The sequence below is a fragment of the Phyllostomus discolor genome, chromosome 6, assembly GCF_004126475.2.
Source record: "Phyllostomus discolor isolate MPI-MPIP mPhyDis1 chromosome 6, mPhyDis1.pri.v3, whole genome shotgun sequence".
Lineage (NCBI taxonomy): Eukaryota > Metazoa > Chordata > Mammalia > Chiroptera > Phyllostomidae > Phyllostomus > Phyllostomus discolor.
The window spans coordinates 123,538,324-123,610,412 of NC_040908.2; the positions used below are offsets into that span (position 1 = coordinate 123,538,324).

Genomic DNA, 72,089 nt, shown 5'->3' on the forward strand with positions numbered 1-72,089 from the left:
CATCTTAGCTTTTTACACACCATTGTTTTTCCCCTTTCTGACTCACAGGTTTGGTAGAAATGTCCCTTGCTACATTCACATTCTGCTGGCCCATCTATATGTAGTTGTTCCTTGTTGTTTAAATCCAGTCATTTATGGGGTCAGGACTAAGCAAATTCAGGACCAAATTGAAAGAATATTTGTAAAGAATATGTGATCCAAATGTATTTGGAAACTGATAAATTCTTTCAGACTAATCTTAACTTGTACATCTCTTTAGGGTGTGCAAAATTGAGACTATGTAAAGAACACTCAGGCACTACTTTAGCCTTTATTAGTATCTTCTAAATGCAGTCTCAGTGGCTCTTTTAGATAATTTGTCTTTCAATCAATTAAACTCTTTTTTCTCATTGAATGTGACCAAATATTGTAGGTCTAAGCAAAAGATGTAATGAGAGTATTGAATGTGTATGGGACAATAATGTTTTCCATGCCAGTAGTAAAATTTATGTAAGGTTTGATAGGCAGTAAGAATTCTTTTTTTTAAAGGTTTTGTTTATTTTTAGAGAGAGGCGAAGGGAGGGAGAAAGAGAGGGAGAGAAACATCAATGTGTGGTGGGCTCTCATATGCCCCCTACTGGGGACCTGGCTGGCAACTCAGGCATATGCCCTGACTGGGAATTGAGTTGGTGACCCTTTGGTTTGCAGGCCTGCACCCAATCCACTGAGTCATACCAGCCAAGGCAGAAGTAAGATTTTAAAGATATGCAATTCTTTAAGATTTTTGCTTGCTGATATCCAATTGCTCCAGAATTATTTGTTAAAAAGTATTTGCTTCATTATTTTGCTTTTGTTTTTTTTTGTCAAAGATTATTGACTATGTTTCATGGGTCTATTTCAGGGCTTTTGTTTCATTTACCTATTTGTTGATTCTTTTGCCAATACCATACTCTCTCAATCACTATATGTTTATAGCAAGCCTTGAAGCCCAATGTCAGTTGTCCAACTTTTTATTCTTTTTCTTTAATACCATGTTTGCTATTTTTTTCTCTACATAAGCTGAACATCTGTTTGTAATATTCACAAATAATTTGTTGGTGTTTTTATTGGAATTGTATTAAATTTATAGATCAGTTTGGAAAAAATACAATATTATCAATACAATGTTGTCTTCTTACCTATGAATGTATCATATTTCTCCACTTGCTTATTATTTTAATATATTTTCTCAGAGTTTTACCATTTTTGTCATATTGCTATTGTACATATTTTTAAAAAATTCTACCCAAACATTTATTTTTTAGTTGCTAATGTTAACTATATTATGTCTTTAATTTCAAATTCCACTTCTGCATTGTTGCTGTATAAGAAAAAGATCTGCTTTCATATATTAACTTTGTATCCTGTAACATTGCTAAAATTGCTCATTACTTCTAGGTTTTCCTTATGATAAATGTAGGCCTATGTTCTTACCAAGTCTTGTACACAAAAATTCATAGGCGCTTTATTCATAATATCTGAAAACAGAAACCAACTCAAATATACACCTGCAATGACAAAACACAAATTTAGGCATAATATAATGCAATTCAGCATTTTGAAGGAATAAATTGATACATGGGTGGATCTTAAGTAATTATGCTTAATAAAAGAAGCATATGCCAGAAGAAAAGAAGCATATGTTCTGATTACATCTATGTAAACTTGTAAAAAATTTAACCTAACAAACATAAACAGTCATTGCTAGGGAGGGGTGGGATGGATTTCAAGGAAGGACAATAGGTACGTATCTCATAGGTATATAAGGAGATTTGAGAAGATAAAAGATATGTTTATTACCTTTATTATGAGTATGTTTAACAATTGAGTACATATAGCAAAACATATTAAACTGTGCAATTTAAATGTGTTCATTTTGTTGTATGTGAGACATTAATAAAGTTGTCAAAATGCATTTTAAAAAGTCCCTAATGACTGCCATTCTTACTCATATTATAAGCCAAAGGTATTAGTGTTTCCTGGGTATTCTATATGTTGGGCACATGAAATATCCTTAAACTTCCTGTTCTACTTTTTTTTCCCTTTGCATATCATTCTCAAACCATACTGGCTTCTTCATTTCTGGAGAGCATTATGTTAAGTGAAATAAGTAATTTCATTCATATTTTAAGAACAGTAAAAACCTCAGTGCTCTTGCCTTTTTATTTCCTCACCATACAATGCTCTTTTATCAGGGATTGCCTTGTTAAACACTTTGTTGTCTTCAAATGGTGACTCACATATCATCTGCAACCCTAAATATTCTGGTGAATATACCTTCTACTACATATACAGCAGCTGCCTCATTCTCCCTCCTTTTTCCCCCTTTAGCACTTATCTCTAACCTATATTTATGCTTAAAACTTTGGATTTCTAAGGTAGTCCATTGTGCCTAAAATGCTTTGAGTCTACTATAACTGATCTCTCTCACACATTAAAAGCAAAATTTGGACAAAATGCAAAGACAATTACTTATCAAGTTAGAAAATCAGGCAACTTGAAATCAGGGAGTCAAAATTTAAAGATGTGACCTATATCATGTCAATTCTCTAAAAATACTTCCCCTATGTTCTTTCCTTCCATTGATTAGAGGGCAAGCACATGGCAGGGGTATAGCAGGTTATACAGGCAATAAAAGAAAGGAAGAGAGGGAGGGAGGGAAGGTTGGAGGAAGGAAAAAGGGAAGGAGCAAGAAAGGACTGGATCTCAAGATTATATTTGAAATCTCTATTTTCCCCTCCCTTCCTTCTATATTACTAATTACATTGAATGAAAGTGGTCTAAACACATTGATTCATAATAGAGATACTGAGATCAGATAAGAGAGCCATATCCAACTATAGGTTGTGTACAAAAACCCACTTTAAATATAAATTCAGCCCTTGCTGGTGTGGCTCAGTGGAGTGAGTGCCAGACTGTGAACCAAAGGGTCACTGGTTTGATTTCCAGACAGGGAACATACATGGGTTGCGGGCCAGATCTCCAGGAGGGGGTGCTCAAGAAGCAACCACACATTGATGTTTCTCTCCTTCTCTTTCTCCCTCCTGCCTTTTCTCTAAAAATAAATAAATAAAATCTTTAAAAATATATAAATTCATAGATAAGTTAAAATATTAGTCATGCAAATAGTATTTAAAAAACTGAAGTTATATTAACATAGTCATAGTAGAATTCAGAATAAGGAACATTGTCAAAAATAAAGATGGATGTTACATAATGATGAAAGAATCAATTCTTTAAGAAGACAACTATACTAAATGTTCCATGCATATAACTGTACAGCTCCAAATTACATGAAGGGAAACTGATGGAATTGAAAAGAAATACAGCCAAATCCACAGATATATTTTAAGAATTCAAGATTCCTTTTTGAGTATCCAATAGAATAAGTAGAGAGGAAATAAACAATCAAAAAGTTTAGGATGCAACTGAAAAATGAATTAGACTAATGTTTATAACATTAAATACTACTGTAAAAGTCTATATAAGTGTATGTTACTTACTTTATTGATCATCCTTTATTTTTATCATTTACAATGTCTACTAACAGAAGTAGTCTGTCTTATTTAGTTTATGATCACACCTTTTATGACCAGGTAGGTCCCTGGTATCTAATGGATGCTTATTAATATTTATTAAGTGAATAAATAAATGCAAAAATAATGCCATCACCTTATTTTACATATCCCAGGAACAACAGTTCTGATTTGTTGAAATTTCCACAAGTTTGAAAGATACCTAATGTTTACAACAACAATGTGAATAACTCACATTACAATCGATATTCATTCATGAGGGAGTTCCTAAAGTGCCCCCATCTCATCAGCTATGAGGTGAGAATGATATGGCTTACCACAAATTTTTCTTTCTTGCCCACCTCTCATCAGCTTTTTCTTATGGTAAGAGAATACAAATTAACCAAACCTTGATTATTATCTGGATTATCTTCTATTAAATTCCTTCAGTTAAAAAATAAACAACCACAGTAAGAAGAATGTTCTTATTTGGTTAATCTTGTAAGATAAGCTAGTAAGCATGCTTTGAAGACACTGAACAAATATATATTCAGGGAAAGAATGATATTGAAATGATCTTATCTTTATTAAGTACATAAATACACTAAAAATTTATGATTATTAATTTATAATCTAATTTACAGATGTTCAGATAGGTTAAATTGTATATAACTTTAACTTTCAAAAGTAGTAAGTGAAGAACCGAGATTCTAGTCCCTAGACTTGATTCTAGAATCCAAGAAATTTATATCAAAAGGTATTGGAGGAGGGGGATAAGTAGAAAAGTAGAGCCCAGAATTCTCACTTGATTTTAGTCATGAATAATTGTAGAACATATTCTCGAATCTGTTTGGTCCTTACTCCATAGATAATAGGGTTCAGCATAGGGGGCACCAACAAATACATGTTGGCCAGAAGGATGTGGGTGTGGTATGGTATATGCTTACTAAAACGGTGGGTGAGGAAGGAGAAAAGAGCAGGGATATAGAAAGTGAGGATGACACAAACATGAGACCCACAAGTGCTGAGAGTCTTCAACCTGGCATCTTTAGAACGGAGATTGAACACAGCACGGAGGATGTGTACATAGGACAAAGAAATGCATGCCACATCAGTCCCAACAATTAAGATAATGACTGCCAAACTGTAAAAACTATTGATGGAAATGTCAGCACAAGCCAATTTCACCACAGCCATATGCTCACAATAGGTATGGGGGACAATATTGGTCCGGCAATATGGCCACCTTCTTACCAGAAAAGGATGTGGTATCATTAGCACTAACCCACGCACAAGTGCCAGTATGCCAACCTGAGCCACCACAGAATTTGTTAGAATGGATGAGTGTCTCAAAGGATTGCAGATTGCCACATATCGATCAAGTGCCATAGCCACAAGAAGCCCTGACTCCACTCCAGAAAAAGCATGGATGAAAAACATCTGAGTGAGGCAAGCATGGAAGTTGATTTCATGATAATTGAACCAGAATACACCCAACATCTTGGGAAGAGTGGAGGTTGACAAAATGAGGTCTGTGGTGGCCAACATGGAAAGAAAGTAAAACATGGGTTCATGAAGAGCCGTCTCAGTTTTGATGATAAAAATGGTGAGTATGTTTCCCATGAGTGCAACAACATACATTAAACAGAAAGGGATAGATATCCAAATATGCATGTCTTCTAGGCCAGGTATGCCCACCAGGACGAAGGTACTGGGATTGGTGAAGGCAGTGGCATTAAAGTCAAGCATGGTGATTCTGGCTACATGAAGACATACACTTACTTTCTTTCCCTCCTCTGTCCCTGGAGTGGCCAAAGGTTCATATACCCTGACAAATATACAATATAGAATTAGAGTAAAAATACAACTGAGCAAGTCTATTCAAATTTTAATTGCCCTTTGAGATCTTCTCTGAAATTAGAAGTATTTCATCCTTCATTGCTAGATATTAATCTCATTAAGAACAAGCTGGAGAAGAGAATATCTTCTCTAACTACTAACTGCTTTGCCTTAGGCTCAGAACCTTCCAAGTATTCAGCCTGATACTGAGTGTTCTATGTCTGTGAAAGCCAGGCTAAGTGAAAGTCCTGAAAAATCACACAGGTTCCTCACAACCTAATAAGGGAATGGGGAAAAAAATCCTTCTACTATCACCCTCCAAAATAATTATGAGCTTGGGACCTTTTTCATGAGATATATTCTAAATAAATGATTTTCAAACAATGTGCCAAAGGAATTTTTTAAAACATGCAATACCTATTTACTTAGGGGAACTGACCTCTTTTCCCTAAGATTGTTGAATTAAAAAAATGATAACAGCCAACACACCAATATACTTTTTGGTGAAAGCAACATATGGAGGAATAATAAGATTTCCACATTTACACTACTTTTAATCACAAAAGTTTTTGAAATGTGCCTTCCTGGTGAGTTTTTTTTTGTCATAAAAGAAACAGTATCTAATCACCTAAATAGCTCTAAGACAGCTGCAAAGCCACTGACATATCCAAAAGTTATGCTCCTTGGATTTTCTAGTATCCCTGGAGAAATATGACTTGGAAAGATGTCCATGTTTTCATAGTAATTCACATATATATGCTTAGTGGTTACTCCTTTTAGGGTATACACACACGTATACACACATACACACAAGCATACATACATACATTCTGGATCAGTGTCTCAGAGAATTGCAGATTATATACAGAATATAGCTATATCTGTATAGCTATATATACAGATATATAGATAGAGATAGATTCTGAATATATATATCCTCAAAAGAGTAACCACTAAATATTTCTTTCTACCAAATATATATTGAGATTACAACTAGGGCACAAGAGCTTCTTACCATACCTAGGAATTTAGATGCACTATGTACTTTGGAAAGTATAAAGACTAGTGAGCTCTGACTCAATCAAGTAATCATCAATATTTGAAATTAGTGACAGTTGCTACTTTTTGTGTCATGGTATGTACCACAAAAGTGTTGAGTCATTAGAGAGTGCCCAGATGCTAATTTGTATAAAATATTGTGAGGTCACCATTATTATTCTTAATTTGTAAAAAAAGAAGCTTACACTTTACATGAGCTAAATACTTCTCCAATGTCGCACAAGCAGCATGTACCAGAAGAAAGTAACATACCCTGGTTCACTCCAAAACTTCACTTTTGTTCCTATACAATATGTAATCAAAATAAGGAGAAAACTATTGTCAATGTTTTCCACATTTCTTACCGTGAATGATTTTCATAGGGCAATTAAAAGCAGCGGGACATATGTTCTTATATATTGTTTTATAAATGTGGTTTATGGATTAACATGGTTTATAGCACATCCATAAAATCATTCTAAACTCTTTATATTCTAACATCTCAGTTGATATCAGGTGCTAAGTATTTTATTTCTAAATGAATTACTCTCTTAGCCCCAGAGAACATGCCTGCATACACTTCCTTTTCCAAAGTGGTACCAGTTGACTTGATTGGTGTACTAAAAATTCTAAAAGATAGTTAACAAAAACCTCAAGAACATCCTGGTCTAACCTTACAAGTGGCTTGTTCCACGTGGCAGGGAGGGATACACTGATTTACCTGTCAACATGAGGCAGTCCTAGAAGTCTCTAATTTATATTCAGAGGGACCACATTGCCAGCCTCTGCGGCATATTCTCAGTCTGTTTGCAGCACAGCTGAGTCTCAAGAATCCACAGTAACTTTATTACTAGAGATATTCCTTATCTCTAGTAAGCTTACTAGAGATATTCCTTATCTCTAGTAAGCTCTACCTCACACCAGTGTGCCACAGTCCGCTTATGACTGCCTCTTGGTTTTTTGGCTTGAGTAAACGTAGAGGAGTTGTTGGGGCCTCCAGGTTAATTATGTTGTGTTGAATCTAAGCCAGGAACTCAGAGATTTGAATCATTCCCTGCACAGACAGTTCAGGCAGCTTTTATAACCCCTCTTGGGAGAAGTCCCAGGGGCTCAAACTTTGCAACAAATGTTTCTTCTCTTGAGAAGAGTAAGTGACACATGAGAAGGAAAACATTTTTTTTCCTATCACATGACATCAGTTAATAATGAAGTTTGATGTAAGTAGGACTACAGGAGATTTTTAAAGAAAGTTTATTTACACAAGTGGCTCTGACCCCACTAGTTGAGTTAAAATTAGTTCAGTTAAAAGCAGATCTGTTAAAATGAATGATGTAGTCCTGTAGGCAATTTAGCTCAGAAAGCAACACAGAAATAAAGTAGAAAACTAGATTCCTGTGATACTGCATGGTGCTCTCCCTCTTTCTGTATATAAAATATTCACATGTATTTTTATATATACATTCAAATACATGTAGTTCTATACATATACACCATTAATATATATGTATATATACATATGTACATACTCATAAAATTATTATAGCTATAAGAAGCATGATATTACATATTACAAACAAAATAGACACACACATATATATTTATGCACATGTGTGATTAAAACAATTTGGTGTTCAGTAAATACTTATTAAATGCCTACTATGTACCTGAGTCTGCTTATTAAATCCTTACTATATACCTGAGTCTATGTTAAGTGCTTTGAAAAATAGCCCTGGAAAAAATAAATGACAAATACCGTCTCTTTTCTTAAAAATATTATCCAGTAATGAGGTGATTCATATCATTACCATTTTAAATAATAATGCCACATAGAAATTAAATAGAATGACATTTTAATGAATAATTGGAGTGAGTGCCTTAAATTGATCAAAGACAGACCTTTTGAAGAGGTGACTTTTTACAGAGACCTAAATAATGAGAAGTGTATAAAAATGGCTTGAAGATAAAGATTCTAGTACCAATACCAACATGTGGAGAGCACTTTTCCCACACCAACAAGGCAATTACAGCATACCAGCTAGCTGCAGTCTCTGTCATTCTTGTCTTCAGACAGAACAGTTGGCATTTTGTGCCTTTCCAGGTGCAAGAGGAATATGTCTAGATTCAGCCCATCTCTGTGTTGTTGAAACTCAACCTGAATGCAGCCTCTCACTACAACACTGGCTAGTACACTGATTACAGAACACTCACCTAGCGGGAAAAGCCTATAGCATACGAGGCCCGCCTCTTATACTCCAGAAGATATACTCTTATATAAGTATATATATTTTATATATGTAAGTATATATAAGATATACTCTTATATCTCCAGAAGATAATTACAGTTTTTTTTCTTTTGCAGGGAGTTCCCCCCTCGTATAGCATATTTTTACACTTGAGACCTGTGTCATGTCTAAATCCCTTCTGACCAAATAATGACAGTAAACTGATGGGTTCAGATAACCCTGTGGAAGCACAATAAAAGTAAATTGTGACCCTTTCCATGTGAAGACAAACTGCACTGGCCACTTTTCTGAGGTTAAAATAGAGGAGAGCATTGGCAAGATAAATTGGCCTCCTTTACCCTGTTGTATGTTTTGTGTGATCGAAACCATGTCTGGAACTGCAGTCTATGGGTCATGAAACTTTATTCAAGCCTTGGTAGTCTAACTGATTAGTATCCATGAGCCATCTGCCTTTTTCATGAGCTACACAAGACTACTGAACAAAGAATTCATTGGTACCAGCACTCCAGTTTCCAGCATGCCATTCAAGTGGCAAATTTTTTTTGTCCCCCAGGTATCCTATATTGTTTAAAGTTAACCACCTATGTGGGCTCAGGCAGTTCTAATGGTTCCTGTTTAGCTTGTACAATTAAAACTGGCCAAAGGGCAGACTTGCATGCCTTCTGTTTTACAGTCTTTCGTAGGGGAAGCAACCCCCAGTTAGACAACATCCATCCCAATAACAAATTCTGGTGGGGTTGCATCACATCAAGTCTGTTTAAAAATTCTGTTTTTTATCCAAACTTTCACATTAATGCCACCAGCCATAGCATCTTCAGATCCTCCCAATCTAAACTTGAACCCATTAAGATTTCACCAACAGGTTATGGAATCTCAGAGTACTTTGCTCCTGGGCCAAGGAATCCCAGAAATGTTTCTCCTCTACCCCCAGCCATTTTACCCATACATGTGCATATGGCCTTGAGTCCCCAGGTGGGGGCTGGGTCAGAAGACCCTGAACTCTAAATCGGTCTTCGATTAAACTACTTAACTGTCACCCCACAGGCCTCCTGGTGAAATTTATCATTATAATCTTGATCTTCTGGCTTTTTAAATTCTAGGGTAAGTACAGCAGACTTGTTTTGGGCCTTTAATGTTGGAGGACTAACAGGGCTCCCTTTGGCCCACCCAGTCTGTGATAGTGCTGCATTAATACCTTTGTTTCAACTCCACCAATGTCTGCTTTATTCATCCCATTTTTCAACAACAACCTAAAGACTCTGCTGGTCACTCTGCTAATTTTAATTTTTTGAGTGTTCCTGTGTTTCTCACCATCTTAAAAAATAATGTTCCAGGGATCAGTAAGACACACACAGGGAAGCTGAAAGCAAATCTTATAAGGCTTCTAGAATTGTTCAATTTTGTAGCAGTTAAGTTATATGGGATACCCATGCAACTAGGGTCCCTTTAATCACAGCATTTACCATAACCTGGGTAACATACATTCAGTGGGTAAATATCCCAATCATAAAGTCAGTCCCACATGGCTTCTGTATAAAGCATATCAACTGTTTTATCTGGAATGTTCCATTTGCCATTTATGGGAAGAGTTAAGTAGTCCCTTCTCTCAAGGATAAACACACTATATAGTGAGATTTATCCAGGACACCAAGTTGGCTGCTTTCCTAGAAGTAAGTACCAGTGTATTGGGATCACATACCGATGACACCTGGGATTATTTGATAGTGAGATGTGGGTCCTATACCAACCCAAACATGGTCTTCCATTCTGCAGCATTCAAAATCAGAGACACAACCTCCAATTTGGTTACTTTTATAATCCATTTTTGTTAAGGTTATTTGGGAAACTAATGATACTGATCCATGAAATGAAACAATTCTTTCATACCATAAACCTTGATTTTAGTAGTTTTTTTGGTTTCGCTCTCCCTCACATCAACTACCTTCTTGGTGACCAGATGTCTTAGAGACACTTTATGTTGCCCATGCACAATCTTGTTCTTTGTTGGCTTTAAAGCCAGTGACCTAAGCTCAGACTGACCCAAATCAATTTTGTCTTAGCATTAAGGCCCAACCCAGAATTTTCTTTACTTCAATAAAATTAGGTCAAAATAGATCATAGATTTAAATGTAAAATTCAAAACTAAAAAACAAAAAGATAACAGGAGGAAATGTAGATGACCTTGGGATTGGCCGTGATTTGCTGATGCAACATCAAATGTATGACATATAAAGAAATAAGTTGGACTTCATTAACTTCTTTGTGAAGGAAACTATGGAGAGGATAAGATGACTAGTCGCACACTGAGAGAAAATATTTACAAAGATATGTATGAAAAACAACTTATAAAAAACAAAGATTTTAAAAAACACAAGAAAATGAAGGACACAATTTAACAAGCAAAAGATCTAAATAGACAATTCACTAAAGAAGATATACAGAGGGCAAATAGCATGTGAAAAGATGTTCAACATCATATTTTACTAGAGAATTGTAAATTAAAACAATGGTGAAATACCACAACATCTCTATCAGGAATATCCAAGATAATGACTATACCAAATGCTGATGAGGAGGTGGACCAACAGAAAATCTCATTCATTGTTAGTGGGGATGCAAAATTATTCAGCCTTTTTGGAAGACAGTATGGTGTTTTCCTACAAAACCAAACAAACTCTTACTATACAACCCAGCAATTGCACTCTCTGGTATTTACTCAAAGGAGCTGAAAACTAATGCCCACCCAAAATATGCACATGAATGTTTATAGCAGCTTTATTCAAAGCTGCCAAAACTTGGAAGCAATCAAATAAGCTGATAAACTGCAGTATATCCAGGTCAACATATAAATTGCAGTATACCCAGATAATCAAATATTATTCAGCCCTAAAAATAAATGTGCTACCAAATCATAAAAAGATATAAAGGAATATTAATTAATGTATGTTATTAATACAAGAAGCTAATTTGAAAAGGCTGCATACTGTTTGTTTCCAACTCAGTGACATTCTGGAAAACCCAATACTATGGAGAAAATTTTAAAAAGTCAGTGGTTTTAGGGGCTGCAGGAAGAAAAGAATAAATAGATGGACCCTGAAAGATTTTTCTGCAATGAAACTATTCAGTATGATACTATAATGATGAATACATGTTATGATACATTCATCAAAACCCACAGTATGTACAATACCAAGAGTTAACCCTAATGTAAACTATGGACTTTGAGTGATAATTATGTGCCAACATAGGTTAATTGATTATAACAGATGTATCACCTTCTGCCTTCAGGTGGGATTTAGATAGTAGGATAGGCTGTGTATGTGAGGTCAGAGATCTTACAGAAGGTCTTTGTATCTTCTTCTCAAGTTAGCTATGGGCCTCAAACTGTTCAAAAATAAAGTTTATGTAAGTAAATAAGTACATATATACATACACGCATAGATGATAAATAAAAATTGTACAGAATGAATCAAATGCCTAGCAAATGACTATTTTAAATAAATTCTAATATATCTAAATCATGCAATATTTTTTGGAAAATGAAAAAAGATTGGGTATTGACATTGGAGTTATTCTTAAAATGTTTTACATTATAAAGTAAAATTTGAGTAAGTGTATAATATATAAATTCATTTAAAGTGTATATTACATTTTCTGAAAATTAAAAGCCACCTACATTTTCTTGGTCCTAAGATTTTCTTTCAAATACAGGTTAAGAGAAGGATGAAAGGTATAAAAAGACAAGTAACTTGGTCACACTGGTGAACTTGAGAGAGGCCTTTGATAGTATATAAGGAACAGGGGAAGAAAATGAAAAGTTGGGTAAGTGTCTGGTGTAAAAAACAGATATTGTCCACGTTGTGGCAAAATTATATAATTCATGTATACTCAAACCATAGTTTCATGAAAAGAACAATAAAAAAATTCCCATTGACTTTTGTCAATGTACTGGATTTACAGTTTTAGGAAAATTTTCTTTATCTTTATAGCGTTCAAATATTGCAAAAAAAATCAATAGCACAATCAGAGAAAATATTTAGTCACTCATTATGAATAAATCGAGATGATCTATACTAACCAAGTTAATAATAGATGCTCCAGGGGGTGTGGAAGGAATTGGAGGAGGATGATTTAAAGGTACAAACACCCAGCTATATGGTAAATAAGTATGAGGGAAATAAGGTGCAATATGATGACTATAGTTCATACTGCTGCATGGTATATTTGAAAGTCATTACAGGAGTAGATCATAAGAAGAAATTATTTCTCATTACAAGGGTAGATTATTTTAATTTTATTGTATTTATGTAAATAGATGTTTAAACCTTTTGTGGTAATCATTTCACAATTATGTAAATGAAACCATCGTGCTGTACATCTTATAAAGTGATATACATTAATTACTTCTTAATAAAAGTGGAGAAATAATAGATGCTGCATTTCTTCTAAAATTAACCCTAGTTGTTCTTCAAAAGTGACTTTGATGAAGAATATTTTGATGAAGAATATTTTGTTAGATGAGAAAGTTATATGTGGATTTTCATCTGACCACCAAAACTTTCCATTTCCTTTTGTTTTATATATTTTATCCAAACTAAGATTTTTTTAAAGTATACATCATTATTGAGGCAAGACACCTCCTAAATTGTAGCTGTGACACATACTAACATATAACACCTCTATATTAGTTACCAATATGAAAGACTTTATTATAAACTAAAATATTTTTAAATACCAAAGAATCTGATAAGCTTCAACCATAGTCCCAATTTCCTTAAAATAAAATTTAAAATTTTTGAAGACATACTTTTCCCCTGACTATTCTTCTATTATGAGTTCTTAGATTATTAACTATTACAAGCACAAAAAAATTCTCTCTATATAAATTTGTATTGACACCTATGTATCAGTCACTTCATGTTAACATGTATGTGTATCTGTGCCAACAAATAATGGAATGAGCAAATGCTTGTCATTAGTGTGTGTGTGTGTGTGTGTGTGTATATATATATATATATGCTGAGTGACTTATATATCTTGAACTTGAGATATGAATTAAGAAATGATCCTATACTGAAGATAAACATGTCTCACAAAATGACTTTATTTCATATATTAACCACACTTTTTGAGTAAATATGACCCAATGTTCACCTGGAAAGTTTCTGTCTTCTTAGGTAATATAGATTTACTTGAGTATAAACTAGACCATAGTTCCATGGTATCACCTGTATTGCTGGTTAATTTAAAAATCTTACAAATTCAAGCATATGTCCTTGTGAAGATTTTAAGAAAACTCTCCCGGATATTTTTGGTTTTGACACCATATATAATAGGGTTCATCATGGGAGGAATCAGAAGATAAATGTTGGCTGTAAAGATGTGAATGTGTGGAGCTATATTATGACCAAACCTGTGGGTGATAAAGGAGAAAAAGGCAGGTATATAAAACACTAAGATGACCCAAACATGAGAGCCACAGGTGCTCAATGTCTTGAGTCTGGCCTCCTTAGATGGGAGATGAAACACAGCATGAAGAATGAAAATATAAGAGCAGATTATCAATATGAAGTCCATCCCACCAGTAAGAAAGGCAAGAATTAAGCCATAGAATCTATGGATCCTGGTATTGGCACAGGCCAGTTTGATAAGGGCCATAAATTCACAGTAGGTGTGGGCAATGATGTTGGTTTTGCAGTAGGAAAGTCTCATCAGTAAGAAAGGATGAGGAGTCAGCAGGATAATTCCACGTAGGACAATGGCTAAACTCAAAGCCATGATTGTGCCATGTGTTAAGATGGTGGAGTGCCTCAAAGGGTTGCAGATAGCCACATATCGGTCAAAAGCCATGGCCAAGAGGAATCCTGACTCCATGGTGGATAGAGAGTGAATGAAAAATATTTGGGTGAGGCAAGCATTAAAGTTGATTTCTCTGTCATTGAACCAGAAGAGGCTGAGGATTTTGGGAATGGCAGTGGTGCAAAGCATCAGGTCATTCACAGAAAGCATGCAGAGGAAGAGATACATGGGTTCATGAAGACTGGGATGTGTCTTGATAATTAATACAAGAGTACAATTTCCCATCACAGCCAGTAGATAGACCAGGCAGAAAGGGATGGAGATCCAGACATGAGCAGCCTCCAGGCCTGGGATTCCAAGGAGGTAGAAAGTATTTGGATGGATATTGGTTCTGTTTTGAACTAACATCTTCAGAGTCACTAAACCTGCCCTAGCTTAAGTGTTGTCAAATTACTTTCAGTAGATTGAGCATAAAATATACTCTTATTTACCCCTAGAATATGTAACACCATATTGTATGACAATTAGTGGTAGGAAATATTGTTCCTGATTCAGGTATGGGGGAAGGAAGACATGTGGAATTAGACAGTAATATTTGTTTTAATCTCAAAATTCAAAAGGTAAAAGAAAGAGTGGACTGTATCTACCCTGTAGGGAAATGAAGGAACAGGTCCTAAAGCTGTTTTGCCCCATATCTTGTTTATGCTCTATATAAATACCACCTAATAAGTGCTAGAAATGCAGCATGTGCTTATTTTGCTTATATTTTCATTAAACATGTAAATGAATAAGAACAAAAAAGGATGATTTTCAAGTGAGAATTACAAAGTTATTCCTCTGAGTATGTCTCTAAAATATGCTTTCACCTCTGAGACCTATTTATTTCTCTTCATTGGAAAATTGTTGATATATAAACCCATTATAAAAACAAAATTGCCATTTTAGATTAAAAACACTTATAACTGATATAAGTCAATGTTCATGAATGTGATCAGATTGCTAAGCAAACACAAATCTGAATATTTAAACCATTTAAACAGAACTTGATTTTTTGTTTTACTTGATCTCTGTGTTACTATCACTTTATAACATGCAAACTAAGCATCCAGCCATATCTCCCAGATACATCTCCATAGTGGTGGCCAAATTCACTCTATCTCAAAGTATAACTAATTTCATTTATTATTATTCTATGTCTTAAATACCTTTAAATCCCCAAAATATTTTTTCCAGCTGCTTATACTAGTAGGTCCCTAAAAAATTCCCATGTTTAAAAAATTTTATTCTGGTTGGTAAAGAGCCTCCACTTTGAATTCCCAAAGGTTTGCCTTTCTTTTACCCATCATAGCCCATGTTGGAGACCCTGTAAATGCCCCTAAAATTAACCACTGAAATAATTAAAGCTGGCACAGCAGAAGACCTTCCTTATCCTGCTTGAGCCCATAGGTGGGGTCCATTTGTTGCTCAGTATCCATGATGCATAGATTGTTAAATATTCTCCATTCCTCTCCCATTTTCCTCTTGAGTAGAAATGCAGCCATCACACATAGTCCTTTTATCTCTTCATCTGGCTGGTGTTTTTGTCTGGATTGCACTAATCTCTCAGAAATCTGTAAGACAAATCAGCTGCATCCCACTTCTTCCTCTGGTGCCCACAGGTCTTTCAAGAGAATTATACAAAATGAATGCCTCATAAGAATGACTGTTGATGGTCATAAATGAGAGTACCTTTATATGTTCCTCTAGGGGTGTCTCACTGATTGGGCAGATGACATCCTTTCAGAGTTTTATGGTCACTAGAGGACTAGCCTCAGGAACCAATCAGTGAGTTGGCAAGCATTAGGGCCATAATGATGATTGCTTAATTGTACTTCACTGAGATTAAACATATACTGATTACACAGGAAAACATTTGTCTTCACAGCATGAAACTGATGAAACTTTCCATTCCATATTTTTTAAAGCAGAATTATGAGTCAATATGATTTAGAACAGTGATTTTTCAACCTTTTTCACCTCATGGCACACACAAATTAATTCTAAAGTTCTTGGCACACCAAAAATATGTCATATTTTGCCAATTTGACAAAAAATAGGTGTAATTTGGATTGATTTACAAAAAATGCTAATTACCTATATTTTTTGCTCTAAAGTGACTTTAAATTTATATCTTATTTTATTCATTTTTACTGTTTATTCTATTATAGTTGTTCCCACTTTTTCTGCCTTTCCCCACCACCACCTTACCCCACCCTGTCCCCTCCCTAAGACAATCCCCATATTATTGTCCATGTGTTGTGCATAATGTTCTTCGGTTGATCCCTTCACCATCTTTCATTCTTTCCTGGCCCTCTCCTTTCTGGCAGCTGTCAGTCTGCTTCATGTATCTAAGCTTCTGTTACTATTTTGTTTGTTAGTTGATTGTGTTCATTAGATTCCATATATAAATGGGATTGTGTGGTATTTATTTTTCACAGACTGGCTTATTTCACTTAGCATAATTTTCTCCAAGTCCATCTATGCTGTTGGAAAATGTAAGAGTTTCTTTTGTCTTACTGCAGTGTAGTATCCCATTGTGTATATGTATCACCCATTTTTTATCTACTCATCTACTGATGGGCACTTCCACAGTTCCCAAATCTTGGCTATTGTAAATAATGCATTGAATGTAGGGGTGCTTATATTCTTTTGAATTAGTGTTTTAGGTTTCTTTAGATAAATTGCCAGAATTAGAATCACTGGGTCATAAAGCAGTTCTATTTTTTAATTTTTAGTGGTAACTCCATATTGTTTTCCGCAGTGGCTGCAGTAATCTGCATTCCCACCAACAGTGCAAAAGGGTTATCTTCACTCCATATCCTCAAGACAGGGCATTCATGCCAGGCAGCTATTGCTGTGTTGGCTGTTTATATACATATATATATAAATTTCACAATCTAAGGGAAAAGAAGTCAGTGTCCCTGACTAGTTAGGTGTTGCATGTTTTAAAAATTCTTGAGGTATAGCAGTTGAAAATTGCTGGTTTAGAACAATGTTAACAAAATTTTTCTTATGTAATACCTTCCTAAAATAATCACTTAATTGATCATATTTTCCTAGATACTTTCTAAAATTTCATATTTCTAGATATTGCCTGTTTTATAAGCTTATCTGATGCTATTTTCTCATCTTCAAAAGGAGGATAATAATATTTACTTTTCAGAAGTTTTATGATAGTAAAGTCAATAATACATGGAATAAATTTTCCATATACTTTTTGGCAAATAAAATGCCATTTTATGTATTTTATTTTTGTTGATGTTACTTTAATATTGCCTTTCAAGTGTAAGCTTAAGATTTCCATTTCAAAATGGATGTGAAGAATGAAAAACAATGTGAAACAATGTAATTAAATCTTTTATAACTCTTTAATTGGACAGCCTTGAAAATAACTTATGAAATTACTACTGACAATCACTGATGAGACCAAGGAGGGAAATGTGTAGATGTGAGTCAAACAGAAAGTATAATAAATTATTTATTCCATTTTACCACATATTTTATCATTAGTCTTTTCTGACCAATCTTCAGTTATATACTTGCCTGGATCTTTAACAGTTTCGCTTATTTTCCGTATAATGTTTACATTAACCTATCCAGATAGCTTCCCTAATGCTCACAGGGTAAGTGATTTGGCCAAATCAAACAAAGAGAAATTGAGGATGTCTCAAAAGAAAGCATTTAGAGTTGAGGGATTTCATGTCAACTTGAATAGCAGAAAAAATCTAAAATGTACATACTGTATTTTATCATAATCAATCTATCCCAAAGACTGACTGTGGGAGTGAGGGAGGATGGGGCAGGGGAGAGCAATGGCAGTAAAGGTGAGACAGCTATAACTGAACAACAATAAAAAATATCTTAGAGCCTTTCTCAAAGTTTATTATTATATCAGAATTTCCTGTGGTATACCTATAGGTAACTATTTCCAACTGTCTTATCTTAGAACATAGTTGCTGAATTATGTCATCTTAATTATGACAGTTAGGTATAAAATTGTTAAATATTAAGCAGCTTTATGAGGGCAATTCCATGAGGCCATGATGCTTTCAATAGGAAATTAGATTTATAATCATATACAAAAACATTTTCATTTACACCCCAGACTTAATTTTTAATTGCATCTTGAATTTCATGGCTCATAATGGGAGAAAATAAAGTAAAAACAAAAATTTGTCAAAACACTGCAACTAAAAATAGTCATTGTTGTGTGCCTAGAAGATTCGTGGTGCAATTACTTATAAAGCATATCAGAATTAGACTAAAAAAGATCTTACATATCACACATACACATAACTGTACAGTTAAATGTCTTAGCATCATTCCTGAATCTAATCAGAAATTATACACAAAGGTCAGAACTATTTCTATATCATCTTTCTTAACCCCAGAAGCTACCCACTATAGCTTTAAAACAAGTATACAGACATAGAAAAGTCAAATGTCTACCAACCCAGAGAACATGGAATTTCTGCAACTTCAGTTAATTCCGTGGGTTTATTTTTTGGTTTGGTAATGAATTATTCAGTCACATTTGGAATTCATTCAGTTGAATTTTCCATTGTATCATAAATATTGCTACATGAACATAACATTTAAAAAGAAAATGTTTTATTTCAAAACATATTTGGCATTCTTTTATTACACTTCACCCTTTCCCCTCTCAATAATAATGAAAACAATGACAGTAGCCAACATTTATGATGTATTTACAATGAATCAGATACTATGATTAGTGCTATAATTGTATCAGTGGTTCTGAACAGAGTTGGTGAACTTTAGGGGGTATTTTAGAAATTTCTTGGTGTGTTTTTGTTATTGTCACAATTTTGGGACACACTGTTAGATTTAGTAAATCAGAGAGAGTCAATATATCTACTGCAATATATAGAACAATTCCTCCAAAATTCTCACCCTCTGCAAAATGTGATGTGTGTGAGAGTAATTTCAGATATGCAATTGAACATTTTGTGGTTAAAAAATACTATGATGTTCTGAATGTATAACTTTACCTGGATTTTTATTTATTGTTCTAAATGTAGATTTTTTTAATTTGCTTTACTTGTTATCAGAAATTATCTTTGCATGTTTTTAACACATAAACATGTACTGTATATCCTAGAAAAGTAACTACCATGGTCCTGGCTGGCGTGGCTCAGTGGATTGAGCACGGGCTGTGAACCAGGCATCACAGGTTCTATTCCCAGTCAGGGCACATGCCTAGGTTGCAGGCCATGACCCCCAGCAACCGCACATTGATGTTTCTCTCTCTCTCTCTGAAAATAAATAAATAAAATCTTTTTAAAAAGTTAAAAAAGTAACTACAATGTATGTCAAGGGAATATTGTATGATGTTGGGCTAAGACTATGAAAAACAAAAGTTATTCAACATTGTTTTCAACAGGAAATATATTTTTTTCTTTTGGTTCTTAAACTGCATCACTGGATCAAAAGGCAGTTCCATTTTTAGTTTTCTGAGGAAATTCCATACTGTTTACATTGTGGTTGCACCAGCCTGCATTCCCACCAATAGTGTACTAGGGTTCCTTTTTCTCCTCATTCTCTCCAACACTTGTTTGCTGATTTGTTTATGACGGCCATTCTGACCAGTGTGAAGTGGTATTTCATTTGTTTTTCAATTTGCGTATCTCTGATGGCTAGCTATGCTGAGCATTTTTTCATATGTCTTTGGGCCCTCTGGTTGTTCTCCTTGGAGAAGTGTCTGTTCAAGTCTTATGTTCATTTTTTTAATTGGGTTTTTTGTCTTTTTGGAGTGGAGTCATGTGAGTTCTTTATATATTTTGGAGATCAAACCCTTGTCTCAGGTGTCATTGGCAAATGTGTTTTCCCATATAGTTGGTTCTCTTTTCATTTTAATTCTGTTTTCTTTAGCCATGCAATTCCACTGCTGGAATTATACCCTAAGAGCCCTAAAACACCAATCCAAAAGAACCTTTGCACCTCAATGATCATAGCAGCATAATTTACAATAACCAAGTACTGGAAACAACCTAAGTTCTCATCAGTAAATGAGTGGATCAAAAAACTATGGTACATTTACACAATGGAACTCTACACAGCAGAGAGAAAGAAGGAGCTCCTACCCTTTGCAACAGCATGGATGGAAGTGGAGAGCATTATGCTAAGTGAAATAACTCAGGCAATGAGGGACAAATACCATAAGATCTCACCTTTAGCTGGAACATAATCAACAAAAGAAAAAAGTAAACAAAATAGAACCAGAGACATTGAAATTAAGAACAATCTAACAATAGCCAGAGGGGAAAGGGGAGGGAACACTGGGGGAAAGGGTTTTCAGAAACTACTATAAAGGACACATTGACAAAACCAAGGGAGAGGGTGGAAGCAAGGGAGGGAGGTGGAATTGGCTGGGGTGGGCAGGAAATGCATACAACTGTAACTGAACAACAATAAAGTAATTTAAAAAATAAAAATAAATAAACTGCACCACAAAATTCAATAATGTGTCTCATGGCATTTGAGTAATTGATAAAATACACCAGGATTAACTGTCATTTATAACTGTCACATTCACATTTATTCTATGCAGAGGCACAAGGACCTGGCTGCTATAATATGTCATTAAGTGTTGTCATACACAAGTATATGATGTCTGTCCAGAAAGTATACAGCCATATAATATGAAAAATACAGACATTTACTGAAGATTAAAAATACAAGGGACATTGTACATAAGACAATGATGCTTTAGTCACCTTCAAAGTAGGCACTTTGGGATCTCACACAGTTCTCCTAGCGACTCTTCCACTGTTCAAAGCACTCTGCAAAAAACTTTGTTGGAATCAAGTCATTAACTGCAGCATGATGTTCTTTCTGCTCTGGTACCAGAAGCCATGGAATGAATTTTGCCAGAACACATCTCATGCCAAGATCCTGGTCAAAATCTCGGACACAGTAGTTTTCAGAATCCCCAGGTTAGCTTCTAGTTCTCACACTGTCAGTCACTGATCTTTGTTGATTGCAGCTCATATGCATTCAAAATTCTCAAATGTTCTGCTTGTTGCAGGCCTTCCAGAGCATGGATCACTTTCAACAGATTTTCAACCATTTTTGAAGCTTTTGTTCCACACTTTTGTTTCCTGCACTCATTGCATTGTCCCCAAAAACCTTCCAAATCACGCAGATGGTTTCTGTGGAGGAATGTTCAAGCTTAAAGCAAACTTTATTGCTCTACTTGTTCAGTCATTTTGAATGTGATGGCCACACAGTACACATAGTCACTCAACTATATCTACTGCCCCCACTGACTAGTACAGTGAAATTGTCATTGTTCACACATGCACATTCTAGTCCACTCTCCTTGGCTGCCAGGTTACACCTATGTTGCACAAACTGTTCTTGTGATATTAACAATGGCTGGACTTTTTCTGGACAGACCTTGTATATATTCATATTTTTACTTTTATATTACTATTTGGGTACTATGTTTGTTTTTTTAAATACTTACTATATTTGATTCAGGAGGATAAAATAAACATTAGAAAACTTTGTTACATAAAGGAGAAACTTTATTATGTTCAGAATTATTAATGTACAATATTTTATTTAAGATTCAAATTCACAACCATGGTTTATGGATTATTATCCTTGCATCATATATGAACTTTAATTTAAATATCACATTTCATTCAAAAAATTTATAGGAAAAAATGTTCATAACCCAAAGTTAGGCAATACATTTTTTAGATGACATAAAAATGATCTGTAAAAGAAAAATAAGATAGACTTTATTAAAATTAAAATTATTTCACTCTAGAGTTACTATGGCTTAATAAGTTCCAAAATCTATACTAAATACTAAGTTTGAGAAGATAGATAATAACAATAAAATTTTTGCTCTAATTTTTCTACTTTCTCTATATCCTCTATATTTACTGCTGCTCACTGAAGTCAATACACTTACCCAACATTACTCTCCAAAATTTAGATGAAAACATTTCCACTTCAAGATAATGTTGATTCATTTTTAACATTTCCTGTTTATGAAACTCTCATCCATGTTGACAATCTGGGGAGCTACAAACCTTGCAAAGCTGAGCACATTGGGTTGTTAACAATTTAAAGAACCCCTCCCTGATTCTTTTGGTTTTAACACCATAAATAATAGGATTCATCATAGGAGGAATAAGAAGGTATATGTTGGCTATAAAAATGTGAATATGTGGAACAATGTGGTGACCAAACCTATGAGTGAGAAAAGAGAAAAAGGCTGGTGTATAAAACACCAAGATGACCCATACATGGGAGACACAGGTACTTAAGGTCTTGAGGCGGGCAGCTTTGGATGGAAGATGGAAGACGGTGAAAAGAATAAGCACATAGGAACAGATGATCAATATGAAATCCAATCCCCCTGTCAGGAATGCCACAATTAGGCTGTATGTTCTACGAATCTTTGTCTCAGTGCAAACCAGTTTAATCAGGGCCATAAACTCACAATAAGTGTGTGAAATGACATTAGTTTTGCAGTAGGAAAGCCACCTCAATAGGAAGGGGTGTGGACTTAGGAGTATAGCTCCTCTGAAGACAATGAGCACACCCAAGTCTATGATCACTTCAGGTGTTAAGATGATGGAATGTCTTAGTGGGTGGCAAATGGCTACATAGCGGTCAAAAGCCATAGCCAAGATAAATCCAGATTCCATAGTTGAGAGAGAATGTATAAGATACATTTGAGTGAGGCAGGCTTCAAAGTAGATCTCTCTGTCATTGAACCAGAAAAGACTGAGTATCTTGGGAAGTGTAGAAGAAGTGAGCATCAGATCAGCCACTGAAAGCATGCATAGAAAGAAGTACATAGGTTCATGCAGTTTGTGGTCTGTTTTGACAATTAATAAAAGGGCAACATTTCCCACCAGTGACAGTAGGTAGACCAGGAAGAAAGGGATAGAGATCCATATGTGAGCAGCCTCCAATCCTGGAATGCCAAGCAGTAAGAAGGTGACAGGTTGAAGACTGGTCCTGTTATAATCTACCATTATCCAAACAATGGATATTTCATGATCCTGTCCAAATTAAACATCACAAAGATTTTAAATATTTAAAGACAATTTTTTATTGTTATGACCTGGAAGAGATGTTAACATCTAACAACATGCAAGTAGCTATTGAATAATTTCTTTGGTAACAAATTATTTTAATGCATCAAATACATGGTGCTATACTTTGTGTGTGTGTGGTAAGAAATATAGTAGAAAGGAATCCCTCTTCCTCTCACTCTCTCTTGCTTTGCCTCCTTTTTTTTTTCCAGAAAATATTATCTAATTCACTAAATATATTTTAGCAATATTATGTAGTATTATAGAGGTAGTAGTTGATACACCCAGTTATATATTTTACCATCTGAGCAGTCAAAAAAGTAAAAGCCCAATCATCATAAATGAGATCATATATTTGTATATTTAATCCCTTTTACCCTTCCTTTCAAAAATAGAACTTATATAGAGAAAGGAGACTTGGGAAATACTAAAAAAATGGGGTCAACAAAAAAGTGAGAACATAACTGGTCTTATTGAAAGATGAGTCTTTGAGTTAATTGAGGAAAACACCTTATTTTCATAAAGTCAGCCAAAGAGAATGGTTAGAAATCATCATTTTGCAAGGAAAATCCAATACAGAAAATGACTAAGCCTGGAAAGCATGGGTGTTCAGGTTACTAGATATTTGTTTGATTTTAAAATGATCAATTAAATTCCTCCAGAAGGTACATAATATAATCTTCAGTCACACAATACACTTAGGCTGATTTTTGCTCCCCAAGTAAACTTTTAAATGCAAAATATCTCAAAATATCAAGCTGCCAAAAGTAGTCTTGGAATGTGTGAACAATTGTTTTGGCAAGTTATCCTAACAGTCCTAAATTTTAGATTGGTAAATCATTACTTGGTTCAAATATTAGTATATCATAGCAATGTAAGGCATCTTATTAGTCTATATTAGTCTGAATAAAACAAAGTTTAATTAAAATGAGGTTTGAGCAAATATAGTTCAGGACTAAATTCTAAAGGCTAGGTTAACAAAAATTATGAACATGCACATCTCAGCTTAAATGTTAAACTGATCTTCTACCTTATTTTTGTCAGGTCAAGAAATTGAACCATCTTTCAGACAACCACAAAGACTAAGGCTTCACTGCTGTTATTGGAGCTAGGAACTTCAGTCTAGATGCCACCTTTCTCCTCATGGAAGCACGAAAATCTCCTTTCCCACCTTAACCACAACTCTTCTGTCTGTAACCTGTTTATCTTACCTCTACAACTAGATCGTCTTACTGCTCATCCTGAAGCTCAACATGATATTGTCTCTAATTACAACAGGTGTCATTACACTTCTTATCTTGGGGACCAGACACCCACAAGGAATACCCTATATATAGCCTCTTGTGAGAATGCTGTCTGACTGTAAACAGTTTCACGAATCTTTCCAAGTCTCCACAGGCACAATTCGGTTTCTTGGAAGGACTCAGCCTTATGGTGTCCATTCAATCTGAGTTCTGAGCTTAGAAATCAATAAGAGATGGTGTCTGGAATTCAGATCTTGGAAGATATTCATTGTATCTTTGAACTTAAGTACTAAATGCTTTCTTACAACATATGTGATGAGAGTTAGGAGTGGAGGATATTGTGGAGCAACAAGTTTATAAATAATCAGGATGATTATATTAATATTGTCACATGTCTCTAGATATTCTTAAGTAATTCAACCTGAACCAGTTTTAGTTCTGAAAATCAACTAGAGTTCCAGAATATTTTCTAGTCACGCTTCTTTCTTGCATTCCCCTGAAATGTATTTGTTTGATCAAGTATAGGGTATGCATTAGAGCATTATTATTTGTGTTTTGGTTGGGGTCCTATGCAATGATTAGATATGTTCCTTCTTATTCTTCTCTTCTGCTCTATAATTCAGGAAAAGTGAACATTACAGGATTTGTTTCCCAGGGTCACAGATCATCTTTATTTAGGCAGGGCTTGTTCATTGGGGACACTAGGACAATTCTTTCTATTTCTAAATTTTCTCAACTGCTCCCATTCCATGGCTTCAGATTTTGCAGAGGGTGCTTCCATAGTTTCAGCTTCCAGTGGGAGATTCATGTTCCTGAGACAGGATTAAACTACTGGTAGCCTCTATGTTTGCTGGTTAGAGTTGGTGATTTTTATGGCTTCTAATTTCTTGGAGTCCTCACTGTCAAATGTGTGCCTTCTTAAAAGTTCTATAATTTGTGAAAATAATTACCTGTATTAAAGGTGCTTTGTAATAAAGACTTAAGTGCTATTTCCTGATTTAATTCTGACTAATACAGAGGCTATCCACAATCATAGAAGGCTAGTGATTTCAGTAATTTGTTGAGTTGAAGAAATGAGAGTATTGACCTCCTAGTTATTTCTTTCCAACTGTTAGAAAGGGAATAAATCAAAAGACACAGCAATCTCAACATAATAAATGCTATATATGAAAAACCCACAACTACTTTGTGCTAAATGGTGAAATACTGAAGGCTTTTCCTCTATAGTCAGGAGCAAGACAAAAATTCCTACTTTCACTATTTGCATTCAGCAAAATACTGAAAGTTTTTGCCAGAGAAATTAGACAAGAAGAAAAAAAAAGGCATTCAAATTGGAAAAGAAAAAATAAATGATATCTGCAAGTAAAATAATCATATAGATAGAAAACTATAGATATTTCTCTCCCCCCACTCTCTTACACACACACACACACACACACACACACATTCTAGACCTAGTAAACAAAGTGAGAGAAATTGCAGGATTCAAAATTAACATGCAAGAATTAGTTGCTTTTTTATACACTAACAATGGGCAACCTGAAAAAGAAATTATATAAGCAATTCCACCGACAATACCATTAAAAAGCATAAAATAGGCATAAACTTAAGCACTGAAAACTGCAAAAAATCACCTAAAGAAATAATAAAAACACAAATAAATGGAAATGCATCCTGTATTCTTGGGTTAGAAGATTTAATGTTACTAATGTGTCAATGCTACCCAAACTGATATACAGATTTAATGCAATATCTATCAAAGTTGCAATGACATTTTTTGCAGAAATATAAAAGTCTATATGAAATCTTAAGAGATCCCTGAATATACAAAAATATATGGAGAAAAAAACTAAATTGAATGTTCTGCACTTCATTATTTCAAAACTTATTACAAAGCTATGATAATAAAACCAGCATTGTACTGGGAAAAGGGCAGACACAGAGACAAATAGAATAGAATAAAAAGTCCAAAAATAAACTCTCACAAATATGCTCAAGTAATTTACTGCCATGACTGTTCAATGGGGAAACTGTAGTCTTTTCAACAAATAGTGTTGAAAAACCTAGATATCCACATGTAAAAGAATAAGATGAAGTCTTATCTTTACATCATAAAAATATTAAAAATAGGACAAAGACCTAAATGGAGGTCACAAAAGAAAATTTTATGACATTAAATTTGATAATGATTTCTTGGATATGATAAAGGCAACAAAAATGAAATAAACTGTACTTTACCAAAATTAAAAATTTTATGCATTAAATAACTCTATTAACACAGTGAAAAGTCAACCCACGGTGAAAAAGCAACCCAGATATAAGGCAAGCCATATAAACAATCAATATTCAGAAGACATTTAAAAAAAAAACTCTTAAAACTTAACAGTAATAATAAAAATTATTGGAGGAAAAAAAGGGCAAAGGGCTTAGACATTTGTTAAAAAAATGTTCAAATGGCCAATAGACACATTAAAAAATGCTCAGTATCACTGATTATTAGGGAAAAGCAAATTAAAACAATGAGATACCACTTCACATCCATAAAGATGACTATTATTTAAAAAAATAAAAGAAAAGAAAAGACAATTATTGGTGTGGATGCAAAAAAATGGAAGGAATATTTGTACATTTGTAGTAGGAATATAAAGCCCTACAGCTGCGACAGAAAAAGGCATGGCATTTACTCAAAAATTTATACATAGAATTATCATTTGATCCATCAATTCCACTTCTGGATACATACCCCAGAAAAATTTCTTTTTTAAAAGGGATTCAAACAGATTATTATTTTTTAGTAAAATGGTAACTATTTCTTTTTTTAAGATTTTATTTATTTATTTTTAGAGAGGGAAGAGAGGGAAAAAGAGAGAGAGAGAGAGAAAGAGAGAGAGAAACATCAATGTGTGGTTGCTGGGGGTTATAGCCTGCAACCCAGGCATGTACCCTGATTGGGAATAGAACCTGTGACACTTTGGTTTGCAGCCTGCACTCAATCCACTGAGCTATGCCAGCCAGGGCCAAACAGATTATTTTTACACTTATGTTCATAGCAGCATTATTCACAATAACTTAAAGGTGAAAACATCCTGTGTCATTTGCAGATGGTTGAATGGAAGAACAAAAATGAATTCACATAACATTATAAAGAGGGGAATTTCTAATACATGCTAAAACATGGGTGAACTTTGAGGATATTATGGTAACTGAGTTAGCAAGTCACAAAAGGATAAATATTGTATGATTCCACTTAAGTGAGGTACCTAGAGTAGCTAAATTCATAGAGACGGCAGTAGAGTTGTACTTGTCAGAAGATGTGAAGTGGGAATGGGAAATTAGTGTTTTATGAATATGGATTTTCTATTGGAGAAAGTTAAGAAAATCTCTGGAGATGGATGGTGATGCTGGTTGCACTACTATATGACTGTACTTATTCTACTGAACTATACAGTTAAAAATAAAGTGATAAATTATATGTTATGTATATTTTGACACAATTAAAAGAACCATTAGTGGGATGCTCTTTATTTATATTCCATTCCAATATTAAAACATGAGTGGTGATAATAGATAGATAAAGCAGTTATTTTCCTTACATTATCTGTTTACTTCCTTTTATTCTTGAACCAACTTTTTTATTGATCCAACTAAAATCAAGCAACTTTGTCTATTAGTATCCTAAGAACATGTTCCCGTATTTTCTTGGTCCTTACTCCATACACAATAGGATTGAGAAAAGGGGGCAACAAAAGGTACATATTTGCAATAAAAATATGGATATGCGCAGGCACATTTTTCCCAAAGCGGTGAGTAAAAATGGAAAAACCAGCTGTGGAGTAGAAGACAAGAATAACACAGACGTGGGATCCACAGGTGCCCAAAGCCTTAAAGCTAGCCTCTCGGGTTGGCAGGTGGAATACAGAGCGCAGAATGAAGGCATAGGATACAGCAATAAGAAGGGCATCACAGGAGCCAATGATTGTAGCCATACTGAGGCTGTAATGCTTGGTGCCTCCTGTATCCATACAGGCCAGTTTCACCACAGCCATGAACTCACAGTAGGTATGGGCAATTATGCGAGTTCTGCAGTAGGGCAGCTGTTTGAGCAGGATGGGATGTGGAGAAAAGAAGGCTATACCCCGAATAACCACAATGATTCCAATAATAGTGATGTGAGCATGGGTGAGAATGGTGGTATGGCGCAGTGGGTAACAAATGGCCACATAACGGTCAATGGCCATGGCCAAAAAGAAACCTGATTCCATGGCAGTGAAGCTGTGGATGAAGAACATTTGGGCCAAGCAGGCATCAAAAGCGATGTCATGGGCTCCAAGCCAAAAGAGACAAAGCATGCGGGGCAGCGTAGATGTGGAGAGGACCAGGTCGGTGACTGACAGCATGCACAGAAAGAGGAACATAGGTTCATGGAGGCTTCGCTCTGCCCTTACCACTGCCAGGATGGTCACATTCCCCACCACGGCCACTATGTACAAAGAGCAGAAGGGAATCCCAATCCAAACATGCAGGTGCTCTAGTCCCGGGATGCCCAATAGCAAGAAGGTGACAGGAGAGGGATGAGAAGTATTGAGAGGAGGCATGGTGATTATTCCTTTGATTTTTATCAGTCCCTCTGAAAATAGAGTTGTTATATCAAGATAATCACAACCAGATACCAAAAAATATGGAGATTTTGTTCAGAAGGGTCATTAATGATGTGTTGTTAAAAACAATTCAAATTCACAATCTCCAGTATTTAAAGTCACTAGAACCAGATTAATAAAATTAGTAATAACATGCCAAATTACTGTTTTTAAAAATATAGAAAGGTAATGCTTATATCACTTCATGTTACTTCAGTACCTAAAAGTTACTTTGTCCCTTCATTTCCAGTAAAAGATTCCATCTGTAGTCATACTTGTACTTAATTCAACACATATTTTGAGCAGTTATGCTTCTCTTTTGAGTTCTCATAGAGTACTTCTCTCATATGAGTAAATTTTCCATAACTGGAAATGATTGAAGCAGAGGTCTTGTAAAATTTAGGGGAGTTATTTAAAAGAATCTTAAGTGGGAAATAGAAAGAAATAATTTTGTTGCTCTTTTTCTAGACATGATATTAAAGGGTTTGACATAGCTTTTGAAATAGGATTAACTACATATATACCTTCAGCCTTTTATTTGCCCAGCCTTTTATTAGCCTTTTATTCTTGTTTCTTTTTTCTGTTATTTCCTTCTATCATGTTCTCTTCAAGGAAGCATATATTATTTTCTTTTCACTCAATCACTTTATATTGTTAAGGACAATGTATTTCTTAATGTAATCCTGTCACTACCTTCTCATTCTTATTTTTTTAGACTGTGATAATTTCACTTTGCCTATGAATCCTAATTGTGCTCCTTCACTTCTTGAGGCAGAAACCCACATTCTAAACCATTCACAACAATTTATTTATTGGATTGGTAAGTTTACCTAATGATGTCTGGAAAATGATGTCTGGAAGTTACTGACTATAACAAATTTCTTCCAGTAGTTCAAATCAACAGTCAAATCTATGACAGAGATTCCCTGGGATAAAGTATTATATGAACATTAAGCAAGGAGTTGAAGGGTTAAAAAGGGGAGGACTCTTAAGTTATTGCAAATGCTTCAGTTTTAGAGAAAACCTTGGTTACTAATTTCCAGTTTTTCCCATTTCCCATCATGGCAGTACTTGGTACTTGGGTGGTGCTGTCATTAGCTCATAAGGAGAATCTATTTTCCCTGTCTCAAACTGATCATTATAAATAAGCAGTAATAAGAACTTACACAGAGTTACCTCTACATATGCTTTCCAGAACCATGCTAACACACTTACTTTCTCCAAATATCATTAACTGAATAAATATTTTCTAGGTTTTTAAGTTACCTTTCTGAGCTTTATCACAGTGAAAAACTCTTGAACAGTACAAAGGTGACTCTTCTATTATTTAGCTTTAAATAATTCATTATACTTTAAGCAAGTAATTTATGACGTAAAAACTTACCCCAGATGGGAGGGAAGGATGAATTATGTAGAAATGATTGTAAGCAATCAAATTAAGTTTAGTCAAGGAAAGCCTTCTTGAGTCAATAGCAGTTAGGTTGGAATGTGAAGATTATGTGACTTCAGCCCATGGAATTTGAATATAAATGAATAGGTATTGATATAGATAAACCTTCTATCATTTGTCTATCATTTATCTATGTATCTATCTATCATCTGTTATCTAGCTATATATCATCTATCTTCTAAACATACATGCGCACACATAAACATGAGAAAAGATAATTATAATATAATAAATTAAAATCTAATGTAATTGGAATTCAAAGATGACAAAGAGATCCAAGTGAGACAAAATTCTATATGTAAAGAAAGGTCCCCACGTATTCATGTGAAATCACATAACCAATAGAAAATTATATAACCTAATCTCTAGATTAGAGGCTGTCACTCATTAGGTGCTCAGCAAATACATGTTGGAGGTATAAATACAATGCAGAGCACTGCAAGAACAGAACTGCAAATGAATACACATACATATACTACTTTCCAAAACATGCATGATATAATCTCTGTGATACCATCTCCCTAGAAATGACAACTTGTAGTTGAGTCCAAGCATCATGAGATATCCATATTTTTGTTCCTTAATAGATTCTTACAAGATAAAATATGGTCAAAATGAGAGATAATCTTTACTTGTATAATATCCTTAAAAAGACTTTTGCTTCCTAGAATTTAAATTTCTATTCATTTAATCCATAGAGAATGAGAAATGTGGATATTCTCTGTTTCAAAAGATTTTATCTCCTTCCTTGAATCTAAGTCATTTGTAAAAAAAAAATGTTGTTTGTAGGAGTTTCATATCCCTTAAAATTTTCCTTAGTACATTCAGATTCTTTCTCTACATTCCTCTCCAGTCTCATAAAAACCTTAATTAGCTCACAGAGAAACTGATTCAGAGCAAAGAAGCAACCTAAAAATGGAGCTTCTATATGTAGCAACTTCAACATAGTAATCTCAGAGGATAGACAGGAACAACGCCTGCCACAGAAAGGTCCTTATGGAATCATTAGGAGAAGGAGCAGAATTTGTATTGTTGGCAATTGATTATGTTCCTAATTCCAGGGATAGTAATTTACCAGTGCATTCCCTTAGGTACATAGCTAAATATATAAGCATCCCTAACTATTTTGATATAATTATCAATCAATTAAGAGTACCAGTCCTAAAGGGAACTGAAAAGAAACAGAATACATTTTTTTCACCTTCAATACACTAACTGCATTCCAATGTCAACTCAGGACATACACCTTGCAGGTCAGAAAATAATTAAATGATTAAGTGTTGGAGGGATAATAAAAATTCTGTATCTGGAAAATCTACCCTTCAAAAATAAGGAAAAAATGAGATATTCTCAGATAAACAAAAGTTAAAGGATTATTTTACCACTAGATCTGTTCTATAAGAAATGCTATAAGGTATTTTTATGTTGATATTAACAGAAGCTAGAGAGTAACTCAAACCTATACAAAATTATAAAGTTCTTCTGTAAAGATAAATACATACACATGTGTAAAAAACATCATCATTTTCATTCATAATGTTACTTCTTATGTTCGTAGAGTTCAAAAGACAAAAGCACAAGCATAATTATAACTATGTGAATGGGTACACAATATGTAAAGATGTAATTTGTCATATTAATAATGAAATATGGGATGGAGCTCTAAAGGAGTAGAGCTTCTGAATATGATTGAAGTTGCTATCAGTTTTTTTTTAATTTATTGATTTTTAGAGAGAGAGGAAGAGAGAGAGAGACAGAAAGTGAGAGAAATATTAATTTATTGTTCCACTTTATTTATACATTCATTGGTTGCTACTTGTATGTTCTCTGACTAGGGATCAAATCTGCAAAGTTGGCATTTTGGGAGGACGCTTTAACAAACTGAATTACACATTCAGGGGCCACCAGTTTTACATATATTGTTATAAAACTAAGATATTATATGTAACTCCTGTGCCAACCACAAAAGAAATATAAAATATGCACAAAAGGAAATGACAGGTAATCAGAAAGTGGCATTACAAAAATCAGCTAAATAAAAAAGAATGCAACATGGGAAGAAATGAAGGGCAAAAAAGTTGTAAGACATATGGAAAATAAATCACAATAATGGCAAAAGTAAATCCTTCCCTATGAGTAACTACTTTAAGTGTAAATGTTTTAAATTCTCTGGTCAAAACATATAGAGTGGTAGAATGAATTAAAACACCAGGATGTAGACAAGTGAGAACTTGGAAGTTGACACTGTGCCCTAACAACAATAAAATGTTGAACCAACTGAAAAATTAACAACTCATCTTACATCCATAAGACACATGAGATCACAGGGCAGTCAGCTGCTCCCCAAATTAAAGAATCTAATAAGTGAAAACTGAAAATCACAACTTACCAGAGCAAAAATTTAAATGGGAAAGAGTGTCAGGATAGGAAAATGAACTGTACTTAATTAATTGCTGGAGTGTTAGTTAAGCAAGCATGAGAGATAAACTCTAAGGGGAACCAGTCAATGTTGTGTCACAGTTTTGAGAGTTTTGCCTCCAGGAGCTCACCATGTCCTCTGAGTGATATCACATAAAAATCCCCTAAATCACCATGCTTTACCCATGGTGAAGGAAAAATACCATTTTGGAAAATACCAGATTATTCTATTCCTCTTAACAGAGTCTGCCCTCAGGAAAAATATTTAACCAGACATTTACCTGCTAGATTTTATTATGGTCTTACTGACCTTGGGAAAAAAATAATTCTAGCTGTAAGTAAGCAGAAGAAAGGAATAATACCAACTAAAGCAGAACTCACTAAATTGAAAACACCCCTGTTTTCAATAGAGAATAATAAAAGAAAAATTACAAAGACTATATCTTGAGGATGTACACTATATAAATTAATCTATAACTTGTAAGAAATTAAATCAGTGATCAAAATCCTCCCAACAAAGAAAAGCCCAAGACCAAATGGCTTGGTGAATTCTATTAAATATTAAAGAAAAATTAACACCACTACTACTCATAGTCTTTCAAAAAATTGAGGAGGAGGGAATACTACCAAAATCATTCTCTGAGCTCTATTCTGCTATGAAAATCAGAAAACATTCTGACATTATAATCAGAAAAAGCACTATGAGAAAAGAATTACAGACCAATATGTCTTATAAATTCTGATGCAAAAGTACTCAACAGAATACTAGAAAGTCAAATTCATTGAATGTAAAAGGATTGTACAACATTACCTAGTGAAATTTACTCCTGGATGCAATGATGATTCTTTCCTTTTTTAAAAACAAATGTTTATTGTATTTTTTCAATTATCACTTAGCCCCCTTATACACACCTTCTCCCAGCAATCACCACACTGTTGTCCAATGTCCATGAGTCCTTTTCATTTTTTTGCTTAATCCTTCCATACTCTCACCTCCTCCACCCCACTACCTGTCATCCTGTTCTCTATGAATGAGTCTGTCCCCATTTTCCTTGTTAGTTAAGATCATTCATTAGATTCCACATATGAATGAAATCAAATGGTATTTTTCTCTGACTGGCATATTTCCATTAGCATAATGTTCTCTAGGTTCATCCATATTGTTTTGAAGGGTAAATTTTTCTTTTTTATGGGTGAGTAGTATTCCATTGTGTAAATCAGGGATTCCCAACCCTTGGGACACATACCAGTACTAGTCCATGGCCCATTAGGAACTGGACCACACAGCAGGAGATGAGCAGCAGGCAAGCGAGTGAAGCTTCATCTGTATTTATAGCTGCTCCCCATCACTTGCATTACCACCTGAACTCTACCTCTTGTCAGATCAGCAGAGGCATTAGATTCTCATTGGAGCTTGACCCAGCTTTAAACTGTGCATGTCAGGGATCTAGGTTGTGTGCACTTTATGAGAATCTATGGAAGAAGCTCAAGATAAGAACCAAATTCTTATAAGAATCTGATGATCTGATGTGAAGCAGAGCCTATGTAACACTGGGGAGTGGCTACAAATACAGGTGATCATTAGCACAGAGGTTTGACTGCACAGAGATCATTCTCTCCCCATCCATGGAAAAATTGTCTTCCACAGATCTGGTCCCTAGTGCCAAAAAGGTTGGGGACTGCTGGTGTAAATGGCCCATAGTTGTTTTATCCACTCTTCTTCTGACGGACACTTGAGCTGCTTCCATATCTTGGCATTTGTAAATAACACTGCAATGAACATAGGGGTGCTTATAGTCTGTCAAATTAGTGTTTTGTGTTCCTTCCTACATATTTTGAGAAGTGGAATTGCTAGGTCCTCTCTTATTCAACACAGAACTGGAAATCCTAGCCACAGCAATCAGACAAGAAGAAGAAATAAAAGGCATCTAAATTGGAAAGGAAGGATAATACTGACTTTATTTGCAGATGACATGATACTATACATAGAGAACCCCAAAGATTCCATCAAGAAACTATTAGAGCTGATAAATGAAGTCAGCAGGATATAAAGTAGCAGGATACAACATTAACATCCAGAAATCAGTTGCATTTTTATATGTCAATAACAAACTAACAGAAAGGGAAATTAAGAAAACAATCCCATTCACAATTACTACAAAGAAGTGTAAAATGCCTAGAAGTAAGCCTAATTAAGGATTCAAAAGACCTGTACTTGGAAAATTATAAGACACTGAAGAGAAAAATTAAAGAAGATACAAATAATTGGAAGCACTTACTGTGTTCATGGATAGAAAGTATTAACATCATTAACATGTCCATATTACCCAAAGGAATCTCTAGATTCAACAAAATTTTTATCAAAATTCCAATAATATATTTCATAAAACTAAAGCAAATGCTTCAAAAATTTACATGAAACTATAAAAGACCTCCCATAGAAAAAGCAATCCTGATAAAGAAGAACAAAGCTGGAGGACTCATGCTACTTAATATCAAACTATACTAAAAAGCTATAGTAATCAAAACATCACACTACTGGCATAAAAACAGATACATAGATCAATGGAATAGATCAGAGATCCCATAAATAAACCCACACTTTTGTAGTCAATTAATAATTGACAGAGAAAGCACACGCATACAATGGACTAAAGATAGTTCATTCAATTAATGGTGTTGGGAAAATTAACAGATACATGTAGAAAAAATGAGACTAGACAGCCTTCTTACACCATACACAAGAATAAATTCAAAATGAATCAAAGACTTAAATGTTAGACCCAAAAGCACAAAAATTATAGAAGAAAACATAGGCAAGAAAATCTTAGACAGTATTTTCTTGGGTATATCTCTTTAGGCAAGGAAAACAAAACAAAACAAAACAAAAAACAAAATAATGAAGCTAAAAAGATTTTGCACAGCAAAAGGAAATCATCAACGAATGGCAGAGCATATTTGCTGATACATCTGATAAAGTGTTAATATCCAAAATTTATAAAGAACTTACAAAACTTGACACCAAAAATACAAATAACCCAGTTAAAAATGTAATAAAACAGTCTGGTACTGGTATAAAAACAGGCACATATATCAATGAAATAGAATAGAGAGCTCAGTAATAAACCCAAGTCTCTATGGTCAATTAATATTTGACAAAAAGGGCAGGAGCATAAAATGGAGTAAAAACAGCCTCTACAACAAATGGTGTTAGGAGACCTGGACAGCTACATGCAAAAAATGAAACTTGACCACCAACTTATACCATACACAAAAATAAACTCAAGATGGGTAAAAGACTTAAATATAAGTTGTGATACCATAGAAGTCCTTGCAGGAAATATAGACAGTACAATTTCATATATCCCATGGCAATATTTTCACTGATATGTCCCCTAGAGCAAGGGATATAAAGAAAAGAATAAATAAACAGGACTACATCAGATTAAAAAGCTTCTACACAGCTAAGGAAAAAAATATCGGCAAAATGAAAAGGGAAACAACTGTGTGGGAAAATATATTTGCCAATGATACAGACAAGAGTTTGATCTCCAAAAGATGTAAAGAACTCACATGACTCCATTCCAGGAAGACAAACAATCCTATTAAAAAATGGGCAAAAGATCTGAACAGACACTTCTCCAAGGAGGACATACAGAGGGCCCAGAAACATATGAAAGGATGCTCAGCATCACCAGCCATTAGAGAAATACAAGTTAAAACCACAATGAAATACCACTTCACACCACTCAGAATGACCATCATTAACAAATCAATAAGTGTTGGCAAGGTGGTGGAGAAAAGGGAACCCTAGTACACTGTTGGTGGGAATGCAGATTATTGCAGTCACTGTGTAAAACAGTATGGAATTTCCTCAAAAAACTAAAAATGGAACTGCCTTTTAACCCACCAATTCCACTGCTGAGATTATAGCCTAAGAATCCTGAAACACCAAATTCAAAAGAACCTATGCACCCCAATGTTCAAAGCAGCACAATTTACAATGGTCAAGTGCTGGGAGCAATCTAAATGCCCATCAGTAAATGAACGGATCAAAAACCAGTGGTACACTTACACTGTGGAATTCTAAGCAGTAGAAAGAAGAAGCTCCTACCCTTGAGGACAGCATGGATGGAACTGAAGAACATTATGCTAAGTGAAATAAGCCAGTCAGTGAAAGACAAACACCATATGATCTCACCTATAAGTGGAACCTAATTAACAAAACAAACAAATGTACAAAATAGTACCCGAGATTTTGAAATAAAGAACAGTCCGACAGTAACCAGAGGGGAGGGGGCAAAGGGATAATGGGAGAAAATAAGGGAAGGGCCATTGAGGAACATGTATAAAGGACACATGATGGGGCAGGGGAGAATGGTGGGAGGAAAATCGAGACAACTGTACTTGAACAACAATAAAAATATTTGTTAAAAGAGAAAGAAAATTAAAGCAACACACCACAATAACAGACTAAAAGGATAAAATAAAAATGCACATCATCATTCAAAAAAATTTTTATAATTCAAAATATTTTCATGATAAAAGCACTGAAAAAACTAGAAATAGAAGAAAACTACCTCAGTATAAAAAACCTGTAGCTGGGGAAAACTCACAGAAAACCTCATGTACACAGGTGAAATAAAATCAGTTTTTCCTCGTGGCTCATGACTAACTAACACAACGATGTTCATTTTCACAACTTCTATTTAACATATTACTGGAACTCCTAACTTGATCAGTTAGACATGGAAAAGAGGTAAAAGGTTTCCAAATTGGAAAGGAAGAAGTAAAAGTGTCTCTGTTCTCAGATGACATGATCTTATATGTAGAAAATCCTGAAGATTCCCCCCAAAATAGTTAGGGATAATAAAATTCAATATAGATGCGGGATACAAAATCAATGCACAAAAATTTTGTATTTTTATACACTAACAATTAAAGTCCCCAAAAAGAAATTAATAAAACAATTCAATTTATAGAAAAAAAATTGTCCAAGTAGTGTGATGGAGTAGATGATGATGACAATTTGTATATAGTTTCAAAAAAATTGAAATATTTAGAAATAAACTTAAATAAGGAAGTGAAAGATTTACACACTAAAACTTATAAAACTTTGCTAAAATAAAAAGGATACCAGTAAATGGGAAGTCATTTCATGTATTTGGGTTGGAAGAGTTGATATTGATCAGGTGTCTATATCACCCTTCTCTAAGGAAGATATGCAAATAGCATATCTTTTTATGTTCAACATCTCCAATTATTAGGTAAAAAGAAATTAAAAAATGCAATGAGGCACCATGTCACACCCGTTGCAAGTACCTAATATGATGGTTGTTATATAATAGATGGTCAGTATGTAGTTGATAAATGAGTTAATTAATCCTGCATTTAAAGAATGTCAATAGACTGTATTGTAAAGAAGTACATGTTGGATTTGCCAAGGTTGTTATAAATTTTTCTAATCAATTTGAATTTGAGTGTCTCCCTATAGAGTGCTTCACTATATGAAAAATTCAGAAATATTATAAGATGGAGTAAGGCTGTTTTAGTACTTGGACATCACAGTCTGGATTTTCAATTCAAATTAGTGTATTTCTCATACCTAGAAAAGATCTTGCAGACAAGACCAGCCAGGAAAGCTCTAGAAGGGAATAATTATTTTATTTTAATTGAAATATAACTTCATCTATACTATAAAATGCACATTTTGTAGGTTTATACTTAAGTACTTTTCTTTTCTGATCTATTAAAGATATTCTTTAAAATTTCAATTTTCAATTTTTCATTGATATTGTAAGAAAACATAATTGATTTTTCACACTAATATGTTACCATGGTATCCTGATGACAATCATTAGTTCCAGGGGGATTTTGTAGAACACTTGATATTTTCCATGCAGACACTTATATCACTAGTTTTTTTTTGAAGAAATAATTGACAAATCAAGTTGTTTAAAGTGAACAATATTTAATATATGAATACATTGTGAAAAAATTTCTCCCATTGAGTTAAATAACACCTTCATCATTTCACATATTTACCACTGTGAGAATATTTAAGTTTTATTCTCTCAGCTATTTCAATTACACAGCATGGTGTTATCAACTTAAATGTAATAAAGAACACATTATTATATATTACATTATTACTTGACACACTAGGCTCTACTTCTGGGAGTAAAGAATAAGAGTGAGCTTTCCAACATAATTTTGCAAGCAGCTCATGATGTCCTATGACAAAGAAATGTATTACATAAACTTTGTAGTAAGAATTCAGCCTCAGATTTAATACATCTGAAATATTCCCCAAGGTTCTGTAGAGCTCATCCCTTGGAAATCTTGAGTATTTACTCTCATATTAGAGTTTCATAAGCAGTCACTGAAAATTTTCATAAACATTACCAATGCAGGGGGTGAAAAGTAGTGTCAAATTGGAACAAAAAAGAAAATGATATATTCTCAAATTGATCTAGGCAACAAGGAGAGCCTGCAGTGTATTTCTTGAAACTAAGGATATACAAAATTTATCTTTCTGCTTTTTGAAACTGAAAAGTACTATTATGGTTTCAAACAATTTGATTAGTGGTAATAACTGTAGTAATATTCACAGTAAAAGTTCTTGTAGCCATAAGTTTCTATGTATTAATATATATTTATATAAAATAGTAATATTATATTTATAAAGATAAATATCTTTCCTGTTTCCTTAAGTTATAATTCTGGCCAAAGGCCAGAATATAGACTAAATTATTGTCTTCCTTCATTTCAGTTTACAAATTTTTCATTTCTCAGATTTTCTTTCCCCATACTCCAAATGATTTCAGATTCACTTTGCTCTGAAAGCGACCCACGGTTTGAAATTTCCTGGTTCTTATTTCTTGAAAGTAACTCATGATGTAACAGAGTGCTTTCTGGCTATCTGCCTTCAGGCAAGGGATACCTTTCTCTTCCAAAAGAGGGCTGAGTTTCAGCAGTGTAATGACCTCTCTGGGGCAAGGTCTGAAAATTGCACTGGGATCAGGTAAGATTCTAAGGTCAAGGAAAACAACAGCTCAAGACTGGTGATGAAAGACAGTAACTAATGTGTTTTCAAATTCAAAGCCTGGCAGAAAAGGCTCTTTCATCCACTGATTTTAAATTCCAGCCAGCTGTTTTTCTGGGTAAGTTTCTTTTCCATAAATTAGGATCTGTGTATTGCTCAGAGTTTCTAATTGCAGCAAATTTTAACAGAAGTGAAAAGGGTAGTGAATCAAATAATCTTGATCCTGTATCTCTCAGTAACAAACTTTCTTTTGGCATGCCAACTTTTTTCTCTTATTCAAATTTATCAATAACAAGACAGATAGATTAGACTCATGTCATTTAATGATGGAAGAGACTGCAAAAATAATCTACTACTATCTTCTTAGTTACAGGTTAAGAAAATTCAGAACTGACACGTCCCAGTTAATTAGTGGCAGGACAAGATGAAAATAAGGTTTTCAGCTTCTTCTCTCAATGTTGACCTACAAAGTAGTTCTAACATTGCTTTGTTCATTAAAAATAAGAGGAGACAGTCTTTTGGTTTGGAAAGTGTATGTGCGTGTGTTTGCAATTTGAGCAGGAGAGCTTGAAATATATAGAAAGGAAGTCAAAGATAGAAGCAGCTTTGATATCTCTGGTCTTGTTACCACTGTAATTACAACTCTTATGCTTCCCCTGAAATACAGTCTATTCTTTGTTGTGGTATTAAACCCTCATATTTTCATCTCTTGTTTCTAACACTTTACCCTACTTCCTTTTAAGATATCTTCTTATTCCTTTATCTTCCATTTAGAGACCAAGAATGAACATTTTCTAATCTGATTATCATAGAAAGATAAATTGAATAAAATGTGTGCTCGTGCTGTCTTAGAAGCTACTTTTAATCTAAAAACTTTTAGAAAACTTTTCTTATCCATATGTTTTTCATATACCTAATAAGACTTTAAAGGGAGGACCTGATTATTTCTCAGTAGAAGTGGCTAAATCAATTTAAATAAGTGAAATATTGACTCCATCAAGGTCTTCACATCATTGGAAAGTCATTTCATCCACCTGCATCAATGTCCAATATCATGGGTCAAATTGAGGAAGGTTATTCTGCTTCAGAGAATCCATTATCTCCAAGATTTTTAACCTCTTCTTCAGAAACTTCCCTCATTTCTGTATTTTTGTTTTAGACATCTTTGAGTGGGTAGTAATATACCTTTGTTTTCATGGAAATTCTCTCTGTATGAGTTCAAACATTTGCTACCAAACACTGAGTGTTTACTTTCTCCCATACTTTGTACTGAGTTTTTCATTTGTAAACTTATTTAGCCCTCCCAATACTCAATGAGTTAAACGATATTATTACTTCCATTTATACTTAAGTAAATCTACAAAACTTGGACAAGATTCCATGTGAGGTAAATGCATAGGTGATATTATATTTCAAAATTTCTATCCCATGATTTTAAATACTGAGTTTTTTGTTTGTTTGTTTGTTTGTTTTATGAAATGATCAGTCACCTGAAGCCATAAGGGAAGACAGAGGAAAAGCTCAGGAAACAAATGCCAGTAGGTCCTAAAGACCTGAAGTACAGCAGGCTTTATAAGGTCAAATAAAACAAACACCTAGGTGATAAGATGATGGGGCTGGGGTGGGGGCATGTGAGACCAAAGGAGGAGATGGAGGTAGGGAGCTTAAGCCAAGGCCTTTACTAGGATTTCCACAGGAAAGCAAGATGGGGAGTGTGAACAGTTTAGAACTGGATAGTTTGAATAATTTTGGTGGACTTTGGGTATAGGTGTGATGTCTTGCTTGGTACCTAACAGCAATATGATTAAGGCAGAGGAATATTGCTTCCTGGAGGGCATGGGACAGACACAGGCATGAGAATTATTTAGTTTGTATATTAAAGCAATACTCCTGGCTGTGCCCTTTGCTATCTCTAATAATTGGCTAGCTCAGACAGGGAAGGGCAGTCTCTCCCCAGCAAGAAAGGTTTTTTAAGATGTTAAAAATTATAATACATAATTATATACATATATAAATATATGTGTACATATATAGATATGCATACACATATATAAGATAATATATATTTCTTTTTTAACAATAAAAAACCCAACTAATTTTTATTTCTTGATACTTTATTTATTTTTTTAATTTTATTTTAATCATTGTTTAAATAGTTTTCTCCCTTTTACTCCCAATCCAGCCCCCTCCCAATCCTCCCCACTTCCCTCCCATTACCACCCTCCCCCTAGTTTTTGTCCATGTATCCTTTAAGTTTGTTCCCATGAACCCTACCCAATGTCCCCTAAAATTCCCTCTTCTCTCCCCTTTGGTCACTGTCAGCCTGTCCTCTATTTCAGTGTCTTTGGTTATATTTTGCTTGTTTCTTTGTTTTGTTATTTAGGCTCCTGTTAAAGGTGAGATCATATGGTATTTGTCTTTTACTGCCTGGCTTGTTTCGCTTAGCATAAGCTTTCCAGCGCCATCCATGCTGTTGCAAAGGGTAGGAGCTCCTTCTTTCTTTCTGCTGCATAGAATTCCATTGTGTAAATGTACCATAGTTTTTTGATCCATTCATTTACTGATGGGCATCTTGGTTGCTTCTAGCATCTAGCTATTGTAAATTGTGCTGTTATGAACATTGGGATGCATAGGTTCTTTTGGATTGGTGTTTTAGTATTCTTAGGATATAGTCCCAGCAGTGGAATTGCCGGGTCAAAAGGCAGATCCATTTTTAGTTTTCTGAGGAAGTTCCATACTGTTTTCCATAGTGGTTGTACCAGTCTGCAGTCCCACCAACAGTGCACTAGGGACTCCTTTTCTCCACAACCTCTCCAACAATTGCTGTTTGTTGCTTTGTTTATGATTGCCATTCTGACTGGTGTGAAGTGGTATCTCATTGTGGTTTTAATTTGCATCTCTCTGATAGCTAGCGATATTGAACATAGTTTCATGTGTCTTTGGATTTTCTGTATGTCCTCCTTGGAGAAGTGCCTGTTCAAGTCTTTGCCCATTTTTTAATTGGATTCCTTGTCTTCTTAGAGTGGAGTCGTGTAAGTTCTTTATATATTTTGGAGATTAAACCCTTGTCTGAGGTATCATTGGCAAATATGTTTTCCCATACAGTTGGTTCTCTTTTTATTTTGATACTGTTTTCTTTAGCTGTGCAGAAGCTTTTAATTTTGATCAGGTCTGATTTGTTTATTCTTTCCTTTATGTCCCTTGCTCCAGGAGACAAGTCAGTAAAAAAGTTTCTGCATAAAATATCTGAGATTTCCCTACCTATGTTCTTCTCTAGAACTTTAATGGTGTCACATTTTATATTTAAGCCTTTTATCCACCTTGAATTTATTTTTGTATATGGTGTAAGTTGGTGCTCAAGTTTCATTTTTTTGTACATGGCTGTCCAGTTCTCCCAACACCATTTGTTGAAGAGGCTATTTTTACTTCATTTTATGTTGCTGCCTCCTTTGTCAAATATTAATTGACCATAGAGACTTGGGTTTATTTCTGGGCTCTCTGTTCTGTTCCATTGGTCTATGTGCCTGTTTTTATGCCAGTACCAGGCTGTTTTCATTACAGTGGCCTTGTAGTATAGTTTAGTGTTGGGTATTGTGATCCCTCCTACTTTACTCTTCTTTCTCAAAATTGCAGCAGCTATTTGGGGTCATTTATGATTCCATATAAATTTTTGAAGTGTTTGTTCTATGTCTGTGAAATATGCCATTGGTACTTTAATAGGAATTGCATTGAATGTGTAAATTGTTTTTGGTAGTATGGACATTTTGATGATATTAATTCTTCCAATCCATGAACACGGTATATGTTTCCATTTGTTTGTGTCTTCTTTGATTTCTTTCCTGAGTGTTATGTAGTTTTCTGAATACAGGTCTTTTACCTCTTTGGTTAGGTTTATTCCTAGATATTTTATTTTTCTTTTTGCTATTTCAAATCGGATTTTTTCCTTGATCTCTGCTTCTGCTGTTTCATTGTTAATGTACAGAAATGCCTTTGATTTCTGGATATTGACTTTGTATCCTGCTGTTTTTCCAAATTCATTTATTAGGTCAAGCAATTTTCTGGTGGAGTCTATAGGATTTTCTATATACACTATCATGTCATCTGCAAACAGTGACAGTTTTGTTTCCTCCTTTCCGATTTGGATGCCTTTTATTTCTTGTCTGATGGCCAGTTTTGGCCACAGTTTTACTGTGGCCAAAACTTCCAGTACTATATTGAATAGAAGTGGTGAAAGTGGACAGCCTTGTCTTGTTCCTGATCTTAGTGGAAAGGATTTTAATTTTTGCCCATTGAGTATGATGTTGGCTGTAGGTGTCTCATATATGGTCTTTATTATGTTGAGGAATGCTTTCTCTATTCCCACTTTGCTGAGTGTTTTTATCATGAATGGGTGTTGTACCTTATCAAATGCCTTTTCTGCATCTATTGATATGATCATGTGGTTTTTATCTTTGCTTTTGTTTATGTGATGTATTAATTTACTGATTTGCGAATATTGTACCTTCCTTGCATCCCTGGAATGAATCCCACTTGGTCATGGTGTATGATCTTTTTAATGTATTGTTGGATGTGGTTTGCCAGTATTTTGTTGAGGATTTTAGAGTCAATGTTCATCAGTGATATTGGCCTGAAGTTTTCTTTCTTTGTTGTGTCTTTATCTGGTTTTGGAATTAGGATGATGTTGGCCTCATAAAAAGAGTTTGGGAGTCTCCCATCTTTTTGGACTTTTTGGAATAGTATGTGAAGGATAAGGTTTAGCTCTTCCTTAAATGCTTTGTAGAATTCTCCTGTGAAACCATCTGGCCCAGGGCTTTTGTGTGTTGGGAGTTTTTTGATTACTGCTTCAATTTCTTTTGTTGTTATTGGTCTGCTCAGGCTTTCTGCTACTTTTTCATTGAGTTTTGGAAAATTTTATTTTTCTAGAAATTTGTCCATTTCACCTGGGTTTTCAAATTTCTTGGCATACAGTTCTTGGTAGTAATTTGTTACAATCCTTTGTATTTCTGTGGTATCTGTTGTAATCTCTCCTCTTTCTTTTCTGATTGTGTTTATTTGGGTCTTTTCTCTTTTCTTCTTGATGAGTCTGCTTAAAGGCTTGTCGATTTTGTTTATCTTTTCAAAGAACCAGCTCTTGGATTCATTGATCCTTGGAATTGTGCTTTTAGTCTCTATGTCGTTTAATTCTGCTCTGATCTTGGTTATTTCCTTCCTTCTGCTTGCTCTGGGCTGTCTTTGTTGCTGTTCCTTGAGTTCCTGTAGACGTAGGGTTAGGTTGTTTGTTTGGAATGTTTCTCACCTTTTTAGGTGGGCCTGTATCGGTATGAACTTCCCTCTCAGGACTGCCTTGGCTGTGTCCCATAAATTTTGGGTTGTTGTGAGTTCATTTTCATTTGTTCCAGAAACGTTTTTATTTCTTCCCTAATATCATTCTTGACCCATTCATTGTTTAATAGCATGCTATTTAATCTCCATGATTTTGAGTGTTTTGGTTTTTTTCCCTTGGGGTTGGTTTCTAGCTTCAGTCCCTTGTGGTCTGAGAAAATGCTTGGTATGATTTCAATTTTCTTGAATTTGTTGAGACTTGTTTTGTGTCCTATCATGTGGTCCATCTTTGAAAATGTTCCATGTGCATTTGAAAAGAATGTATATTTAGCTTCTTTTGGGTGGGGGGCTCTGTATATATCAGTAAAGTCCATTTCATCAAGGGTATTGTTCAATGCCACATTATCTTTGTTGATATTTTGTTTGGAAGATATGTCCATTTTTGACAGTGGGGTGTTAAAATCCCCCACTATAATTGTGTTGCTGTCCATATCTTTCTTGAAGTCCTCTAAGATTTTCTTTATGCATTTGGGTGCTCCTATGTTAGGTGAATATATAATTACAATATTTATGTCTTCTTGGTGGATTCTTCCCTTGAGTATTATGAAGTGACCTTCTGGGTCTCTCTTTATGGACCTTTTTTGGAAGTCTATTTTGTCTAATATGAGTATTGCTACCCCGGCTATTTTTTCCTGTCCATTTGCTTGGAAGATTTGTTTCCAGCCCTTCACTTTCAGCCTGTGCAGGTCTTTTGTCCTGAGATGGGTCTCCTGTTGGCAGCATATATGTGGATCATTTTTTCTTATCCATTCAGCTATTCTATGTCGTTTGATTGGAGCATTTAATCCATTTATGTTTAAGGTTATTATTGATAGGTACTTATTCATTGTCTTTTATGTATGTGTGTTCCTCTCTCTCTCTCTCTCTTTTCCTTCCCTTCCTTAAAGCAGTCCCTTTAGAATCTCTTGCAGAGCTGGTTTGGTGGAGGTGTATTCTTTTAGACTTCTTTTGTCTGGGAAGCTCCTTATTTGGCCTTCTATCTTGATTGAGAGCCTTTCTGGATAAAGTAGCCTTGGGTGCAAATCTCTGGTTCTCATTACTTGGAGTATTTCTTGCCATTCTCTTCTGGCTTGAAGTTTTTCCATTGAGAAGTCAACTGTTAGCCTTATTGGGGCTCCCTTGTATGTTACTTCCTATTTCTCCCTTGCTGCCTTTAAGATTCTCTCTTTGTCTTGAAATTTTGCCATTTTAATTATGATGTGCCTTGAGGAGATAATATATATTTCTATAAAATAATGTTACTATATTTTATATTATGTATATAAATATATGTCAACATATATTATGTAATATACATTCATTCATATTTAGGGTCTGGCACTAATACCCCTTTTTTATTACAAAATCTTTTATTACAAAGTCATAAGCATGTAATTATGTAACATAATATCATACTCTCAAGCACACCATATGTCATTTTAGGTGAAATATTCAAATTAAAGCTATAAATTATTACACCCATATTAGTACCCCGTCAACCACACTTAAGCAGGTATTACTTCTGCCAAACGCTGTATTATATATAATACACAAACAATATTACATAGAAGAAAAGGAATTTGATAAACTCATTATCACCTATAATTGTGCACTTGGAGCTAAATTTTACTTTTATCTTTACATGGTCAGACAATTTATAAATAATTATCTAGGATATATTGTCTTTTACACATCAAAGCTATTTCTTTATCTGCTTATGTCACATTAACAAGATGTATCCATAATTGTCCCAATCACTTCTAGGGAATCTCCTTCTTAACCTCATTTTATATGGACAACAAAGAGAATTTATTATCACATAATTTTTAATCATTTCAGTCTATATCTCTTTATTGCCTTAGACATAGTCTACTGATTAATGTAACTACTGAGTCTCATATAATGAGACCTCCTTCTTTTCATCAACTATTAAAGTATTTTATTACATTGGGGACTTTCAAGTTATGTCCTCTTTTATATTCCTACTGACTGTGAACCTGTATTTTTTCTATAACTTTACAGCAGTAATCTCTCTAGTTTTCTTTTAAATAGAAATATATAAAGTCCCACTTATAGTGGTATTCCTTATTCAATGTATTTGGCTATGAAAAAATCATAGGTAAGATAAAAGAAAACCTTCAAATGATGTTAAGTGTGTAAATTGATTAATGAAAAATAAAAAAGAGAGTATATAAAGTTATCTTAAGCTTTAAAAAGTTGACTTCTAAAGAAAAAGAATTGGGCAATTATTAGAATATCAGGAGTTCAGAGCAGAAATGAAGTGAAATGATATAATAAGAGATATCAGAATTTACTTTTACTTCCAACTTGTAAGAGTAAAACAAAAGAAAGCCTAACTTAGGTTAGGTTGAATTCCATTATAAATGGTAGACAGGCCCACAGTCAATCTGCTTTTTTGTATCTGAAACACATTAATATCATAAAAATATTTAAGTTACAAGGTTTAGCCAAAAGGCCAGTTTGTGTATGTTACAATTCTATCCTAACTGATTCTGCCTTCTAACTAAGGTAACTTTCCATCTATCTTCTTAACTTTCTGTCTCCTTTAAGATCTGCGAGGATTTACATCACCTACCCCATTCTCTTACACATCCACATATTATTCTAATAGTCCAGAATTATCTTAGTAAGCAAAATATGCTTCTCCACTGCTGATAAAAAAAGACAACTCTTCCACCTCACTTCCAATAACCAGGATAATGAGCCTGCACAGAGGCAACTTAACCATTATTTTCTGAAAAAACAAAACTACTCACTCCCCTGAGAGTCAATTTGTTAGATTTGTGGGGAGGTATTTTTCTTCCTATACTGGAGAAAATGGAAAGAATGGGAAAATCAGCCACTATCTGGATATTCTGACCTTTGAACAAAATGAACAAGGCTATGAGATTAAGGATTCAATCTATAATTTCAAATGTCACAGATAAATTTTGCCTAATCTGAAATGTGTCTGGAGTTTGAAAATGGATATAAACAAAAACAAAAAATCTCGTGACACTGTCTGAGAACACTTCAAAAAATAGCAAGATCAATGCTGTTATAATTTCAATTTCTACAATTTCTAGGTAACAAACACTGGATTTATCTTTCTTATTCACAAATACCCACATTGACTTTGGAAAATATATTCATGAACTCTCTTTTGATACTGACTTAAATTGATTTCCCCAAATTCAAGGTCATGTGGCCACATTTTCATCATGTTTTTCATGCCTTTCTTTCTTCCTGTCCATATTTTTTTTTCTCTGAATAGGTAATAGAATCAGTGGTGAGGAAAGGATTTACCAACTTGATGGAATTTACCAACATGTCATATCTGAACCCAAAGACAGTGATTCTGATTGGGATCCCTGGACTACAGCATGTGCAGTTTTGGATTGGATTTCCCTTTCTTGGTGTATGCCTGGTGGCTCTGCTGGGAAACATTTTCTTGTTAATCATCATCCCTACAGAACGCAGTCTTCACCAACCTATGTACATCTTCCTGGCAGTGCTGGCAGCCACTGACCTAGGTCTCTGTGCAGCCATTGCTCCAAAGATGTTGGCCATCTTCTGGTTTGGCTCTTGTTCCATGGCTTTTGATGCCTGCCTCACCCAGCTCTTCTTCATTCATGCCTTGCAGGGTATGGAATCTGGCATTCTGTTGGCCATGGCCTTTGATCGCTATGTTGCCATCTGTGATCCTTTGAGGTACACATCCATCCTCACACCTTTCTTTTTAGTTCTGACAATTCTGATGCTGGCAATCCGGACAACAGTGCTTGTTGGGATTTTGCCCATTCTACTTAAACGACTACAACTTTTCCAGTCTGTGGCTATTGGTCATTCCTACTGTGAGCATATGGCTGTGGTCAAGCTGGCTGCAGAAGATGTCCATATCAACAAGTCATATGGGCTCTTTGTAGCTTTTGCAATTCTAGGTTTTGACATGATCTTTGTCTTGATCTCCTACATTCTAATTTTTCAGGCTGTTTTTCATCTTTCCCAGAAGGAGGCACGACATAAAGCATTCAGCACCTGTGCTGCCCATATTGTTGTCTTCCTGGAGTTTTATATCCTTGCCTTTTTTTCCTTCTTCAGCCACCGCTTTGGACATGTGTCACCCCATGCCCATATCCTATCATCTACCATCTATCTTCTTGTGCCTCCTGCACTTAACCCCATTGTCTATGGTGTGAAGACCAAAGAGATCCGCAGGAGAGTCAAACAGATTTGTATCCTAAAGCCTGACACACAGAAGTGATCCGAAAATACTGTAGTATGACATAGGAAATGTATGTATTTATCTGTTTAAGATGGAAACTCCATCTTGTACCATGTCTATCCTGGTGAAGTTTTTATATTATAATGATCTTCCCTAAATAATCCATATTCCTGAAACAAGAACACTCAGAATATGAGATAAATTTTAGTGAAAATATTTATGTATATCATAAATTCCTATTATCTTCCATCTCTCCCTTTCTTCTTTTATCTTTTCTTATAATCTTGGTATGATAATAAATAATATAGTTTTGTATCTACCATAATTGGTGCTAAAAAAAAGTACCCTTCTTTCTTCATGTGGTGGAAAACTTTGTGAATCATCTACAAACTAAACATATTTGTACTTTTTTCTTGAATTGAAAGTGACCAAGTTTACTTAAAAAATCTTATAATTTTTACCATTATGAAAACAGAATGTGAAGGCTTTGGTGACTGGCTCCTCAATTATGAGAAGAATGTGCTGGACAAACTACATTTTTGTGGCCACCAAATTTTATATATTTCAAGAGTTGATTATAAAATGGTGAAATTCACTATTGCTAAGAAGTATAGGGAAACGCACTGCTCCTGAAGTAAAAATGTGTTTGTGTGAATAAAAATCTCTCTATCAATGAAGATCTTGAAATAGTGAGTGAATGATCCTGTATAAGGTGGCATTCTTCATATGGCAGGTGGGGTTTCAAGAATATTATAGCAGTTGTAAGTCCCACTGGCTGGGTTGGGTCAGATATATCAGAAACCATTGTCAGCAATAAATATATTTGCAATATATTTGCATATAGTGTCTAAATAAAGACACTCTTCATTCACAGCGTAGAGAGTAGAAGATGTCACATTTTGAAGGATATTATTATTATTGGCAGGTACCAATTGTAGCTATAATTATTTTTAGTAGGTGGAAATGTAAATTGATAAATAGATGGTTGTTGGAGTGTTTACTTAGGAAAAATAAGTACTTCTTTCCTCTATGTGGCTTATCACTCCAAACTTTGCCCAATCTAGCATTTTTTTTTTCTGTAATAGTACCTGCAGGGGATTGGGAGTCTTCACTGTGAAGCAGGGGCCAGAAGATAAGCTAAATGCCTGAGTTACAGGAGGAAACTGGTGTCATGCTGAAAAAAGGGATGTTGTCTTGGAAAGAAAGAGATGTGTCCTGGGTCCATGGATCTCTATAAATCTCTGATACATAAGCCAGGTGCTTTTGCTATGTTGGAATCTCCGGAGGAAAAAATCTAATTCACAAAACTGAGAAAAGACCATATCCATACATGAGAATTGATGTGGATTGTGAAAGGCAATCCATTGGTGAATAATGATTGAGATGTTTGGTAACATAATTTAGAACCTAGAGAGAAAGTAAAAACTAAAAAATTGTATTATGTTTTGCAAACTATATTTTTTAAGCATGGCTATAAGTATATCATTCATATGTGATCTTGTCACACCCTCATGAAGAATGAACTGTTTTATCCCTGGCTGGGTAGCTCATCTGGTTAAAGCATAATCCCTATATGCCAAAATGCCAAGGTTGTGGGTTTGATCCCTGGTCAGGGCGCATATAAGAATCAACCAATGAATGCTTAAATAAGCAGAATAACAAATTGATATCTCTCTCTTTCAAATCAATAAAAATACAACAAATTAAAAGTGAACGCTTCTATACCTTTCAATAAATGTGAGACCTGGCAACTGCTATGAATGCAGCAGAAGTCCATATGTGCCAGTTCTTGGAGAGTCCTTAACTGATATTGTACCTCTTCTTATTTTTATGACACCATGTAAAAACCCCCTGGGTTATATTGTGATGGAAAGGAATCAGTGTGGAGGTGAACTGAGGTGCCTGACATCTGAGTGAAAAAGAGGCCTTGTCCCTGGACCTGGATTCCTATTCCAAACACTATCTGCAACTGTTTGAGGGACTCCAAGTGAGAACTGCACAGCTGAGTCCAAGCAATCAACGGAAACTTGAGGAAAAAAAGTCATAAACTATTGTTCAAAGCCACTAAGTGTTGGGGCATTGTATTACACAAAAAATAAACACATAAGGGAAAATGATGTCAAGTGTTAAATTCTGCAGTAACAAAAGCCTAAAACATGCAGCATTGGCTTTGAGAGGATATACAGAAGCTTAAAGGGTGCTAATGCCTATGAAGGCTTTAAATAGAGTGACAAAATTGTTATTGTGTACCAGAGAATAAAGGTATATGTGCTTGGTAATAATGGAACAATCAACAAAACTGTCACCCTTTTTCACATAGGAAAAAAATATATATATCCCCAATGAACCTATGGGTTTGATAAGTGAAATTTCCAGAGAATGTTGAAAGTACCACATCTAATAAAATATGTATAGAAAAAGATGAGTTAAAGAAGTTTTTAACTTTCAAGTAGGCCTCAGAGAAACCATAAAGGCTTCTGGTCATTCTGAGTTCGAACACAAAACTCTTTCTCATTCACTTTTTCTTTAGACATTATATACTTAAAGGCTGAGCTGGCCTCTGGGAAAAAATGATGTGTTTTTAAGACACTTTGTTATTCAGAAGAACTGCCAGGTTAGACTGAAAAGGATAGTGACATCTAAAAATGAAAAGGATCATTGCAATCCCCAACCTATTGACTTAGAAAGATGAAGTGAAAATGTGAGTCGTTTTTAAAAAAGTGATAACTCAAAGTATAAAGCCTAGATCCTAGAGGATAAAACCAAGAACCACAGAGGGAAAAAGAATTATCCTTATGGAGCAAAATAGGAGTCCAAATCAAGAAACTGGCAATTTGTGCCTTAAATTTCAGTATGCTATTCTCCAGCAACTGCATGTTCCATTTTTCTCCCTCTCTGCAATAGATTGTTTCTGCAGTTATCCTTTTGCTGTATTAACATTGTATGTTGGCAATGTAAAAAACAAATGACTTATCTCTTCCATTAATATGCATTCAGAGAAAGAGAAATCATATTTCAAGAACTATATCCAAAGAACCACACAAATGAAAGCTCAGATATAATTTAGATGATGAAAATTTGGATGAATGCCAAAATAGCATGACACTTGAAAGTTTCGAGGAGGTGTGAATGTTTGGTGGAAATGAGAGAAACTATGCCTAACTATCTTTGCCAAAGATACATAACAATGTCTTCTAAACTTTGAGTTTTTCTGCAATGCAACCATCAGGAGTCTATTTCTCATTCCCTTGACTTTGGTCAAATTCTATGACTGCTTTGAACAATAGAATACTACAGAAGTGATGCTGTGTAAGTCTTGTATATAAACCCTATTTAACCTAGTAGCTTCTGCTTTTTATCATTTGAAGTTCTAAAACATCAGGTGAGAAATTCAGGCTAATTCTAAGGGACAGAGGCTGGGGAGGAGTATTGAAGCACCAGGCTTGTCAATGTAGAAGCCATATTGGATGATTTCCATCTATATGAACTTTCTGAGAATTTAGCTGAAGCCCCTTTTTTTCATGCAACCATGTGAGAACTTAGAGTGAGAATGTTAAGCCCAGTCAAAACAAAATTCAAAACTTAGGTTCGTTTGTAATGTACCAAAAATTAATCAAAATAATTGGGAAGGGAGATTGTAGTTGAGGAAACACACTGCCCCACTGAAGGTGAAACAATGTGTTCTATGTAATATTCAGAAGTGGAGTTGAGATTTCCCTATGAAAGGATCCTCAATGGCAAAGAATGTTGGCCAGTCAAAAAAAAATGCTTCTTTTTTTCCCTCCCCCGCATCTGTCATTTCTCTGCCTCCTTTCTTTCCTTCCTGTCATCTTTCATTTCTTTCTTTTATTTTTAGCACATATATTAAATGTATAAGTTCATGCATTTTTTTATATTCACTTGCTTCATTCAAAGAAGTTATTTGAAATGGGCCTTGACATATTCAGCATGTTTCATATCATATACCACTGAAATTCTAGATGCTATAAAAATAAGTATAAACCAAAAATTCACCATTAATGTTTAAAAAGATCATATAAATAGGCAATTTTCATATTGTGTGCTATGTGTTATGACTGAGAAAGGATAAGATGACACCGGAGACCATTGAAAAGAATTCAGCATAAAGTGAAGGGAAAAAAAAGGCAGGAAGTTAGGAAAGGCTTAAAAAGGAAGTATTGTTTAACATGAGCTTTAAAAGTTGATAAAAAGCATGTAGATATAGCATTCTGAGGGTAGTTGTTAATGTATTTGAGCAAATTTATGTATCTGAAAATGGGTGCAGCCAAATTGGAAAAGGTTAATAGTGATTTTGCATATTTATTAATAAAATTCATATGTGTATCACATATATATGTAAATATGTTGTGGATTTATGCATATCTCAGGTAAGGGGTATGAATGTGTATAAATATAAGTATGATAACATGTTAGAGAGAGACAGAAAGATAGTGAGAAATGTTTATAAACAAATAAAATGATTGGAGATATGTATATGAAAGAAAAAGCATGTGTATTTATATATTGTTGTATGAAATAAATATCACCTGTGTGATGTTTGTTCCAGGTAGACCTGGGGGTATCTAAATTATGAACTTTAAGGATGGGGAAATGGTCATGATTTATACATATAGGTCACTTGGTTTATGAGTTGGTGTTTAGTAACATTTTTAAAAACTGAGACAACTGTTTAGGACTTGCTTATGTGTAGTGAAAAAAATCAATATCTGGGTACAGTCCTTGACCTTAAAGAAATGTCAGTGTAAGGGCAGTGGTAAGGCATGTAGACTAATATCTGAAGTAAAGGACAATTCACAGACTAATGAATATCACAGAGGCTGAAAGTGTTTGGCAGTACAAAAATGGAAGGTTGGTGTCATTTGAGGACAGGCATTAAGAAGAACAAATTAAAGAAAGTGTCCCTTGAGGTGGGAAGGATTTCAGCTAAGAAAAATCAAGGAGAAATGCCTCCCAAGTAGCACCAAAAATGAGCTAAAGTAGCAAGAAATGTGTAGTTTCTTTACAAATAAAGCAGTGGGTTTGCTGGATTGATGCCTGTCCTGTGATTTAGTGAAAATAAAGCACATGGAGGCCCCGGCTGGCATAGCTCAGTGGATTGAGCTCGGGCTGCGAACCAAAGTGTCGCAGGTTCGATTCCCAGTCAGGGTACATGCCTGGGTTGCAGGACATGACCCCCAGCAACCGCACATTGATGTTTCTCTCTCTCTATCTCCCTCCCTTCCCTCTCTAAAAATAAATAAATAAAATCTTAAAAAAAAAGAAAATAAAGCACATGGAAAAGCAGACTGGAGTTAAGTCATGCAATTATTTTAATGTCATGCAATGGAATTAAGACTTTATCTTGAGAAACAGGCTGTTGAAGATTTTAAGTACGTTAAAGAAGATATTTCTTTGGAAAATACAGCTCCATTTGCAGAGTTAATAACAACTTTGAATATTAGAGAAATTGATTATGTGAAGATTAGTCAAAATAATTTTAAAGTATAGAAATTTAAAGTGATAAAGCATAAGACAGAAAAAGATACTGGAGATGTGCAGAGAAACCCTGGTCATTATTTGGGTTAAGGGAAGCAAATAAAAAATCATTAAGAGCATCAGGGTTTTAAGCAATTTAACTTAAGTCAAATGAGAAAAACTGGAGAATATAGAGGGATAATATAGTGGCAAAGAGATTAAGAGTTTGGTTTGGAAAGATTTAAGGTTAAAGTGCATATGAAGAGTGGTTCACAAGACTGTTTCAATGAGCCTTCTGGAACACAGATGTAATGCAGGCTTTAAGATACAGATTTGAACGTCTTAACTGTGTGAAAACAAATTGAAATAGGTAAAAGGGAAAAAGTGAAGCTAGAGAAAAAATAGCTTCTTTAGGTTCTTTTGTATCCCCCATGCTTTCCCATCAAGGCCAGTCTACTGCATATTGTTTCCATAATTTGACACCAAAAGTAACTCTCTAAAGAAGACTATTCTTTAGAAGATTTTCTTCAGAATAGTCTTCTTTAGGGAGTGGTGGGGGAAAAATGGAGACAACTGTGCTTGAACAACCCTAAAAATGTGAAAAAAAATAACAAAAAATTAAAATTTTTTGAAAATTAAAATTAAGTATGAAAATGCATAAAAAGACTATTCTCTATTAAAACCCTTCAAATAAAAAAGACCTTTACTCATATGATACTATCACAGATATTTTTACATAATTATTTCCATTAGGATTATTCTCCATGATATATAATTCTGCATTGGTAAAATATCTAAAACATATATGTAGTAGAAAAATCATTAAATCCAAAAAAAATCAGGATGAATATTTTTGCCCATAAGTCTTGATAATATATTCCTAAATTCATTGTTAACTCATTTGAAATAATATGCTTCCAATTCATGGTATGTAATGCATTTACATAAATAAAATTAACAACAAAATATTTCCTGTGTTATTACTTGCATAAGCATTTGGGAGGGTTCTGGTCATGAAGGTTTCATAACATCTACATTCTGATGGAAATAACTTGTCTCAGTTATGTTCCCATACTGAATAAATCCTCCTTTTCCTTTCTTTGGTTATTTCTTTCCCCATGAAACCCCAAATCTGACAGGTATTATCTCTACCTCCAACCTAACCTGATTTCTAGCTCCATACCCCAGATCTTCTGTCTACCCCAGGTAACAACCTCAGTCTCCATGACAGTGCAGGATCCGCAGTACCCACTCCCTCATTTGCTTGGTCCGTACTCCATATATCAAGGGGTTGATCATGGGAGGCACAAGGAAGTAAAGATTGTCAATGATAATCTGTAGATGGGGAGCCATATGATAGCCTAAAATCTGGGCTAGGACAGAAAAGACAACAGGAGAATAAAAGAGAGTAATGACACAAAGATGAGAACCACATGTGCTAAGAGCTTTTCCCCGTGCCTCCCAAGAGGGTATCCGAAAGACAGCATGAAGGATCAACCCATATGAGAAAATGATAAAAAACAGATCGAATCCCACAGATGCTACAATAACCATGAGGCCATAGATGATGTGGTCAGAGATGTCTCCACAGGCTATTTGTACCACAGCCATGTAGGCACAGTAGGAATAAGCAATGATGTAGGTTTGGAAGCTTTCCAGTCTTTTTGCTAGGATAGGTGCTGGGGTCAGCATGGTCACTGCCCTTGTTAGCACAGACAGTGCTGTCTTCACAAGCATGTTGTTAGCAAGGATGGTGGTATATCTCAGAGGGTGCCAGATAGCCACAAATCTGTCAAAAGCCATGGCCAGGAGAATCCCAGACTCCATGACATAAAACAATGGGATGAAAAACATCTGTGTGAGGCAAGCATTAAAACTGATTTCTTTGGCATTCATCCAGAAGATACTCAGCATTCGGGGAACAGTGACACTGACCAGGGACAGGTCAACAACTGATAGCATGGCCAGGAGGAGAAACATGGGTTCATGAAGACTCTTCTCCACCCAGATGATGCATAAGATGGTGGCATTGCCAATGACTGCAATGACAAAGACCAAGAAAAAAGGCACAGAGAACAAGCCATGGGATGATTCTAAGCCAGGAATTCCAGCCAGGACAAATATCAAGGGCTGAGGAATGGAACTGTTGCAAGAGGACATTCCTACCATGAGCTCCTCCAAGGTCTGTTTCCTGGGGAGAAAGAAATAAGGGACATTTTGAAATTACTGTATAATTTTCATTTAAAATACCAGGTATTATAGTACTTTATGATGATAATAATAATTATATTATGTCAACTAGTGATCAAATAAATGTGTCAGCTGCTTGGTGTAAAGAGGATGATAGTCCTAACCTAGTTTCTCTGCAATGGGAAGAAACAGTCTCAGGGATAAATTCTCAATAAAGCCATACCAACTCCATTATTTTAGATTGTTCTGAGATTCTTATCCCATTTAATATTCAATGTATGAAATCCTATAGGGTTTTTTTTCCCAATTAGTAGGGCCTGGAAAGAGACTCAGCATTACAGGCAGATGGTTTTCACTCCAGATGAGAAAGTTGAGAGCCCTGGCTGATATAGCTCAGTGGATTGAGCAGGGGCTGTGAACCAAAGTGTCATAGGTTCAATTCCCAGTCAGGGCACGTGCCTGGGTTGCAGGCCATGACTCCCAGCAACTGCACATTGATGTTTCTCTCTCTCTCTCTCTCTCTCTCTCTCTCTCCCTATCTCCCCCTTCTCCCCCTCCTTTCCCTCTCTAAAAATAAATAAATAAAATCTTAAAAAAAAAAAGAAAGTTGAATTTCATCATCCCAGGGTGAGACTGGCCTTGATGCTTTATGCTTATTCTCTGGAGTATTTGTTGATTTTTGCAAAGAACCTAGGAAACCTACTGATCTTACACCTAAAAAGTATGACAGTATTCTGAAGAAATAACATATTTTTGATGAGAAAACTGGAATCCAAAAAATACAGTAGATTACAAAATACAAAATACAAGCTCCAGTGCTTTAGAATTAAAGAGTGGTTGGGTAGTGGTTAAAAGTAAGTTAAATTAATGGGGTGGCATATATATATATATATATATATATATATATATGAATTTATGTGATTTTGTATGGGGAACATAATTTGTTGTTAATTGTAATATGTATTTCTATGCAAATAAGGCTGTTGTATTTGCTGAATATTTTGACCTACATAACTATTTTGAATAGAAACACATATTTAAAAATTTATAAATTATTTGATAAAAATTATAAAGAGTATACTTAATCAACAAATTAAAAGTACAAGTATATAATAAAACAAGTATATAATAAATACAAAAATAAGGTATAGAAATAAGGCTCTTTTATTAATATGATTGAGATTAAATTTCACTATTAAGGTTTAGACTCCAAATTTTGTTAGAAATATCCTAATTATATAATGTTTAAAAGAATCACACAAGAGAATTTTTTTAATTTTAAAAAAATTTGTTCACATTTTTAAATTGTTTTTCAAGTACAGTTGTCTCCATTCCCCCCCACCCCTCCCCTCCACCCCAGCCATCTCCACTTCCCACCCTTGATCTTAACCCCCTTTGGTTTTGTCCATGTGTCATTTAAGTTTAAAATAAGCTTTTAAATGTTTATTTTAAAAAAATGTTGCAGAGCTGTTTGTGAATATACCTAATTACATACAAATTGCTACAGCTTGCTCCAAAATCTGTACTTTAAGACACTTTAATTTCCTGTGACCAGGAGCAAAACTTAAACTGAAATTAAGATGGAAAAATGTAATACAAAATTGCTTTAAAAAAACGTACAGTAATATTAATATTGTGTCCTTTTATTTCATGGTTAATAAACTTGATTATTTTTTATGGTAATTAATTTACACTAAATATTTAAGCACACAATATAGAGTGACATATTTGCTAAAGTAACACAAATATACATCATAAAATTGAGCTGTTCAGATCTAAGTATTTCATATATCAACTGCATCTGGTAAAGGTATACCATAGCTGAATGATAGGCAGGTCTCCTGGAAGTTAAATTGGTATGGTAAAAACAGCAAGGCCTTTGAGATAATACATGTCTGAGATACAATTTCAACCCTGCTACTCTATCTGATTTAACCAAGTATTTTAATGCTTTGAATCTCATTTCTTTTTTATCCTTTTCTTGAAATCATTTTTAAAAAATCTATTCTATTATAGTTGTGCCAATTTCCCCCTTTTTTCTCTTTCTTTTTAATTTTATTTTAATCATTGTTCAAGTACAGTTTTCTCCCTTTTACTCCCATTCCAGCCAACCCACCCATCCTTCCCCACTTCTCTCCCATTACCACCCTCCCCCTAGTTTTTCTCCATGTGTCCTTTATACTTGTTCCTATAAACCCTTCCCATTCTCCCTTGAAATTCCCTCTTCTCTCCCCTCTGGTCACTGTCAACCTGTCCTCTATTTCAGTGTTTTTGACTATTTTGCGTGTTTCTTTGTTTTGTTGTTTAGGTTCCTGTTAAAGGTGAGATCATATGGTATTTGTCTTTCACTGCCTGGCTTATTTCACTTAGCATAATGCTTTCTGGCTCCATCTATGCTGTTGCAAAGGGTACAAGCTCCTTCTTCCTTTCTGCTGCATAGAATTCCATTGTGTAAATGTACCATAGTTTTTTGGTCCGTGCATCTACTGATGGGCATCTAGGTTGCTTTCTGCACTTACCTATTGTATAATTTTCCCCTCTTTAACCTCCTCTGCCCATCCCACCTCCCATTCCTACAGTCAATCCTGACACTGTTGTCCATGTCTGTGGGTCATTCATACATGCTCTTTGTCTAGTCCCCTCCCCTTCTTTCCATCATTATCCCCCTCACCTTCAGGTCACTTTCAGTCTCATTTCTTCATGGGATAACGCTTGCCTTAATATTGTAATGAGTATTAAATTCCAAAATTATATAAAACATGTACTATTCCTGACAAAATCCTTTGAACATTTGGGTGTTTTAAAAATTCAAACTTTTTTCTTTTTCTGTGAAGTACAAAATTTAAATGAGAGATGCAAAAAATATGTTCTTTTTGTGTTTTGTTTCTGGCAAGGACTGTAACTAGGATAATTAATAGTCTTGAATTCACAGCATAAGGAGAGGTATTTGACAGTCTTGGTAATTTTATCCTCAAATAGTTTTACATTCTTTATATGCTTGAGTGAAAAATATTTCATATTACAAGAGATAGATACCTGGCCAAATAAAAGATGCTAAAATATTTAAAAAGTATATTTTACTTTAATAGGAGAAAAAACTTATCACCAACTCAAATAGAAAAGATACCCTGGGGAACCAAAAGCTCCTTATCAGGTAAAAATTGAATGATCATCTGTCAGGAATATTGCAGATGAAAGCTCTCTATGTGGTTGGGACATTAGGATATTGTTAGAACTTTAAGCAACATGGTAAAGTTTTGGCAGAGCTATCTAAAATAATTGCCACCAAGCTATAACAACATTAATTATAAGTAAAGAGACTATCAAGTTAGGTTTAAAAATTAGGAAAATTGTTTCTACTTTCTAACGAATGTCACTGCATATTCTAAAAATTGCAGATCACAACCATGATCTTAAAAGGTTTGGTGATTGTTATTTAGGAATCTTTTTTCCTACAGGATTTTGCATCCCAGGATTTTCTACTTTTTTCCCCCTCTTTTTTTTCTTTTTCTTCTTGGAACAGTACCTGTAGATGGTTGTGAGTCTGGTCACAGTGGGACTGGGACTAGCAAAGCAGCTGTCCACTTGAGGTGTGGAAAAATTCTGTTGATGTCCAGATTAAGGTGGAGTGTCTGAGCTGGAAGCAAATTTATGCTGGCTTGTCCTGCCCCCCTCCCTCCACCCACTGGGCCTCTAGTGGCCTCTCTGTTAGGCAAAGTGCTTTACTTAGCTCGGATATTCTGGGGAAGAAAGGCTAGAGCCAGTCATTGAGGATAGCAAGTGTGGTTGAAGGGACAGAAAGAGAGTGGACTTTGGGTAGTGAGCACACAATGGACTATATAGATGTTGTATTATAAAGTTGTACACCTAAAACTTACATAAGGTTATCTTTTTCACTTGGCATAAGATTCTTTTATGTTTTTATTTTTTATTTTTTCACATTTTTTATTGTTGGTCAGGTACAGTTGTCTCTATTCCCCCCCACTTCTCTCCCCCACCCCAGCCATCCCCACTTCCCACCCTTGATCCTAACCCCCGCTTTGATTTTGTCCATGTATCCTTTATACATATAAGGATATTAAACAATATTACCCTTATAAATTTAATTAAAATTTTTAAAAATCAAATGTTTAGGAGCACTGTAAAACTAATTGTTGGTGTATTGAGAGAGGTGAAATCTGGGGTTTAGGAACTCCATGGAGAAGAGTAAAGACTGGGGGATCACTTAGAATGAAATTAAAAAGCACTTGGAGTAAAGTAATGCAGAGCTGTTTACAGCTATAATTACATACAAATTGCTACAGCTTGCTTCAAAATCAATAGTTTAAAACATTTTTAATTTCCCATGACCTTAAGGGCTCCAGAAGCAAAACTTAAACAGAAATTAAAAGTCTTGATTTCATAGATGCAATTAGGATCCACAAAAAGCTGGAAAAATGTATGCACTAAGTAAATTTTAATTGACTAAATTAAGACAATTGTTTGGTAAATAAGATATACAAAAGAAACATAGAGATGTGAGATTAAAGTAGAATAGATGGAGAAGCTTTAGAAAAAAATATTGCACAATACCAAATTTAAGAGAGACTGAGTTTCAGAAAGACTTGGCAGAAGTCAGAAGCTTAACTTGTGAGTAAATGTAAAAGAAGAAAAACTGTTGAGAAATTTTTAAGAAATCTTGTTGGGGAAAGTGGTCAAATATAAACATTCTGAAGGTAGTGATCGGGGCTCTATTTGTTCACTGTTATTTCCCCAGAGCCTGGAAAATTGCAGGTCTTCAAATATTTTATATAAATAAATGCACACCATATATACACAGGTTCTTTATCAATCATCCACTATAGACTGTAAACCTAAAGTAATATTGCAAAGATAAGCAGGAGTTACACAACCTGTGAGCCTGTCAAAGTCTTCAATTAGCCATATTCCACAGCCTAAACTACAATATATTCAGGGTACTCAAATCAATTTAATTCTTTCCATTATGCCCCTAACCTGGATCAAGTCATTATCATATTGTCTTAGAAAATTTTTATAACCTCCTACAAGATTTTTGCATTCATTCCTTTCATTCCTTGTCTCAACTTATTTTCCTCATTGCAGTCACATGATTTAAAAAAGAAATTCAGAGGCACTCAATGTCTTAACTGTCCCATGTAGTAAGAATTTTTCATTTCCAGGAACCAAGCCCAGGTCACCTTTTGCAATTCTGTTGTCATGTTTCTTCAGCTTTCCTTCATTTGGATCAATTGTAGTCATTCTTTGTCCTCTCAACCTTAACATTTTGAAGAGATGGGGTCAGTTATTTTGTAGAATGTACCTTTATTTGAATTTGCCTGTTACTTCATTAGATTCAGGTTATGCATAGATGGCAGAAATACCGTAGAAGTGACACTATGTTCTTTCTTTCTTTTTTTTTTTTTTTACTTTTAATTGTTGTTCAAATTCAGTTGTCTCCATGTGCTCTTTCTTATTGATCTTCTCTGGTATCAGGCTATTGTGACTTGTTCCCACATGGGTGATGTCAACTTTAATCACCAAAACCTGGACATGTCCTCCAACTTTCTCTACTTTAGAATCACTATTTTCCCCCTTTGTAATAAATAACTAACCTATTAAGTCACATTTAAGTTTTCTTTGCAGTTCTTTTGGCCTTTTTATTTTCAGCTGAGGGGAGTGAAACTACTATAGCTAAAAGTTACTTGGATTCTCCTTTTTTCATTTTTCTTTAATATTATTGTTACCCATTTGTTATGTAATGCAGTTTATTTGTTTCTGTTTCTAACTTGGAAGTTTTAAAAAATCCTTGTTTATTTAACTAATGGCATTCTAATCATAATGTGTCTGGGTTTAGGTTTTTTTAGATTCATCTTGTTTAGGATTCCCTGAGTTTCTTGGATCTTAATGTCTGCTTCCTTCACGAGGTTGGGAAATTTTTCAGCCATTATTTCTTTAAATTGGTTTTCTGTCCCTTTCTCTCTCTCTTCTCCTTCTGGGACCTCTGTAATTCAATGTTGGTACGTATTATGTTGTCCCAGAGGTTGCTTAAGCTGTTCTCATTTTTTAAATACATTTTTACTGCTCTTAGTGTGTGTTTTCTGCTATGCCTTCCAAATCACTGATTGGGTCCTCTGCTTCATCTAATCTGCTGTTGATTTCCACTAATATATTCTTCATTTCAGTTATTGTATTCATTTCTGACCTTTTAAATACTTTCTATCTCTTATTTATGTTTTCTATCTCTTTGTTGAAGTTCTTACTGAGATCATTGAGCATCGTTATAACCAGCATTTTAACTCTTTATTTGATGGATTGCTTGTCTCTGTTTCATTTTGTTCTTTTTCTGGGGTTTTATCTTGGTCTTTCATTTGGAACATATTAATCTGTCTTCTCATTTGGCTGTCTCTATGTATTTGTTTCTATGAAATAGGTGAAACAACAATCTCTTCTGGTCTTGAAGGAATGACCTTATGTAAGAGCTGCCTTCTTTAAGACTCTGTGTGTTAGGTGCCTTTGGCAGGCACATGGAGGCTACCTGCAGTAGGACCACCTTTGAAGATCAGTTGGAGTTGGAGTTTAAGTGGGATTAGCCTCAAGTAGTCCCAGGAGCAAGCCCCACTGAGACCTGGAGCTGAAGTTGGAGTGGGTTGGAGCTGTAGATTCCTGGGGGTAAGCCCCTGGGGCTATAGCTGAAGCAGGAGTACTCCACAGAAAGCTCTGGGGACAAGCTATACCTCAGCAGGAGATCTGCTAGGGTGGGTGTAAGTTGGACAACTGGAAGCTAGAGCTAGAAAAGGCTGCATGGAGACCTGTTCTTCTCTCTCTCTTTCTCTCTCTCTTACAAAGCTGTTCCTTCAGCCCTCAGTTTTTCTTCATGGAGAATTGTTCTGTCTGTAAGTGTAAATTCATAATGTTCCTAGGAAAAGGTGTGTTCAGGGTCTTCCTGTGCTGCCATCTTGGACTGGAAGCCTACAATGATCCTTTTAAAACACAAACCCAATTATGTCACTCCTGTGCATAAAACTTATGTTTTTTCCTCATTTTTTTAGGATAAAATTAAGAATCCTTAGCATGTACTCTACACCCCTGCATGCTAGTATCCTAGCCTTGCTCAGCAACTCATTTCAACCTCTGTACTTCAGGTCATGAAATGGATTTCCTTCAGTTCTTTGAATGCATGACACCCCTTCCTATCTTAAGACCCACACATGTTCACACATCCGTTCTCCCTCCCAGTAACATCACCACCCCATTTCATGACCTCTGTTTCTTTCTTCAGCTGGTTAACTTACAGTCAGCACTGGAATAAATGCCATTTTTAAGGAAGCTTTCCTTAATTCTCCTAGACCAGGTCAAAACCTCATGTTATGTGCCCTTATAGAAATCTGTATTATTACTTGGCAACACTTACTATCCAGTGTAATTATGCATTTGAGCATCACTTGGTTATGTCCCTTCCATCAGCATATAAACTCCCAGAGACATAGTCTTCTCTTTTGCTCACTTCTCCTCAGAATATAGCACAATCTGACACATTTTTGCCCCTCCATAATTAAGATTTTGTCATATGAATATAAATAACTTACATATCCTCTTTATCTTGACTAGAATTTCAGGTATGGCTTTTGAAATTTAGTTTTATGTTGGTTACTATTGCTGAACATTTCCATTGAGAGATAGCTTGTATGTGCTAATTCCTTAGTTTATATTTCCAAACCTAACATAGAAACAACCCTGATACTTGTCAAGAAATATATTATAATTAAATTTCATAATTCATGGAACTTTGAATAAAAAGAAAATACAGGGAGAAGGTCCAGATTGGGCAGTTCATCTTCAGGATACATCTAACATACTGCCAGTAGTCTTAAAGTTTACATTTCCCCACAAATTCTCTTTAGCCCTGGAGAGATCTGTCCCTACTCCTATCATCATTGTCATTTTTCTCCATTATCTTACAAAAAGGTCATAGATCCTATCCTTATGGTTTTTATTCTTATTTATAACTACTATCACATAACCAGGAGTTCTAAAATATATGACACATAAATTCAAACATCTTATTGTTCATCATTGCTTTAGAAGCTTTCATTAAACACATATAGGACACTGAGAGGTATCAGTGTTAAAAAGTAAATAAAGGATAGTTTTCATACATGGACTGAGTGCCTTTGTGTTTATTTAAACCTGAGCTGCACCATTTAATCAATATGTGATATTAAGGATATTATTTAATCTATCTGAGTCCAAATTTCTCATTTGTAAAATCAGACTAACACTGGTGATTATGGTAATGATATATGTGTATATGGGTGTGTACATTGTACATACATATGTCTCACAAAGTAAATATACAAAATTATACTTACTATGATAATCTATAGTTAAGTAATGTTTATTTATTAAAGGCTTAATGTGTGGCACTATTTTAAGTGTCTTTTTATGTGCTTTCACTCATTTAATCCTGAAAATTCTATAGGGAAGGGAATCTCATGATCCCCATTTTATTGATTATGAAAACAAAGCCCCCAAAATGTCTGAATATACATAGGTAGTAAGCGGTAGAGGTAAGTGATGAATCCAGGCACACTGACTCTACAGCCAGTGCACTTAACCTCTAACAATAATAGTTTAATTGATAAGAGGCTATTAAGAGTTAACTACAATATATCATAACATTTCTTTATCATGATGGTAGGGAGAGGTTTTAGTTAGTTTTACTTGAGGAAATAAACTTTCTGATAAGGTGATGTAGCTTAAACAAATATTGTACCTTGAAGAATAACTAAGTTCTTTGTAGGTAAGAAGGTGTCTAGACAAAAATAAGCAGTCTAAGAAAAACTGTGAAGATATAAAGAGACTTACTATTTTACTCAATGTTGGAGTCTTTGCAAACAGAACAGAGAGTACAAGGGATTTGTGAGAACAAGAAAACCAGCAGAAAGGCAATTCATAAAACTGTAATACAGTAATATGTGGACTCAATTATTGCAATATTGAACTGTTCCACATTACTATTTTAACAACTTTTTATGTGTCAATTTTTGTGAAAATAACACACAAGTATTTGTTGTATTCAGAGGGCATGAACCTTGTTACATTGACTTTAGTATATAATATTGAGTAATCATTAATTTTTCAATTGTAGATACTTCCTTTAGAATATTTTGAGGCTCTTATGAGTTTCTTCACTTTTTGAATCATTCCCTATTGAAAAATATACTATTACCTCCAGTTATACCACAGGAGCTCAGTACCAGTAAGGAGGAGAAGGGGATCCCTTTCAAATTCATGAAGTTCGAAGTAAGCTCCCTACAACTCAGGTGCACACAAAATACAATATGCCTACTAGTTCCATTACAGTTGGGAAATTCCTATTATGTGTGGTCACACTTCCTTATTGAAATCTGATAAAATATTTGTTTTCAGCAGGAGAAAATATCATGTCTGTTATGAGAAAGAAAGAAATTATTTGCACTCTTTTTTTCCCATTTTGATGCTATCTCTGCAAACAATTTCAACATAATCAGGAAAACTTTACCTTCAGACAACTAAGTACGTAGTCTCTAATTTTCTTTGTCCTGACACCATATACAATGGGGTTAAGAAAAGGTGGGATTAGAAGGTACATATTAGCAATGAAGATATGAATCTGGGGGGCCACATTGTGGCCAAAGCGATGAGTGAGGAAGGTAAAGACAGCTGTGGAGTAGAAAACAAGGATTACACAAACATGAGAGCCACATGTGCCTAAAGCTTTAAGACTTGCTTCCCGTGATGGAAGGCGAAAAACTGCATGGAGAATTAGAACATAAGAGACAGCAATGAAAAAGCCATCACAAGAACCAATCACGGAGGCCACACTGAGGCTGTAACGCTTAGTGGCTCCTGTGTCCACACAGGCGAGCTTCACCACAGCCATGAACTCACAGTAGGTGTGGGCAATTATTCGGGTCCTGCAGTAGGGCAACTGTTTGAGCAGGATGGGATGTGGAGAAAAGAAGACTACTCCCCGGAGTACAACAGAAGCTCCCATTTTGGCAATGTGAGCATGGGTGAGAATGGTGGTATGGTGCAGTGGATGACAAATGGCCACATAACGGTCAATGGCCATGGCCAAAAAGAAGCCTGATTCCATGGCAGTGAAGCTGTGGATGAAGAACATTTGGGCCAAACAGGCATCAAAGGCGATGTCATGGGTTTCAAGCCAGAAGAGACAGAGCATGCGGGGCAGTGTAGATGTGGAGAGGACCAGGTCGGTGACTGACAGCATGCACAGAAAGAGGAACATGGGCTCATGGAGGCTTCGCTCTGCCCTCACCACGGCCAGGATGGTCACATTCCCCACCACGGCCACTATGTACAAAGAGCAGAAGGGAATCCCAATCCAGACATGCAGGTGCTCTAGTCCAGGGATGCCCAACAGCAAGAAGGTGTTAGGAGATGTTTGAGATTTATTGGCTGGACCCATTGTGCTGCTGCTCTCTGTCTTTTGTAAATGGAATCCTCCTTTTTTGGGCAAAAGTTTTCTGCCAAGACCATCACAACAAATCTGGTAACAAATGGAAAACACATCTGGAAGATCCCAAAAATGTCATGTCAGGAAACATAAAGGGTTGTGATTTATAGTAAACAAAACTTAGAAACATTAGGTAAAAACTATGTAACCAGACACAAAGTACTTACTATAAATCAAGTCATGAATCACAAATTTGTTAAGAAACAAAACAAAATAAAACAAAGAATCCGAACACCTCTAACATATATGTATAATAAAACTCAATATCACATTTTAACTCCACAATCTGCTTTAACCATAAGGCTAAATTAGTTTTTGATAGAAATATCTGATATCAATGGAATGGATCTTAAAATTCATTTAGCCCAACTTCTTTCTTTTAATTAATTAATGTTTTAGACAGAGGGAAACAGAGGGAGAGAGGGAGAGAAGTGTTGATGTTCTAGAGAAACAGATCAGTTTCCTCTTGCACACCCTCATCTGGGGACCTTTCCCATGACCCAGGCATGTGCCTTGACTGGGAATTGAACCAGTGACCTCTTGCTTTGTGGGACAACACCCAACCCACTGAAACATGCCGGTTAAGGCCCAACTTCTCTCTTAATGTCATTCTTAAATACAATTTTCGAACTGATGCCTGAGTACTCTCAAGTGTGGTCACTCATTTCCTGGACTGTCCATTACGTGTCCTAGCACTATCACAGAATAAAACCCCTGGAGCTATGAGATAGTATTACCCTTTCTTATGGCAATAATCTTGACAACCTCACCTGTCTTCTGGATAGAAGCCTTCAAAAATTTTGAGGTTTTTCTCATGTCATCACCACATCTTCTCTTTTTATATGAAACTTTTCCAATTTATATACCTACTGGTTTGAAGTTTAGTGTTTAAAAAACCCTAATTACCTACCTCTTCTCTATATTCTCAAATGTACCTAGTTGTTAACTTTTATTTTTTTGTATCTGAACATACTAGTCAGTATAGAGATCCCACCCTGTACTTGATATTAGTTATAATTTATACACTATTAGTGTGATTTCAGCTCATAACACTTTTTATATGAAGTAAGAAAGAAAAGTAATACTTAGTGATCTTAACATGGAAAGGAAATTGTTTGTAATCTTTATAGATGTTACTTTGTAGCTGAGAAAGTTCAAGGTAAATGCCATCTTTTCAATTTTTTAAAAGATTTTATTTATTTATTTTTAGGGAAAGGAAGGGTGGAAGAAAGAGAGGGAGGGAAACATCAATGTGTGGTTGCCTCTTGCTCACCCCCTACTAGGGACCTGGCCTGCAACTTAGGTCTGTGCCCTAGACTGGGAATCAAACCAGCCACACTTTGGTTTGGAGACTGACACTCAATCCATTGAGCCATGCCAGTCAGGGCTGTCTTTTTAATTTTACCAGTTAAGAAATAAAAGCCCAGAGTGTTACAAATAATACAACATCATCTCAAAGAGTGACTGAGATACAAGAATTTTAACACAACTCTGCATGACTACAAATTTCACACTATTACCTTTGTGCCAAAAATCAGTATTTTCTATCATAGATGTTAAATTCATAGTCACATTTAACCTACTAATAGTTTTCAAAATTTTTAAAGTCATATTTTCAAGATTATTTTAAACAAATGCTTAAAGTTAGCCTTTTTATTTTTATTTTTAAATATTTTAATTTATTGAGTTAGAGAGAAACATTGATTTGTTGTTCCACTTGTTCATGCATTGGATGATACTTGTATGTGCCCTGACCGGGAATCTAACCACCAACCTTGGCATATCAGGATGATGCTCTAACCAACTGACCTACCTGGCCAGGGCTAGCCTTTTCATTTACACTTGATAGTATGTATAATATTTTTAGATAATATTTTAAAATAATTATTACCATGTGTTTTTTGCATTTTTGAGAATTTATCACTGTTAATATCTTGACTATATTCAGTATTTTCTGCTGATTCTAATGATATTTACTCCATATCTACATTTATGCAATTTAAATGTGACTTTGAAACAAGTATAGAATTATTTTTATCATTCCACAAAACTTGTTTTAATCCCTCTAACACATTTGTGTACTGTTTATTAATTAGAAATGGATTTGTTGAACTTAATAATAATGAGATTACAAATACTGAACCCAGTTTACTCCCTTGTAATAATTTGTAAGGTCTGATCAGGTGTCTATTTAAACTAAAATATTACTCACTTATCCACTATTTGGTGCAGAATGTAAAGTACTTTAAACTGACTACACATTTGATTAGAATTACTCCCAGTGTTATTTGGAAATATTTTCAGTCTGACCAGGGCTTTATAAAATTATTGTTACACAATAATTCAAATTACTATGATATTTGGCTGAGAAGAAATAAAGTTCAATAAATCTTGAAAATTACCAGCTATCATAAGTAATGCTATCACTTCTCTTTCTTCCCCTTCCATCTGATTATATATATATTCCCATCATAAGCTCTTATGTCCTTGTATTAAATGTATTTATTTCCAAATAAATAAAAAATAGATAAATACATTTCCATAATAAGGTTTAAGTTGTCTCATAGATACTGAGTATATCTTTTTCCCCAGTTTTCTTAACTGTGAAGTGGGGAAAACAAAAGGTTGTTGGAAGATTAATTTAGTTAACACATGTTAACAAATTAGAACACTATCTTTCAAAGAACAATTTAAGAAATTAAGCATTGGGATTTGGTCATTATTTCATAAGTAATATGACTCTAGTAAACCATGAAGCATGACAGGATCAGATTAGCATTTTAAATAACGAAATAAACCATTCTGTTCAGCCTTTACACCAAGTACTTTTTCTAAACCTTCCATGTGGTAATGCGGAACTTCCAACTATTCCCCAAACACAGCGTGCTTCGTTGTAGAATTGTGCCTTTTGCACATACTTTTCTGATTGTGAGTTTCCTCTTCTCCCATCCTTTAGTTATTTGCCTTTTCAAACTCCAGTGTTTTTTTTTGCAGGTCAAAAATAGCTCCTCTATGACTCTTTGCTAAGTTAATTCAGACAAAAATTTGCAGGTTATTTTTCTGTGCATATTTACATGTTGTCTTATATTTATTTGTGATAGACCTTATCAAATTGTGGGTTATTAGATTCATAAATACATTATTATGACTCCTGTCTTTTTTATAAAGTTAAATTCTTCTCATTCTAGAAACTAGCATAGCTAGGTATTACTATAACCTAGCCCATAGACTGACATTGGAAGATGCTTAACAGGAGTACTGTCCCTGCTATCTCTGTCTATAGTGAAATAAAAGCTTTTTCTCCTTGGTAGATGTGTTACTGCTTTGCTCTGCTATGATTTTAAGACAGGACTCTAGGCATAGAGAAACAGAGCAACTAATCAAAAATAGGTTTCAAGTCAATTACTGCTTTATCTGAGGGCTTCAAGATCAGTTACCTAGATCACCACTTCCAGAGAAACATAAATCTATTTACATTTCTCTGTTGGCTCCCAAAACCTTTTAAAATTAAGATATTCATTCAGAGAAGACCTAGATATCTGTATTTACATGTGCCTAAAGAGGTAAACTATCCCATTTTTGTACATCTGACATTTTCTTATATGTTGCCATATATACATTATGGAAAAATACAAGGTCAGGCACAAATAATACCCCTTTTTAATACAGAATCTTTCTTACAAAATCATAAGCATGTAATTCTGTAACATAACAATATCACACTCAAGCACACTATATGACATTTTAGGTGAAATGTTCAAATTAAAACTGTAAGTGATTACACCCTTGTTATTACCCTACCAACCACACTCAAGCAGGCTTTACTTCTGCAGGGCCCTGTATATCCAGAGATCCAAGCACACAAGGACTTTTAATGCTTCTATTGTTATATAAAAGCTCCTACAGGCACACTACATCAATGCTCAAATAAGTGCATTCACATATGAACAAATA

The 72,089-nt window shown here is 34.8% G+C and overlaps 7 protein-coding genes across 7 annotated transcripts; 1 reads left to right on the forward strand and 6 right to left on the reverse strand.

The window, feature by feature from the left end:
- Positions 1 to 4,166: 4,166 nt before the first annotated feature.
- Positions 4,167 to 5,354, reverse strand: LOC114498888 (olfactory receptor 52E2-like). Its single transcript, XM_028514896.2, has one exon. It carries the CDS (start codon positions 5,280 to 5,282, stop codon positions 4,335 to 4,337), a length of 948 nt encoding a protein of 315 aa, XP_028370697.1. The 5' UTR covers positions 5,283 to 5,354; the 3' UTR covers positions 4,167 to 4,334.
- Positions 5,355 to 13,039: 7,685 nt separating this feature from the next.
- On the reverse strand, positions 13,040 to 16,055 carry LOC114498889 (olfactory receptor 52K2-like). The gene has a single exon (XM_036027577.1). It carries the CDS (start codon positions 14,858 to 14,860, stop codon positions 13,916 to 13,918), a length of 945 nt encoding a protein of 314 aa, XP_035883470.1. The 5' UTR covers positions 14,861 to 16,055; the 3' UTR covers positions 13,040 to 13,915.
- A 6,320-nt stretch (positions 16,056 to 22,375) lies between these two features.
- Positions 22,376 to 23,534, reverse strand: LOC114498890 (olfactory receptor 52D1-like). The gene has a single exon (XM_028514898.2). It carries the CDS (start codon positions 23,509 to 23,511, stop codon positions 22,525 to 22,527), a length of 987 nt encoding a protein of 328 aa, XP_028370699.1. The 5' UTR covers positions 23,512 to 23,534; the 3' UTR covers positions 22,376 to 22,524.
- A 4,539-nt stretch (positions 23,535 to 28,073) lies between these two features.
- LOC114500866 (olfactory receptor 52D1-like) lies at positions 28,074 to 29,469 on the reverse strand. The gene has a single exon (XM_028517627.2). The coding sequence runs from the start codon at positions 29,408 to 29,410 to the stop codon at positions 28,466 to 28,468; it is 945 nt and encodes a 314-aa protein (XP_028373428.1). The 5' UTR covers positions 29,411 to 29,469; the 3' UTR covers positions 28,074 to 28,465.
- Positions 29,470 to 40,349: 10,880 nt separating this feature from the next.
- Positions 40,350 to 50,711, forward strand: LOC114498892 (olfactory receptor 52A1-like). The gene is made up of 2 exons (XM_028514899.2): positions 40,350 to 40,483; positions 49,001 to 50,711. Exon 2 carries the CDS (start codon positions 49,040 to 49,042, stop codon positions 49,988 to 49,990), a length of 951 nt encoding a protein of 316 aa, XP_028370700.1. The 5' UTR covers positions 40,350 to 40,483; positions 49,001 to 49,039; the 3' UTR covers positions 49,991 to 50,711.
- Positions 50,712 to 56,192: 5,481 nt separating this feature from the next.
- On the reverse strand, positions 56,193 to 61,219 carry LOC114498634 (olfactory receptor 52K1-like). Its single transcript, XM_028514684.2, has 2 exons — positions 61,143 to 61,219; positions 56,193 to 57,617 (listed from the first exon to the last, which is right to left on the reverse strand). Exon 2 carries the CDS (start codon positions 57,593 to 57,595, stop codon positions 56,642 to 56,644), a length of 954 nt encoding a protein of 317 aa, XP_028370485.2. The 5' UTR covers positions 57,596 to 57,617; positions 61,143 to 61,219; the 3' UTR covers positions 56,193 to 56,641.
- Positions 61,220 to 65,651: 4,432 nt separating this feature from the next.
- Positions 65,652 to 68,180, reverse strand: LOC114500771 (olfactory receptor 52K1-like). Its single transcript, XM_028517551.2, has one exon. The coding sequence runs from the start codon at positions 68,085 to 68,087 to the stop codon at positions 67,143 to 67,145; it is 945 nt and encodes a 314-aa protein (XP_028373352.1). The 5' UTR covers positions 68,088 to 68,180; the 3' UTR covers positions 65,652 to 67,142.
- Between the last annotated feature and the right edge of the window lie 3,909 nt (positions 68,181 to 72,089).

Excerpts from the sequence above, each read along its gene's own strand:
- LOC114498888 (XM_028514896.2), bottom strand. The coding sequence starts at position 5,282 with ATGCTTGACTTTAATGCCACTGCCTTCACCAATCCCAGTACCTTCGTC.
- LOC114498889 (XM_036027577.1), bottom strand. The coding sequence starts at position 14,860 with ATGTTAGTTCAAAACAGAACCAATATCCATCCAAATACTTTCTACCTC.
- LOC114498890 (XM_028514898.2), bottom strand. The coding sequence starts at position 23,511 with ATGGTAGATTATAACAGGACCAGTCTTCAACCTGTCACCTTCTTACTG.
- LOC114500866 (XM_028517627.2), bottom strand. The coding sequence starts at position 29,410 with ATGCCTCCTCTCAATACTTCTCATCCCTCTCCTGTCACCTTCTTGCTA.
- LOC114498892 (XM_028514899.2), top strand. The coding sequence starts at position 49,040 with ATGGAATTTACCAACATGTCATATCTGAACCCAAAGACAGTGATTCTG.
- LOC114498634 (XM_028514684.2), bottom strand. The coding sequence starts at position 57,595 with ATGGTAGGAATGTCCTCTTGCAACAGTTCCATTCCTCAGCCCTTGATA.
- LOC114500771 (XM_028517551.2), bottom strand. The coding sequence starts at position 68,087 with ATGGGTCCAGCCAATAAATCTCAAACATCTCCTAACACCTTCTTGCTG.